Source organism: Lolium rigidum, chromosome 3, assembly GCF_022539505.1.
Source record: "Lolium rigidum isolate FL_2022 chromosome 3, APGP_CSIRO_Lrig_0.1, whole genome shotgun sequence".
Lineage (NCBI taxonomy): Eukaryota > Viridiplantae > Streptophyta > Magnoliopsida > Poales > Poaceae > Lolium > Lolium rigidum.
This window is the reverse complement of record NC_061510.1, coordinates 227,551,183-227,623,271: the sequence shown is the minus strand read 5'-3', so window position 1 is coordinate 227,623,271 and position 72,089 is coordinate 227,551,183. Positions and strand designations below refer to the sequence as shown.

At 45.3% G+C, this 72,089-nt stretch overlaps 3 protein-coding genes and 1 pseudogene across 3 annotated transcripts; 3 read left to right on the top strand and 1 right to left on the bottom strand.

Moving 5' to 3' along the window:
* The first annotated feature begins 15,499 nt into the window (after positions 1 to 15,499).
* LOC124699047 lies at positions 15,500 to 19,517 on the top strand (annotated as a pseudogene).
* A 23,142-nt stretch (positions 19,518 to 42,659) lies between these two features.
* On the top strand, positions 42,660 to 44,757 carry LOC124703086 (polyubiquitin 11). The gene is made up of 2 exons (XM_047235296.1): positions 42,660 to 42,779; positions 43,881 to 44,757. The coding sequence occupies exon 2, from the start codon at positions 43,881 to 43,883 to the stop codon at positions 44,568 to 44,570; it is 690 nt and encodes a 229-aa protein (XP_047091252.1). The 5' UTR covers positions 42,660 to 42,779; the 3' UTR covers positions 44,571 to 44,757.
* A 4,012-nt stretch (positions 44,758 to 48,769) lies between these two features.
* Positions 48,770 to 52,383, bottom strand: LOC124699046. Its single transcript, XM_047231419.1, has 3 exons — positions 50,637 to 52,383; positions 50,297 to 50,543; positions 48,770 to 49,213 (listed from the first exon to the last, which is right to left on the bottom strand). The coding sequence occupies exons 1-3, from the start codon at positions 52,296 to 52,298 to the stop codon at positions 48,939 to 48,941; spliced, it is 2,184 nt and encodes a 727-aa protein (XP_047087375.1). The 5' UTR covers positions 52,299 to 52,383; the 3' UTR covers positions 48,770 to 48,938.
* Positions 52,384 to 65,062: 12,679 nt separating this feature from the next.
* Positions 65,063 to 68,634, top strand: LOC124699045. Its single transcript, XM_047231417.1, has 3 exons — positions 65,063 to 65,837; positions 66,111 to 66,441; positions 68,156 to 68,634. Exons 1-3 carry the CDS (start codon positions 65,325 to 65,327, stop codon positions 68,191 to 68,193), a joined length of 882 nt encoding a protein of 293 aa, XP_047087373.1. The 5' UTR covers positions 65,063 to 65,324; the 3' UTR covers positions 68,194 to 68,634.
* The last annotated feature ends 3,455 nt before the right edge of the window (positions 68,635 to 72,089 follow it).

Below are 72,089 nucleotides of genomic sequence, written 5' to 3'. Positions count from 1 at the left end.
ATCATGTGCTCCTTGCCTAGCTACCTCACGGGAGCCCGCACACATGGTTTACGTGCAAAACGGCTCTACCCGAGGCCACAAAGTGGGCCCACAACCCTTGGGTGACCCCATGTGGTGGGCACCGGTGCACCATGTCACCCCACCCACTCCTAGCCATGGGTTTAGGGTTGTGCATGTGTGAATGCCCATGTTCATGTGGTGTAGACCCCTGAAATATAGGGTTCTCGTCAGAACGAGGTGTCAAAACAAGTGGATCGTCCGACGGCGCGTGTGCATGGTGGTCCCATCTTTTGGGATCTGCTTCACCATGGCATCCAAACACCACTTACATCACCATCCATGGAAGAAATCATGTGCTCCTTGCCTAGCTACCTCACGGAGCCCGCACACATGGTTTACGTGCAAAACGGCTCTACCCGAGCCACAAAGTGGGCCCACAACCCTTGGGTGACCCCATGTGGTGGGCACCGGTGCACCATGTCACCCCACCCACTCCTAGCCATGGGTTTAGGGTTGTGCATGTGTGAATGCCCATGTTCATGTGGTGTAGACCCCCGAAATATAGGGTTCTCGTCGAACGAGGTGTCAAAACAATGGATCGTCCGACGGCGCGTGTGCATGGTGGTCCCATCTTTTGGGATCTGCTTCACCATGGCATCCAAACACCACTTACATCACCATCCATGGAAGAAATCATGTGCTCCTTGCCTAGCTACCTCACGGGAGCCCGCACACATGGTTTACGTGCAAAACGGCTCTACCCAGGCCACAAAGTGGGCCCACAACCCTTGGGTGACCCCATGTGGTGGGCACTGGTGCACCATGTCACCCCACCCACTCCTAGCCATGGGTTTAGGGTTGTGCATGTGTGAATGCCCATGTTCATGTGGTGTAGACCCCCGAAATATAGGGTTCTCGTCGTAACGAGGTGTCAAAACAAGTGGATCGTCCGACGGCGCGTGTGCATGGTGGTCCCATCTTTTGGGATCTCGCTTCACCATGGCATCCAAACACCACTTACATCACCATCCATGGAAGAAATCATGTGCTCCTTGCCTAGCTACCTCACGGGAGCCCGCACACATGGTTTACGTGCAAAACGGCTCTACCCAGTGCCACAAAGTGGGCCCACAACCCTTGGGTGAAACCAACAAAAAATGACTACCAAAAACCTAACATAATCAACCGAAAACACTACTTTTTAAAAAACTCCACGCATAGATCGGGTTCCCCACTCCTCCCGACACCGACGAAGCCGGCCGAAGAGGGGGAACCCAATCTATGGAGGAGACCGAGGTGGAGGCGGCGGCTGTACCTAGGAAAAAGTTTATGTTCTTCTTACTTTCCGACTATTTTTAATTCGGACAATTGTTTGTAATTCAGACTATTTCTAATGTCACACGGTTTTTAGGGCGTAATAGGTTGTTTAATTTGAGAAAGGCAGAGACAGAGATAGAACCGCTGGGCCGCTCGCGCGTCAAAGCTTTGCCAACTGGCCCGTCTAGGCCTGCCTCCGCCTGCTGCAGCCCTCGATCAGGTCACCACCTTTACATGCATGCGCCATGCAGCACGCTATTAAATTACCCGCGCCACGCTCTCATGCATGCCAACCACCGTTTCAAGCACCGTGACATCGTCTCGGAGGTTGCCCTCGTCTCGCGCGTGCCATCGAGTTGGCCGGCATCGTATTAAAGTGAAATTTGTGTGCATTATTTAAGTGAATTTTACAAACTCCCCCGTCTATATATAAGGGCACCTCTTCTTCCTCTTCTCTCACACATCTCACGCACTCTTCTCGCTTCATCCATCTACCACCGCATCCGTGGACTAGCCACGTAAACACCAAACCCTAGCCGCCACCATGGAGTTCTTTGGCCCAACTTACCGTCGCCCGGCCACCGTGCGCGAGAGGGAGTGGCCGGAGGGTGTCATCGTGGAGAACGAGCTGCGCATCTGGGCGATATCGAGGTGGAGGAGCGACAGGGCGCTAGCCGAGTTCTTTCTCTCGCAGGGCTACCGCCACCTCAACCTCCCTCTAGGCTCGCCGCCCATGTACACGATCGAGTCCCACTTCGACGGCAACAGCAACCATGAGATAGGCCTCTTCGTCCACTTCAGAGAACCCCTTCGACGCGCACCACCTCCTCGGGCAGGTGTTCGGTGTGGTTGTGAGTTTATCGCTTTCACTACCTACAATATCTTCACCAACTTCCACGTCATCTTTCCCGACCGTTTCAACATGCACCGCCTCCCATACCGCTACCACGTTGACGGCCCCGTCTGGTGATGAGGAGGACTAAAACAGCGAAGGAGGAGCAAGGGGAATGAACATCCTAGGAGGGACGACGGCGTTGCCTCATCTTTATCAGTGTTTTTAGAGCTGTTTTATTATCTATGTCTTGTTGTCGTGTCTGTGGGCCCGGGATTTGTTGTGTGCTTCGGTATCGTACGTGTGATGGAATTCCTATGTAAGGTTTGTACTATCTAGCTCTATATATCAATGTTTTTACAGTCCGTGCTACAACAACACACCATAAAAATTCAAAAGCTTAGAAATGAGGCCGTTTACCCTACCTTTAGAGCCTGTTTAAACCATAGTGAGAAGAAAGTGCCACGGTGTGCGCCGCGCGGGCGGAAATTACCACGCGCCTCGTTACTAGAAACCGCGCGCGCACGACCTGAGGCGTCGCGGCTCTTTAAACACCGGAATGGCAACGGCCGCCCTCTACCATTACCGCGTTGCCTTGCATACAAGTACGGTGCCAACGCTAGCGGTTCGCATATCTTCCAGACCCGCTCCCCACCGTCGTCAACCACCCGCGGCGCGACCATGAGTGACGTTTCCTGGCCGTCCGACTCCGACAGCGACGGAAAGCCGCCTGGGTGGCGCCACTGGTGGGAAAGGGAACCACCGCGGAGCGCCGATCAGTCGGACGGTGCTGACGAGGAGGAGGACGCCGCGGACGGCTCGGAGCCCGACGGCTCGGAGCCCGACGACTCGGAGCCCGACGACGCCGACGAAGCGGACGAGGAGGAGGGCGCCGCCGACGACGCGGACGAGGAGGAGGGCGCCGCCGACGACGCGGACGCGGAGGAACATGCCGTCGACGACGCGGACGACGAGGAACCCGCCGCCGACGATGCGGAAGAGGACGAGGACTCCGACGCGAAGTGGGCGCGGCCGGAGGAGGCCTTGGCCGCCGATGAGAAGGCGGCCGCGAAAAGAAGGCTCGCGCGAAGAAGGCAGCCGTGGCGCGGGCGCGGGCCGAGGTGACGGACGAGGAGGAGGAGTACAACGGCTCTTCGGAGTACTCCTCGTCGAAGATGACTCGTCGGAGTCCACCTCGTCGGACGACAGCTCCTCGTCGGAGAAGGCTTCTCGCAAACGGGGGCGCCGGACGACGACGAGGCAGTAGTCGTCGTACAAACGTTCCAAGTAGACGACGAGGCATGTCCTCTATATTTTTATCTCGCATTTTTATCTCGCATTTGTAGTATTGTGTGCGGACCATATATTTTCTGCATTTTAATTATTGTAAGAGGTAATTATGCTATGTACTTCTCCTCATCAGCTTTTCACCGTCGAAAAAGAAATTTTTATTTCTGGACATGATCACATTACGGAATTCACTCGTTGCCCAACCATAACATCTAGGCCGAGCATTTTAAAAGCCCCGACATCGCGATTATAACAGCTACTAGAATAATTATAGCACACAAGGCGTATCGAAGAAACAATTCCCGTTGGAGAGCATATTTTTTGACCTTATTTATCTTCAACCTTGTTGTCGCCCTTGTTTCGTTTTTACTAATGTTGTGTTCATCGATGATATCAGCCATCATCAACTCGATTCGGCCTTTCTCTTCCGTAAGTGTTTCTATTTTTTTGTTGGTAGTCATCAATGCTTGTTCCATCTTCCGAATTGTCTCATGAGCCACCCCGAGCTTCTCTTTGACAATCCTCAATTCTTCATCAATCTTCATTTTCTCCTCTCTTTTAAAATTTAGTTCTTCTAGGAGAACAATTTTTGCTTGTAGACAATGTTGAAACCGGGCACAGCCATCCCGAATACCACACTCACATATTGATTCCTACAATAAAACGTGAAAACATATTAAATTCGACATAACTTATGAACTGCACATACCGATGACTCTTCAAGATATTTAGAATCCCATGAGATGAAGACGTTAACTTAGAATCATACCTCATCCGATGAGTTGTGCATGGGTTCGACGCGGTCGATGTCGTCCATAGCCGAAATCACCATGGCGGCGGCGACCTGTAGGTGGAGGCAGGATGGAGATGCCGATGAGATAACGGGCCGAGGGATCCATCTTTTCGTTTGTGGTATGCTTCTTTATGCTCCTCGTGGGCCGCAATTGAGGCCCATCCTGGCCCAGCCTTTTATTTAGGTATTTAACTGCCGTACTAATCCTCAAATCTAATTCCCAAACGATCTATCTCCTCAACGCCTCCTCTGATCTACGACTGGACGCCGACTGCGTCCTCGAAGACGTTGGTTACGAGCTGACTCGGATCTCATCGCCATGGATGTAAGTATAGTTCGCTCACCTCGTGCCATGCACCTAATTTTTTTTATGAACTCTTGCCCGACAACATATGTAGACGCGGTAGATCGTCTTTACTTTGATCTGCCCAAGTTAGATCCGGTCGTCTAATCTTACTTCCCTTGGTTGGGTCGCTTGGGAAAAAATATCGGCCGACTTAATTAGATCTAGTGGTTAATTTGATCGTACGTATATGACATATGAGAACATTGACATTGATCAGCCATTCCTTGCTACGCCTGCCCAGCTTCGTGCTTTACCGAATTGGAGGAAAAGGCCTATTATAAGGGGTAAGTCTCGTTTATGGCACTCAATGAGAACACAAGTGTTATGAACAACTTAATTTAGAATTAATTGATGTCCCTTATGTTTTTTAATATTACATGTAGGTCCTGGAGAAGAGGAAGAGTATGATTTTGAAGCTTTCATAGAGTATGCAAATCGAGTTAAGATGAATTATGACGATTTTGATGCACTCGAACGACTAGTTGCGAAAACCCTACCAAGTAATTCCATTGTACGTGTGCACCATCAAGAAATCACACATCGTGAAGAATAAAGCAAAGATGGTAATTAATTTTGATTTCCATCATTTCTTACTACTAACCAAGATATGCCGATAATTGACTGTCAAATTTATGTGTAGTACTTCTCAAGGAGGTTCACCCTCAAGCACATTCTGCCCAATATTCAGCTACCAGCAACAATAAAGCTGTACTCACCAGGTGCCAATGTTACAGAAGTTACGATGGTGATGAACATGTCAACGGTGAAAGGAGTACCAAAAGGAGGTGCCATGATAACATCACACTGGATGGATGTGGTGAGGCAGAATGGCATGAAGAAAAATCAGAAATACGTGTTCTCGGTTCCGTAAGCAAGGAGAAGGTGGTCTCGAAGATTATGCTTGATCGTGTGTGAGAGCAGCCCGGTTCAGACTTCGCTCGTGAAGACTACTATAGCTATCTAATTTTTTTGTTTATGTCATGTCCGTTGGTACACTTTTAGTATGGTGCAAATTTATGTCATTTTTAATGGTTTCACACTTTTATGACAATGTGTGAAGAGTTCGATCGTGAATGCTTATTAATTATATCCAGCTTATTTCTCTACAAGTGTTGTATGAGGGTTGTAGCATTGTGAAATTTGTTGATGCCCCACTCGACAGTGGCACTATAGATATGTCAATTATGTACATTGCAGATCTAGTAATGTGCAAAAAAGACCATATTTTTAAAAAAATTCTTCGATACAAACAATTGAAATCGTAATTAAAAAATATTTTGCACCGCCGTACTAGCTACAAGCCATTGTTGTGTGGTGCCATGCGGAACCATGGTATGCTTGTAGGTGATCAGCACCTTTGAACATGTATATATTGTTGCTCCAAAAGAGAGAGGGAGAAGTAAGTTATCGATGCGTCTGCCGAATGCAAAGCAGTGTCTTATCACATGCATAGAGTGCCCTCCGTGTATGGGCTGGGTACTAACGGGCTGGCCCAGATATCCATCGAGAGCTTGCCTAATTATAGTATTAACAGCAGATGCCCTAGTTAGCGGCACGTCCGACGCACAACGTCTAACTACCCACGATTTCTTCTTCAAGTCAACGTCGCCTTCCATCGCCGTCTGGAGAAGATAGGAGTCCTTTCGTCGGCGGAGCCTACAGCTCAATCTAACGACGGCAACATACGTGTTCCAGCCTTCCAGTGCGCGCGTTTGCAATCTCGTTTATCATCGATCCTTTCGCCCACTTGATCTAGAGTGCGCTTGATCTAAACCTTCATTCTTTGCCGGACGTGTAAGTTTTAGGTTGACATTTACGCTGTAGATGGTTAGGAGATTTTCTATGTCGGCAATAATTGTTGTTTGTATATGTTATTTGCAGAATGGATGAATTAGATGGCCCGGTCTATTGTGACTACACATTGTGGACGGATCTCGTAGCCACTTTCTCAGGACCTCAACGTGCGAGGTTTAGCTCTACTACTTTGCGGACGATGTTGCAACTGCCAGCCTTCGCCACGCGCACAAATATGATTAGATTTATGATAGAGCTATATGATCCTAAAACTGAGACATTCGTCGTACAAGACAAGGCAAGGAGCGATAATCGCAACCTCTCGTAGACATAGAATGCATTTATGGTCTACGTAATGAGGGTAATTCCGCTTTTGATATAATTGATCAAGAATGTCTAACAAGTAGAAGGAAAATACCGCCTAGTTATCTCAGCAAGTCTAGTGGAAATCTAGTTATTGAAGACTTAATTGCTGACATACAGAGAGAGAAAGCTTCCGATGATGACTTTGTGTGGAAAGTAGTGCTTGTGCTAATTGGCACGGTTCTTGCGCCATCTGGCCAAAAAATAGTCGATAGAGATCACTACTGTTTAGTGGAGGATGTTCCTAGACTGTTTAACATTAACTGGAATCACTTCACATTGCGTTACCTCCTTGATAATTTGTCTGCTTACACAAGATCAGCAGGAAAAGGTAGGGGATGGCCGGTTGGAAATCTTTGTCTCACTCAGGTATGCAAACATGATTAGCACTATATTTGATGTATGTGACAATTTGAAACTTATTTCATTTAAAATGTGTTGTTTGTAGCTACTATACTGGGAAAAGGTGGTAGTTGTCGATGATCCTACGTATATTCCACACAAGTCTATTCGACCACTAATGAAAAACTGGACTGAAGCGGAAGCGGAAAGGAGGTCGCAGTACGACTATGCAAATGGTCGTGGGAGAGGCAAAGTGAAGGTTTTGTTTTTATCACTACTTCTAGGTATATTATATCATAGTCGATGTTGTGTTGTTATATTAATTTATGACATTTGTTTTCTAATTTGACATGCAGATTATTAATGATCTTACAACTCAAGCCAATGCCAGAACGCAAACAAAGCAAAACACATCGCAGAATGGTGAACAGTCACGTTCGACACGTTCGAGACAGAGGCTTAGTAACAAGGACATAATATTTGAAGAAGGAACTGACGGATCACATTGACAAACAATTAGCACTTGTACCAAAGAGACGTGCAGAGGTGAGGAGCCATTCATTTTACAAACACGAAAGTATTACATTATCAGTAATGAATAATTATGGTACTACTTGTTTTGCAGGAAGTCCTAAAAATGCTAAATAAGAATGGTGTCATGTACAAACCGGTTGAAGGATCAGAGTCAGGGAAAGGAGGAGATGAGGAAGAAGAGACTTCTAATCACATCAATGATTCGTCTAAGAAAGAATTCATGTACAAGAACAGTTCTGACGAGTTAGATGCTTTTATTAGCAATTTAACAAAGAATTCTGGTAAGTTTGTCACACCTCCTAAGCATAATGGGGTGCCGGAGGCAGGAGATAATGTGTACGTCACACCAGGAAACCTCGGTAACACGGAGGGTACACAAGATAATCCTTTAATCTTAAATGATACCACAAAATCGGCATCATCCTCGGATATACGTATACCGGATGACATTTTCGCAAGATCTACCACCAAGGTGAATGCTGGACGTAAGGATGACCTACATGACGGTGAACATGAAGTTATGAGTACTCATAGTGGTGAAACAATGGGACGACAGGCTAGTAGGAAGAAGGGCAATACAGCAAAGTGTGCAAATAGTAATGGAAGAAGGAGAAACGCAGCGGCGGTACAAGTTGGAGGGAAAAGGAAACGAACGACGAATAAAAAATATGGATCACCATATGTGGTCGCGAAACCTAGAGCAAAACGTCAAAGCCGTGTAAAGAAAGGTAACACCATTTATTCGTTATTTCTTTGTTGGCAAATAAATGATGATGCAACCTGTAACACATATGTTATTACTATTATGTGCATCCGGGTTGTTTGCGTAACATGAAGTTGGGGTATCTTCGGCGAGTACCAACACAGCAGGAAATAGAAGCTGCCACTTTATATGTTAAAACAATATCCAAGCTACCAAAAGAAGCATCTAAAGGAGTGTACAAGAATGAATATGGCGCCAGCTTGTCTTCAGAAAATCTTAACGTCGTTCTTGCGCACGAATGGCTATCTGATGATGTAAGTCTTCAAAACCAAAAGTTTGTGTTATACTCGTAATTAAACTATTTGAATTTGAAAATATTGTTGTTGCTATCAGATTATTGATGCTGCTATTGGGTATTTGTCTCTCCGTGTTGGGTCCGATCGAATGTTATGTCCTGCGTGGAGGACAAACTATCTCCTTGAACAAGCGGAAAAACAATACAGAAAAAATACAATATTAGAAATATAGATGAGGTAGTTACAAGACCAAGAGCCTTAGGTAGGGTTATGGATGAATATTTCAAGCGTGAGAAGGTAACAACAGTTTCTTTCAATGTTTCATGCGAAATTAGAATAAAATAATATGATAATTGACAAAGTTTTTTCCTTCTCTTGTAGACATTTTTCGCACTGAACATACGGAAAACTCATTACGTAACTCGTTGTCATGCATACAAAGAAGAAGGAATTCCGTGTCCTTGATCCTCTCGTTTGGTTTAGGGGTGTCAAAATCAGTTGTGGAAGAGTTGGTATTACACTCTCTACATACATGTCTTTGTGTACTTTCTCATGTCTGTGCAGTAATATATTTGTTGTTTCGTAGATTGGGCAAATTTCACAGGACATACAAGAAGCAAACAATACTTGTGACACAGAATATCCTGATGTCGAAGAATGGCCTATTAAAATCTATGACATCCCTAAGCAAACCGATACGTAAGTACCTATATTGCATTACACATAAAGAAAGTCGGTTTTGTATATGCGGACACTTTTAAATTTTGTCACATTATATACCAGCAATTCATGCGGATTATGTGTATTGCAATGTATGGAGCACTGGGACGGAGATCAGATGACTTGCCCGGTTTCTCAGGTTGGCTATACTATGTTCCATGCACTCGGTTAATTTTAACAATGTTAACAAGCCATGTGTATAACACCTTATAATGTTTTGGCAGGCCAGAGTCGATGAATCGAGAGAAAGTACAGTTGCAAACATTGTTTTATCACCACACAACATTCTTGACAGGGTGAAAAACAAAGTGAGATTGCTAGCAAAGACCAGGAAAATATAAATTTGATAGTGTGATCTGTTCGGTTTGCTCCCGTGAAGGTTTCCGGACACATGTAATATTGAATTTTTAATTGTCTTCGGTTGTAAACAATATTTATTCGGTTAAGATTATCTACAAAATTTTGTAACATTGATTTTATTTCCCATTATCGAAAGTATGCAATTATTTTTATCTTTGTACATGCATGCTATGATGATTATAAGGAAATGCCTACTTCACAATATATAATGTCTTTTGCCATTTTTACAAAAGAACACCAGAGAATTAAGAACATCGGTACAAAATAAAAACATCGATACGTTGCAAACATTAACAACTCCATCAAATACAAAGCTATAGTCGTCCCATTCATAATTAAGGAAATTTACTGCCCTTTAGATAACTATGAAAGAACTACCCTTCCTGCTGCAGCACATTCCTGCACGTGTTCACAGACATAAAATTACACAACAACTCATATGAATCTTTTAAAGTATATGAAACAAAATGGCAGAAAAACTTACTTCGGATGAAATATGCATATTGGGTTTCTTCTGTTATGCCCTTCTCCTTGGCATGCCCCGCACACCTGCACCCTGCGTTCCTTGTGTCCTAGCGGTCTTCCATTTTTAGTCACTGGAGATTTCTGCGCTTCTTGCCTAGGTGCACCCTTAGTGGACACTTTCAAAGGAAGGATCACCAACAACAATATCGCATGGTCCACTAGCATCTTCATTTTCATGCACCGACCTGAGGGGACCATATGCTTTACCTTTAGCATACCCCTCTCTTCTAGAAATTATGCCATCAATGGTACTGTTCAGCGAGATCATATTCCTCTGAATTGTTTAATGCAATATGCATAGCCTCGTGATACCTTAATATTCATCCTGCTCGTATTTCATCCGCTCCTCTCGCTCTGGACCAACCCCACCCAAACATGTCGCTGGTGCGTTTAGTCGGCAACCCTAACCTGGCATTTTTTGTGAATCGTCGTAGAGCACAACATTGTGGAATTTTAGTAAATTTCAAGAAATGCAGCACATGCAGTATGTGCTTGCAAGGGATCCCCTTTCTAATCATCCTTTGACAGCTGCACCTTATAATAAGTCTCCTGCCTGCATTTTTTCTAAGATCTCTATGCCGCCAATCTTTGAAAGCTCACCTTGAATAATATAGAACACAGCAGGAGTGAAGATTTTTGCAGCAGCAACCTCTAGTTCTCTGAAATTAGTAATTGCCACTCGGTGTAGTCCGTGAAGCCGTGCGATCGTCGTGGGCTTCGTTCTCATGGAGACGGACAATTGCGTTGTCGTAGTGCATAATCATATCAACAATTGTCATTTCCCCATCTAGGTGCAGGTGCAGACAAGAGTTTAAACTTTCACTCCGCTGGTTACTTTTCATACCCAGCCAGAATCCTTGAGAGAGATACGTGCAGCCCAAAGTTTTCTCTTGGTGTACATCCTCTTCATCCATGTTCTGGTTTTTGGGGATTGCCATTTTCTCGTAAAATGCATGCCATCGCTCCTCAAATACTTGCTCCGAGGTGGTGTAATACAAAAGAGTCCTGAACTCGTTCGGTGACTTGTTAGGTAGATGCATCTCCATATTTTTTTCAATGTGGAAGCTGCGGATGCGATGCGGCACACCGAGAAAATACTTCACCGATTGCGGCGATCATCGCGGCATCTGCATCCGTGATTACTGCCTTTGGCTTCGTTGACACATCGCTTTGAGGAAAGTCTTTAGAAGCCAAACATATGTTTGTTCATTCTCACTTGAAAGGATGGCACACCCAAAAACCGTTGTCCTACGGTGGTTGTTCAAGCCCACAAAAGGAACAAATGGCATCTTATATTTATTCATCTTGTATGTGCTATCAAACACCAGCACATCTCCGTAGTCCTGGTAATCCCTACGTGATCGGGAATCACACCGAACATGTGCTTCGGACGGCCTTTTTCATCAACGTCATATTCAAAGAAAAATTCAGGGTCCCTCTTTTTCCTCTTTGACATAATGCGGATGGCTGTGGTAGCGTCACCGTCGAAAAGCAGCCTCCTCCTCTCCCTAGAGCACATGTTGTACAAATCCTTTCTTGTGAATCCAACACCGAGCAAATGAACCGGAGCCTGCAATGAATTTTCTCATAATGAGGTGCTTCCCGATTCCCATGGATCCCATTGATAATATCTCGGATCTCTGCGCGTCGTTGATCGTCCTATGGGACCGAAGAAACGGAGTCCGACATGGTTCAGCTCGGGTCATGGTTATGTTTGTCACGAAAATCTTCAACAACCCGAAACCAGTTCTTCCATCAAACTTGACCACCAAACGTGCCTTGCGGCCGCAGCGAGACTCGGTGTCAGTGCCTATATACACGGCCTTCCGTGGTCGGTTGGTTTTTGGGACGTCACGCCCTGTCCGGAACACACAAAACGCCTTAACCGAATTACTCCATCATCAAACCGCTTAACCTGGTCAAGCCGGACGCTGAACCCATAATATTTAGCATATCCGTTGTAGAAAGAATATGCTCGTCGCTTCGAAATAAAAGTCATCTCTTTTATCATCCAGTATAAATCCCGATCACTATCAGGATATTCATTGCCATTGCTACCTTTCTGTGGTTTCTCAGGCTGACTAGCGCTTGGCGTCGCCTGCAAGTAGAAAACGTAGGCATTAATTAAAACTATAAATTTATGTGTTCCAGCTATATAAGACTCGATAAAAAAGAGATAATAACCTGGCTCATGTCAACGAATCCTCGGGAACTGATGCACCTTCCACATCATCGGTGTGGCCCGTGTCCAAGTCAGATTCACCGTAATAGTCGTACTCAAGCTGCGTGTCAAATTGTGCCTGAAATTTATTAATGCATTTCGAAATTTAGTAACCGTAAATTTTGCAGTTGCCATCATTTCATGCATCATTTTATGTCACTGTATGAGTCACTACACATACCTCACTAGTATTTAGACTGTCTCGTGTGTTCACCATGGTTCTCATCATTTTGATCGTCCGTGTGTTCGCCATGGTTGTCATCATTATCAAATTCATCGTACACAATCTGCATAAATTATGACATGAGGAACCATATATAATTTGATGATGCTGGACTGTCTGGTAATCGAAATGAAAAATAGTGGCTCACATCAAACTCGTCTTCGCTCCAGCTCGGCTTCGTGCTCGCAAATTTTCCTCCATTTCGAGTCATCGGAATTATAGCCGACGTACTCGTTTTGTTCCTCAATCATACCAGATATAGAGTTCTCCATATTCTGTAGTATTGGACCATAATTAGAATTGAAAACCCGGCAGAATTGCGTCCTCTTACTATGCTACAAGATGAAGTCATGGTACCTGTAATTTTAAACCCTAGCGGGGAAGATGCCGAGCCGGTGGCGCGCCTTTCCAAGGTCGTCGATCTGCGGGGGGGCTTCGCGCGCGGTCGGCGGCGTCGACATGCGAAACAACCACCGGTGGCGACGGACGTGCCGGCAACAACCGCCGACGGCCGAGCCGGCAACAACCGCTTGCGTTCAACCTAGCGACGGCGTGGAACAGCTCGATCAGATCTCCAGTGCCGATGAAAACGATGCATGCAATGGGAGCTAATCATGGTGATTAGCTTAGCACATGGGACCCACCCACGTGGGGTCGTCCGTATAGATACGCCCAGGCCCTGTATACCCATACGAGTTTTGCACTGGGCTTGGATATGGGTTTCGGCGGGCAGCACAAAAAAAACAAAATCGGGACCACCGTACCCTTCGGCGATAAGTCGCGAGTTTGAAGACGGTGCGCACCGAAGCACACCTCCATATTTGGTTGACCACGAAGTCTCTTCCCGGCTCATGTGGTTGCCCACCGAAAATAAAATTTTACATCACCTTAAAACAGCTTAGGATTTAGCTAATGAAGAACTCGTGAATCATCCTTTCACGGAGACAGACTTTTATAAGGGAAAATTTGGTCTGTTGTGGCTCCAGGCGAGTGCATGCATGTTGTGATTGTTACCTAACCTTTGCCTATCTAGCATCTAATCTATTTTATTCAATCCTGAAAATTGCTTTTGGCTCCCGAACTCCAGTGCTCTCGCTATTTTAAAAAAGATATTTATAAGTTATCAAAAATCTGAAAATAATTCTGGAGATTGTCTGTGATACATCTCACAATCATTCAAAATCTTAACCGCAAATTCTTTTTTATTTTATGCTAGATAAAAAATAACAAAATCTGATATGTTTTTGAAGATTTGAAAATGACTACTCAGATATGCATTTTTGTCATTTTTGTGTAGCTTCAAATATAAAGTATTTGAAATTGGTATTGTGCACGTTTGTGGGATACTTTTTTCAAAAAAGTTGAAACTCAAAAATATAATTTTTTATTTATTTGAAAAACGAGATCACTGGTGCTCATGTGCACTAAATCTCTATCCTATCCAATCCAATCCACTCTAATCTACGTAATGATGCTTTGATTCGAGATAAATTCTACATGACAAATATGCATCACAACGTTGTGGTTCTTTTTCTGCGACCATTTGTTACTTTCCTTGAGTGCTAGAAGTTCTATTAAGTGCTCATGTTTGTAGCTTTTTGGACCAATTTTATTAAAATTGTCACACAGGTTGACCGTTTGGAATTTCCTTCCAAGAGAAGCATCATCTTCTTGTTTCACACAACTTTTATGTTGTAAGTTTTCTGTTTTTATTTTTTTATGACCAATCGTTTTGATATTTCTAGACGAGTAGATCTACATTTTGTCATACTTATAACATGAAAGTTATGTGAAACGATAAGATGAAGCTACCCATTGATAGAAACTTTAAACAACACACCATGTGCGACAAGTTTGATAAAATTTGATCGAAAAAGCTTCAAACATGAACACAAAATGAAACTCTTATCACTCAATTAAACTAGGAACCAGTCACACAATGGAATCATAACATCAAGGTGCATCTTTTTTATGTAGAATTTATCTCACATTGTGTTGGGTACATTAGAAGAAATTAAGACAAAGCTGGTTTGTTAAACACAACATACTCCAATGCCTCCTAACCAAACATTCTTGCTTCTTCTTTTTTTTTGGTTTTTGGGTCTTACTATGTGCAAACAAAATGAAGAGCATAAATTTAGACTTAGCCCAACCTATAATAGCTCTAGTGGATTGCGTGCACAAATACAAAAAGCTAGCACGCAACCAAAGATGCCCTAGCGCTTGGCAGTGGGCAGGGCCGCAGACGTACTCACATTACTCATGTGGGGTTGAGCGGACAAATACGATTTTTCTGGTGGAATCAGGCCCTAGCAGTCACTGATCTGTTGTTCATGACCTTGTGGTTTGTGTTTCACTCCAATGGCATATTTTTCGTGTTTCGTATCGATATGGCATTTTTTGAAATCTATACAATCATTTGTTTGAAATCTATTCAATTTAATGAAATCATGTTATTTCAAAAACATTATTTATACATCAACACATTTTTAGATTGTTTCAACTGTTTTTTCAACCAAACTACTGTAAATTTAATTTGTAAAAGAAATCTACTACATGGAGTACAAGATTTCGTTACAGTTTCAAATAAATATCGAAAGACATGTCATATCGATAGGAATGAAAACAAGCGATATGTGCTTGAGGGTGTGGCACGAATCAGGGCGAATATGAATCGCCGATCAAACACCACTAGGGCGCGGTTTACGTTAAAAAAAGACTTCCCGTTGAGCTGACTCGTGCTATAGTACCCTCGCGTGGTCGTGGGAAGCACGCGAAAAAAAGGCCATCGAGATCTGCAGGGCAGGATTCCCGGAAGAGAAGACGGTGCCATAACTCCGATGGCCGTCGTCGCCCCAGCGCCAGAGGACCTCGCCGTGGAGGCAACCTACAAGGTCAAGCTCGTCCCGGCCGGCGTGGAACGCGACGAGGCCACCGAGCCTACCGGTGCGTACGCTGAATAAATGAATAATTATCCATGCCATACTACTCTGTGTCGACCTTACTGTGACCGTGCGACGGCATTGGCCGGTCGATCGGGTCGCTCCTACTATATATGTGTAATTTCAGCATCTTGCTGTATACTCAGCAGCAGCAGAGGGGTTGCTGCTGCTGTGCTTCCTCTCTGGCGAGGCGGGCAGTGTCCTGGGGCAGGCAGCTCCTCTCCCGCGCCGTCGTCGGCAGCGAGCCGAAGCGTGTGCTCGTGGCGGTAGCCGCCGGCACGCAGCCGCTGGAGGCGGCTGCCCCTGCCGAAATTCTTGAACGCGCCGGCGCAAGGGTCACGGTGGCCACCGTCGGCGACATCGTCGTGGAAGCCGCTCACGGGGTCAGGTTCGTCGCGGACGGTAGGGTCGCCGACCTGGAAGGCGAGGAATTCGACCTCATCGTCCTACCAGTACGCGTTCTCATCACTTCATCCCATGCTCAGTTCACTTTTACACCGTTGCATCATCAGAGCAAGTACAATAAGTCCTAGTCAGCTAGCTATAAGGATTAAAATAATATATTATTGCTTAGTTGGAGGAGGGAGAGGAGGAGAGAGAAGGAGAGTGGGCTCTTATGCAAGAGCCAGCTCTAGCGCGTGCTCCTAAGCACTTTGCGAGAGTGAATGGTGGGCCATATATTGATAAAGTACTATATTTTTATAGCACACTATTGTATATGTTGGCTCTAAGTTAGCTATAGATGACATGACACTTGGCTTATAGCCAGCAGCTGCTTACACTATTGGAATTGCTCTCATCCTATATATCGTGACATCCTGTAGGGCGGAATGGTAGGGTCAGTTAATCTCAGGGACTGCAAGGAACTCGAGAAGATGGTCAAGAAGCATGTACAGAAGGGGCGCCTCTACGGTGCCATCAGCGCCGCTCCGGCGGTGGCGTTGGCCCATTGGGGCATGCTCAAAGGCTTCAAGGTGCACATACAGAGAATTAAATGGACGCCTGTACAATGTTAGTAATTTTGTTGAAGAAGATCATTGGCGGCGTGCTCTGTTGTTTCGTTCAGGCGACTTGCAATTCGGCATTGTTGGGCCAGTTCGGCAATGAAGTGATCGCCATGGACTCGAGGGTGGTGACGGACAGGAACCTGGTGACCAGCCAGGGTCTCGGGACGGCGATCGAGTTCGCACTCGCCTTGGTGGAGCAGCTCTACGGAGAAGACAAGATGGAGGAGGTTGCTCGACCGTTGGTACGGTATAGCTAGGTGTTTCATTCGACACATTTCATTGGCAGTTCTTCGGTTCAATTTTCTTAATTAGTTGGGTACAAATTTCACCGACGATCTAGTTTAAACGGCATAAACCTAACGTTCCCTGGCTCTGTAATAATTTGTGTCATTTTCCCCTTCTCCAATTAGTATGTGCGCCCCCCGCATGGAATTGACTATACCATCCAAGAGTACAATCATATCCAATGGAAATGCGCCGGCACACCTAAGGTATACATGAGTTGAAATCGAATTGAATGGATCACACTTTGCTTTTTTCTTCGTCCTCATAAGGGACTTTGTGCTGCGCCGCAGGTTCTCGTACCAGTTGCCAATGGCTCGGAGGAGATGGAGGCTCTCAATCTTATCGACATCTTGCGCAGAGCAGGCATGTTACCATCGGATCGGTGGAGGATACGCTGCAGATCGTGACCCGTCACCACAAGTTCAATCTCATAGCTGATGTGATGATGGAACAAGCTGCTGAAATGGAGTTCGATCTGATCGTCATGCCGGTAATACATGGCAATTTCAGTTGCTTTATTTTCTTCGTTGTGGTGCTCTCGGGAGTACATACTTCAATGAGTATGCTGTTGCTGTATATGTACAGGGTGGTATTCCTGGCGCTATCTTTTTTTTTTTCGAAATGGGGTATATCCCCAGCCTCTGCATCAATCGATGCACACAGCTCTCTTTATTACCCAAAGTATCAAAATATCAAGTATCAACGTTTTACAACTCAAAGATCATACAACGTGTACACATAAACTAGCCAACGAAACAGTATAGTGACACGTTTATGCATCTTGAAGTCGTTTAGTAGGTCGCCAACCAGCACTGGCTGTAAATAGCCTGTGCCACCGCTTCCAGCCGGCGGCATCCAGCATGCATAGGCTCTCGTTGCGCCTCCGGCAGTAAGAGAGACCAATCGTGGATCCAGTGTGATACCATACTTGTTGCTTGAAGAGCTAACTATTATAGCAGCAGGAGAGTTCTGTCACGGTTGGACACGCCTGAACCCCTCCCGAGTCGCTTCTCTCCCGAGCGACTCCGGGGCAACCCTAGTCCGCCGCTGCCCGCCGCTGCCCGCCGCCGTCCGCAGCATCCTGGCCGCCGCTGCTGCCCTCTCTGGCGGCGGTGGAGGCGCCCATCCCCTCGACTGATGGTGGGCAGGGAAGGCGTATCCCGGCGGCTCTTCACGGGAAGAGGTGGGAGGTTGACTCCGGGGCGCAGGGCGGCACGGCTCTTCCTGGCTGGCGCCTGAGGTTCTCCGGTAGGAGGCGTTGAGGAGGAGGGGTGTGGTGCCCATGGAGGTGCCCTGACCTGCGAGATCCGGTGGAGGCTGCGGCCCGATCTGGTAATCGTGGGGTTAGGCCAGTGCTCTGCACTGGATCCCCTTGTTCCTCTTCTGCCTTCTCAGCTTTGGAGACGACCAGCGGTGTGGCGACCTGCTAGTCTTGCGAATAATGGCGGCGGTTCTTAGATTTCTTCTCGCGCCAAGATGCAGATCTGCCGGTGCGTGTCCTCGTCGATCTGGCGGATGTGTCGTGTTCCGGAAGGCTCCACCGGCGCTCCATTGGGCGAATCAAGCCTGGAGGTTGCCGGATCGGGTGGAATTCGGTCGGGCGCACCCATGTTTTACTCTGTCCGTTTGGTTATAGAGGGAGCGTTTCGAAGCTCTGCTGGCGGTTATTATCATGGAGCACATTTTCGTTTTGTGGTGCTGGCGGAGAATGACATGGAAGCCGAGATATGTGATCTTGCAATGGTGACTCGAGTCTGGGTGGCGAGGAGGAATTGGCTTCGTGATCGGTGTCTTTGGAGCAGCGGCATGCGAGTGGGGGCGACTGCACAAGACAAGTTCAAAATTTTACCTTTCAGGGTGAAAATCCAAGGTCTAGTCTTAATTGGTTGTGCCTTGCAATGTTTTGTTGAAGGCATTGTTTTGAGAGTGAGGATTTACTTCAGGGTAAAAACCTAAGATCTCTGATCGGGCGACGATAGCGTTGGTGCACTGTTACCTTCTTGGAGACGTCGCTTTTGAAGAAGCAGAACTTCTGATGCTACCATGGTGGTGTTAGTGCTGTTGTTTAAAGGATTAGATCACTGTAGCGGGGCTTTTCATTTTTGGTAGTTCTTCTTTCTTTTTTTGGCTGTGTGTATTCGTAATGTCGCTAGGGCAGTGCGTTGTTGCAGAGCCTAGATGTAATTGGTATCTCTGATATTAATATATACTACTCTTTATCGAAAAATGGAACTTGTTGCTTTGCTGAAGAAACAGGCAGAAGCTGGGAGAAACTACGGCGCAATATGCGCTTCCCCTGGTTACGTCCTGGAGCCCCACGGTTTGCTCAAGGTACTCATCTATGTTTGTGAGTTGTGTTGTGTGTGTCTACATTTTTTAAAGTTTGAGCTAATTTGGTGGTGGTCAATTTCTGTCTTTTTAGGGTAAGAAAACATCATTTCCACCAGTTGCCGTACCTGCTTACAGACCAAGGCGCATGCGAATACAGGGTGGTCGTCATCGACGGTAACCTCATCACCAGTAAAGCGCCAGGTAGCGCGACAGAGTTCGCCCCGGCCATTGTCGAGAAGCTATTCGGCCGAGAGAAGACGGTCTCTGTAGCCAAGGAGTTGGTTTTTATGTGATTGCAGAGACGGGTGGAAGGTGGATGCATTCGTGGGGCATTTTCCTAGTTGCCAAACTGGCCATTGTCAGCAAGCTATTCGGCCGAGAGAAGGCGGTCTGTGTAGCAAAAGAGTTGGGTTTTCTTTTTTAAAAAAGAGGCAAAAGCTTTATCTCATCTAGTCTATCTATACCTAATAATAAAGGAGCTAAGGTTTCTGCCAAAATTTTCGTCCAACTTTTCGTTGGATGGTTTTGCCCTCCCACAAAATCGCATATTACAGCAAAATGTCACCGTGGTACCGGTTCGTTTGATTCTTTTCTTTTCCTCCTCCGTTCTCCACTCGCCTGCGAGCTGCTCGGGAAGGCGCGGGGAAGGCAGGGGAGCTGCTGCTTAGGAAGGGCGCCGAAGGGAATCACCGTCGCCCCATGATCTGCTTGGTGCCGGTTCCGGACGCGACCTCCACCGCCGCCGCAGTCCCAAGTGCCGCCGGAACGGGTCACCGCTGCAGTTCCCCAAGCGCGGCCGGAACGGCCCCCTCGAGTTGAAGATGGAGTCCTCGCGGCGCCGCACGCCGATGTCCAACCACACGGCCACGTCCTCTGCACCACGCCGCTGTCTTCTCTGATCTACACGCATGAGCTCTGGGATGAACCTCCGTTCCCCGTAGCCGACGCAGATTCTGACGAATCTCCGGCTACCAGATCTCCATCCCAAAATCCCCTGCGCACCCCGATGCATCCATCGCTCCCAGGTTGAGGAGGCAGAGGAGGTGAACGCTGGGTTGGGGAGATGAGTCAGGATTAACGGCGGCGTGCAGGGAAGGGGAGAAGGCCAATAGGGAGGGGGGCATGTGGTTCGGCTGGGTTGAAAGGAAGGGAGGTGATGGGGATAGATCGTGGTTGCCGGCTGCTGCTTTGCTTTGCTGATTCGATGTTCTGCAACGCGTCCAAAAAAGAGATTGCTAGCTACTGCTAGGCTGAGCAGGGAGGAGATGTTTTGCTTTGATGTGTGCTTGCTACGGACGGTGATTTCTAGCTTGATTATGTGAGAGAATTGGTGCAGATCAACATGATGCTTTGCTGATTGTTGTTAGTTGCTCTATTTTTTTTTTGTACAAAAGGCCCAACCAGTACTTTTGAAACTATGACGCGATTGGAGCCGTTTATTTATGCTGCTACTGCTCCTCTGATTTGCTCCTCTGAATTGACTACATGATCGGGATTACCTCTACATACATGTATGCAATTAATTTCTGCTAATTAAAGAAAAAAGTAATTAGGAGTCAAGAATACCCCATGATCCATTAATGCTATTGTATCATGGGCCGGGCCATATGTACGTCAAGGCTTACGTGATATACCAACAATAACAAGAGCCTGGGTTGCATCGACCGTCACATCCAATATATTCATGTTTAGTCCCACCTCGCTTAATTACATGGAACGGCACCGATTCATATACGGTTGAACGTCCGTTGAAGCACCAGCAAGCCAGCTCGGGAATAAACAAGCAGAAACATCAATGTATGGTTTGAACATATGGTTGCCCAAATAAGGTGTGAGCTACTCTGACGGAACAGATTCTGGGCTACTCATCCTGCATGAGTAAAGAAGGGATTATGGACGGTAATTAAACAGGGGTATTAGACGAGCTTTGCTGATCTACGTGGTGCATAATTGAAGAAGGAAGTACCAACAATTGTCATAGCTATCCAAAGCTCGTGAAGGATTTGAGGTAAGTACCAACAATTGCCATAGCTATCCAAAGCTCGTGAAGGATTTGAGATTAAAGGATGGGACGATCGCCGATTGGCTAAACCTTACATTCCATAATAATAATATGGAAGACGCCTACCTGATTTTTAATCTTTGTTTATTCCCTATAAATTTAATCTTTTTATTTTTATTTACTTCGCGTTTTGAGTGTATTCAAACTCAATCTTTACAAAGTTTGACTAAAAATATGAGAAAAATATATCAATCATAATACTAAATACATATAATACAAAATTATGTTTATGCCAATTCAAATACACTAATTTTATTTGTAGAATATTATATTTTTTAGTTAAAATTTGCAAAAGTTTAGAAATATTAACCTTGACCAAACCTAGAACGCGAAGTAATTGTACGTCATGTGACAGAAGTCTATTAAATTTCTATTCTACTATGCAATATGCTTTATGAAGATGTGATACAAAGCTCCTGTAAAATTGTCAAAAGTTCATTTTTGATAATGGCAAAATAGAAATCAAATTATCGCAAATACCAGGATTTTTTCTCCAATATACTTGTTCCATATGATCTGACTAAACATTCAATAAAAATGAACCCGGTGCAAGGCACGGGCACATTTCCTAGTAATAATAATAACTAATAATAAAGGATCTAAGGTTTCTGCCAAAATTTTCGTCCAACTTTTTATTGGACCGTTTTACCCTCCCACCTAAATACATAATACATCAGAATGCCATGTACCGGTTCGTTTTTTCTTTTATTTTTGAGTAAAATGCATGGCGCATCCTTAAACTTGTCGGTGGGGTTCGAACTGATCACTGTACATCGATCGTACGCAATTACGGTGATTAAAGACGTTCGTTAGCAGCAGAGACCGTCACCGCGCGGACAAGCGATCCCGTATGTGTCCACGTGGCGTCGCGCGGGTAAATGTAATGGACAAGTTAACATTGGCAGGAAGAGGAGGGTCTTAAGTGCAAAATGATGAATGGCTTAAGGGGCGGGCCGAGGTAAATCCGCATCGTCTCTCCAAAATCCCCTTTCCTCTGCCGCAGAAACCCTAGCCGCCGGAGCGGAGTCGTCGGAGCGATGAACTCCGCCAGCTCGTGCAGCAGCGCGCTCCGCCGACGTGCTCCATTCATTCCACTGATCAGGTGCCCCGACTGTGGCAGGACGGTGAAGCGAAGCGTGTCGGGGACACCGGAGCACACCGGGTGGACATACTACAAGTGCAACCGTCATGGGGTAGGTCTCATTTTGCATTCTTTGTTCGCCATTTGATCTCAATTTGCGATTGATTAGCTGAGTCTGCATGTACATCTGGAAAATTGATAAGATTTTGGGTTTTGATTTTCTCTGTGGGCAGAATGGGTGTGTTTTCCGGCATTGGGAACTAGAATATGTTCAATTCTTGGTTCAGAACAATGTTCTAAGAGGAGATGCTGCTGTCGATGCACTTGCCTGGGCAGACGACAGAAGGGATGAGCTGAATCTGCGGCAGGCTGATAGAGAAGCAACTGGAGATGCAGGAGCTGGAGCAAAGGAAGAGAAAGTGATGAAGAACATCCAGGCAGTGGTAGATGCAGTGAACCAAATGTTGGTTCTTATGAAGATTGGACTTGCATTAGTATCTGTCATGTGTGTGTTGATAATTCTGAAAAAATGATGAATGTTAGGGAGATGAGTTACTGTTGTATTTTGCAAGTGGTAGTTACTGTGAACTGTTTGTAGTGATGAGCATTGAGGCACTTGTAGTTGCAGTTGAAATGGTCAATGTTAGTTATGTAAGTGTTTGTAATGAAAATGGTGTAATATGATTTATGTTCTAAGTGAAAATTGTGTTTGTGAAGGTACAATGATATATGGTACTGTGGTGGACTATTCATTGTACTCCATTGATCATTGTCGACTTGTCGATGATTGGAAGACAAGTCGTCGAGAACTCTGGACCTCTCGATTACTATTGAGGACTAGTGTTCGAGAGTTGTCCACGACTTGTCTTCCGTAATGATCGACAAGTTTAGAGTTGTCAAAGACTTGTCTTCAATAGTCATCGGGAAGTCGAGAGTTGTCGACGACTTGTCTTCCGTAATCATCGACAACTCTCAACTTGTCCAAGAGTACGGAAGACAAGTCGTCGACAACTCTCGACTTCTCGATGACTATTGAAGACAAGTCTTTGACAACTCTCGACTTCTCGACAAGTTAGGCATTCTAAAATGATATGACAATAATGAGAGTTCTAATCCTTGCAAAGCATTATCTTACAACAACACACATACTGGATAATGATAGTAGTGGACAATACTGGCAAGGTTCTACACCTTGCATATGTTACAAAATGACACTGGATAGTAGCTTATCTTACAGAACTAACACTGGATAGTAGTGGAGAAGGTACCATATCTTACAAACTGACCAAAATGAGAGTACTGGACAAGGTAGCTTATCACCTAAGACATCATTTCTTCCTAGGACACCTAAACTCATCAAACATACTGACTTTTTTTGGCCTTTGAGAGACATGTTCTTCTTCATCATGCAGATACTCACTATCCTGAGATGTAGGAAATGAAGATCTTGCTACAGCTCTAGCTGCTGCTTGTTGCTGTAGGGCAGATCTTTGTGCCTCTCTCTGAGCAGCTTTCTGTGTTTCTTTTTGCAGCTTGGCAGCCACCTTCTTCTCTTCTGCTTCTTTCCTTCTCTTCTCAGCAACTTCTCTTTTGACCTCTGCTATAATCCTCCTGGTCTCTATCTTTGTTTTCTTGTTAATCTCAGCTTCTTCTTTCTTCTTCTCCCTAATTGCTGCCATTTCTGCTGCTTTAGCTTGGGCTAGCTCAGCCTTCTTAGTTTGTGCTTCTATTCTTCTCTTTGATGCATCCTCTGCTTTCTTCAGCTCAGCTGTATACCTGGCTTCCAAGATAGCTAGTTTTCTGTCTTCTGCTTCCTTCTTCTTCTGATGCTGCAATGCAAGCAATTGTTGTGCAATCTCTCCCTGCCTAATAGTGGTAGATGATGATTCCACTTGGTTTGCCATCCTTGCATCAGCAATGAAACTTGATTCTGGAATTGGCATAGCTTGCACATTCCTCACAGGTGGTATCTGCAACCATAGACAAGTAGAATCAATTTCAGTTTATAATAGACAAGTAATGCAACAGAGGAAACCATAGACAAGTAATGCAACAAGTACAAGCAATTACATCTGCAACCATGTTGGCAACCAGTGTATCTGCATTAAGAGGTTCTTGACGCATGTTGACCTGTCTTTGTTGCTCCTATTTGACAGAAATATGCAATGTATTACTGACAGGTCAATACATGGCTTTGAGCAACAACAGGGTTAGGAACATCTGGATAGTAGGCACTGAGTTATAGGTGATTACCTGGCTTTGAGCAACAGCAGGGTTAGGAACATTTGCATGAGATGGCATAGGCATATTCAATTTTTCTTCAGTAGGTGGTGGGAGACCATTTTTAAACCAATAACAACCATTTCTGTTGTGATTTGGCCTTCCACAGTAGCTGCAATGCATAATGACACCATGTCTGGTCATCCTTCTGCCTCCACCCCTACAGTCTACTTCACCTGGTGCCTTTCTTCTGCTTTTAGTTGGCCTGCCAACATGCTTTTGGTATTGTGGAGGTAGAATTGTGGGACCATTCATCCTTTCCCACTCAGACCTATCTTTGCATGGGTACACTACATGGGCATATGCTTTCTTGTGCATCTCAATTGAGTAACATTTGTCAACTAGGCTTAGAGGATCCATGTTCTCTAATCTAGCACAAGATAGCACATGGGGACATGGTATTCCAGACTGTTGCCACCTGTTGCAACTGCAACTCTTTGCCTTCAGATCAACAACATACTCAACTGGACTTGTAGAGCCACACATTTCTCCAACTGAAGACAGCCCATCACCTGCTCCATCTACAAAGCAACAGTTGGAGTACTCCACATTCTTCTCTACTATCTTCCTGATCTTTGGGAATATAGTCCCTGTCCACTTAGCTTCCTCCTTCTGTTTGGTGTAATGCCTTGTCATGCACTGTCCCTTAATTTTTTGAAACATGGATAACACAGGTAGCTCTCTAGCTTCCAGAATATACCTGTTCATGAAAAGGTGTTAAACACTTGATTGTTCTTACTAGTTAAACACAAAAATGAACAACTTAGGACATAAATAATCATGACTGACTGTTCTTACTTGTTAAACACTTCACTGTTGTTGTTCAGTAGAATATCACACTTAGGGAGTTCACTTTGAAAAGCTCTGACCCATGTCTTGGGATCTAACTCATCTAGCCAGGCATAAGCTTCTACATTTAGCACTTTCATAGCCTCCATGTTAGCTTCAAACCTTGTGATTGTGCTGCTTCTTGCTATCTTCCACAATTGATTCTTCAGAACATCTCCTCTGAACAGTTGCTGAAAGTTCTGCCACATGTGCCTAACACAGAACCTGTGTTCTGCATCAGGGAAAACTTGCCTCACAGCATTGATAAGACCTTGACACAAAAGAAAGAAGATTAGTGAGCAGAAAAGAAAGATATGCAACTGCTACTGGATATATATGCAAGGCTTGTAATGTACCTTATGCTTATCAGACATAAGTGTCCATGGTGTAGTATTTATGATACCAAGATCACCCTTCAGTGTTTCTAGGAACCAAGTCCAGTTTGATGTGTCCTCAACTTCAATTGCAGCAATTGCTATTGGATATATGCAATTGTTTGGATCAACACCAACAGCTGTCAGTAATTGCCCTCTGTACCTAGTCTTAATATGGCAACCATCCACAAAGATGATGGGCCTACAACCTTCCAAATACCCAAGCTTGCAAGCCTGCAGGCTCATATAGCACCTCTTGAACCTTCCCTTCTCATCAAGTGATAGGAAGAAGCTACTTCCTGGGTTGCTCCTCCTTATTTCATTAGCATAGTCCCACAGCATGTTATATTGCGCTTCTTCATCCCCATAGATCATCTTCAGAGCCAGCCTCCTAGCCCTTTGTAGCTTGGATCTCCCTGGTGTCATGTTCCACTCTTTTTGAACTACCCTTGAAAAATTCTTCATGTTCATATCTTGGTCTGCTCTGAAACTTTCCACATAGTTCTCTGCTAGAAAGTTTGATGAGAAACCATGCACAGCAAATGTGCCAGAACAAGTGTGCTTGCCATTAAATTTCTTTATCCTAAAACATTTAGTGCTTGTGTCATATGATGCTCACATGTACCAGGAACAACCAGAGCACACTACTTTCAACCTCTGCCTATCATTCACTGGTGTTTTAATTTCCTTTCTGTTCTTGCAACTATATGCAGTGATTGCCTTTCTCAACAACTCAACTGACCCAAACATTAGGCCAACCTGAAACTTTGGATCCACCAAATCAACTTCTCTGAATTTTTTCGCTCTATGTGCCTTTGCTTCTTCATCTGAATCTGGAGCCCAGAGATCCTCCTCTTCCTCATACTCTTCTTTGCAAATATTTTCTTTGCCTTTGCCTTTCACGGATGAATTAGGTGCCTTCTGCTTCTTTCCTTGCTCCTCTTCCTCAACATTGTCTTCAAATAAATCGTCATCATCTTCACTGATGTCCACATCAGAGTCGACAATATCGTCAGGATCAAAGTCTGAATCTTTATCCAAGTCTGAATTTTTATCATCCTCTGCTTCACCGTCACTGACGTCGACATCACTGCATTTCCTCTTCCTCTGTCTTGTTCTAGTACCAATGAAATCTTCATCGATCACTTCATTTGTATCTGCATACACCACCTGTAATGGAATAGCTGCTCCAGGATCAACATCACAGTGAGGATGGTCTTCAGTACCACTTGGTTTTGCTGGGCTAACAATAGCTGGCATATCTACAACTGGAAATTCGACCACATCATCCCAATCCCTGGCCCTGACACTTTCATCATGATCCAAATACAATGATATGAAATTATGCCCGAATGACTGAAATGTGATCATCTGCACAGTGTCATATTCTGTTGTAAGTTCCCTCAGACCATTCCTGCTAACTGACAACATTGGTATGCAGTAATACACATTTATCCTGCCTGACATCTCATAACCTATCTCCTCGACTATGTTCTCCACCATCAAAGGTGACCATGTCAGACTATCAACATGGTCATACCAAATAACAGCTCCATTCACATAGCTTCGATTACTACCGGTGCCAAGAAAATATCCCCCATGGTTTATTCCAACTGAGAAGTAACGGCTACGATCTCCTGCCAAATTATTGCATGCATACATTGCATTAAAATTCAATTCTTGTACAGATTTAACCCTACCCCAAAACCAAAATGCCAAAAAACTACTTCTATGTCACATCCATCACAAAATCATTCACTAAAAACAGTAGTTTCACCAAATAAAACAAAAATTTGTCTTCCATCTACTATATTGAGGAGGAAATCCGGGCTTACCGTACACGGGTGGCGGAGACCCTTCAGGACGACGATGATGCGGCATCGTCGTCGTGGCGACGCGCCGGCAGCCGCGGCTCTCCCTCTCCTCCTCTCCCGATAGCCAGGGCTCTCCTCGTCCTCCTCTCCGACAGCCGCGGCTCTCCCTCTCCTCCTCGAACTGATCGGCTGAGTGGAAGTGGAGACGGGTTAAATCTGCTTCTCCACAGCTGCGGAGGGGGCTTTTTGCATATAGCCGCGGAGCGCTCGAGGTAAGACACAAATTCCTGGCAATTGGGTCCCGCGCGACGCCACGTGGACACATACGGGCTCGCTCGTCCGCGCGGTGACGGTCTCTGCTGCTAACGAACGTCTTTAATCACCGTAATTGCGTACGATCGATGTACAGTGATCAGTTCGAATCCCGCAGACAAGTTTAAGGACGCGCCATGCATTTTACTCTTTATTTTTTGCTCCCCTGGTTTGCATAGCCTCCGAGCAGAGCTGCTTTGCGCCAGCCGACATCAGCCGCTTGCCTCCCACTACGCAGCACCCCACGCCGGAGCTCGAGGGAATCGCGGCGGCAGGCGGGTTACCGGCGACGAGCTGGTTTGGCACTCAGAATATTATTCGCGCCAGCGTGAGATGCAGGGCGGCCTCACCTGAGCCTCGACCAGATCCACTGCTCCCCCGCCAGATTAGTTCTCCTCCACCCACAGTTGAGCTCCTCCGCCCCGGTCTATTCCCCAATCAGCGCAGACCGCGCTTCCCGTGACCATCCTCAACTCCAATCCGACGCAATCGCTTCCCTGCACCGCACGCCAACTGTTCCCCACGCTCCCCCGTCGATCTATCCTCTCCGTCCTACTTCCTTCGTCTTGATTTCGATCTCTGCTCCAGCGCTAGCCGGTCTCGCCTCCATGGCGTCAAAGCGAATCCTCGAGGAACACAAGAAGTCAAGGACCTGCAGAGTGCAGACAGATCCCCTCCACCTAATGCTGCGCCAGAAATTTTACTACCCAGATCGGCAAGGTACGACAAGGAAGATCATTGGGATGCCGAACGCCGGCGGCCGATAGCAAGTTCGTGTTCAGGCCTTGAACTCTGACCCCGCCTCTGATCGACAGCCCAACAAGCTTTGACCGTGGGCGCCGTCCCCGCAACCAGCGAAACGACCAGTCTTCAATCGATGTTGCCATGTTGCTCGACATGATGCTCCAAGTTGTTCTCATTGCCTTCTTCTCGGGGTTGTCCCAGAACAACAGGTCCTTCAAGCTCACCGATCCCTTGAATAGCAGTGATGGCAAACTGGAGAAGTAGGACACTTGCACGAGAGTGGTGCCACTATTGAATGCGATGTAGGTGTCGAGGATGGGCTCATGGATACATGTCTGATGCATTGATCCTACTTTTTTTTTTTGCAACCAGCGCTGCACGTTTGCTTCTTCCAGCGCTGTTTCAGCCCTTTAGCATTGCCTGCTCCAACTCATCCTATTAGGGTGTGTTTGGTAGCCTGGGTTAACCCAGAGATTCCTATCTCAGCAGAGAATTTTAGACAAATAGTTGTTTGTTAGGTCGGGCCAGAAATTTTGTCAAAAAGGACCACCTGCCCCAGTTTAATGTCAAAAAGGACCACCTGTGAACGAAAATGCCAAAAATGCCGTGGCGGCAGCACGGCCAGGCGACGCGTGGCGCCTGCCGCCGGAGCCGGTGGCGGCAGGGCCTGCCGCCGTCAGCCGTGGCAGCATGTCCGCCTCCGTGAGCCGGCCGTCGATGGAGCAACGCCGACGTCGCCCTGCCGCCCTAGCCGGTGGAGGCACGTTGAGCTGGCAGGCCTGCCGCCACCACCGGTGGTGGCATGTGCTGCTGGCCGACAGCCCTCCACAGCGCGCTGACGGCGCTGATTCCGACGCTGACGGCGCTGATTCCCACGCAAACTGTGTCAGATTCGGGCTGTCTCTGATTCTGAGGCTGTTTGCTCCGGTTTGAGTCTATTTGGCACTAGTTTTTGCACTTTCAGCTATATTAGAGACTGTAGTTGTACAGAAAATTGATTGTATGATTCTCCGACATGAGTTGACGTCCGCCGCTGGTACAGCACCGTGACCACCGAAAGTGGTTGTTTCACGTCCTTTAAAAGGAGCAGCTGGCCAGGCCACTTCTCATACGTGCGCATGCTATTCTCATCGCGTACGAGAGCTCACAGAAGACAAGCTCGAAGCACTACAGCCAGGCCATTGTTGTTTAGTGATTGATTAGCTGATTGAGTCACTAATTGAGTCACTAATTGAGTCACTAATTGAGCACGAAGCACTACGGCGGTAGAAGAAGAAAATTAAGGTGAGTTCTTGTAGATCGCTAATTTTATTCGTACATGCATAAGTTAGCTGCTGCCATTTGTGGTGTAGTGTAGTGTAGTATATTTTACTCTACTAATTAGGAAGTAACATTGTATTAGCATATTATGTAGAGCGAGTGAGATTTTACAAAGGATGTAATTTAATTTGAAATAGAACAACACGTAGTGCAGCGTACTATTATTGCATGTATGACTGAAAATTAAAGAGATGGGCAATTTGTTGAACTAATAACCGTATGTTACGAACATGCTTTAACTATATTTTTAATGTGTATTTTAGGTGGATTGAAGTATGCACATGCTCTCTCACTGTTATTACTTAGATTATTGTGGCGCGTAAACTATTATTTGGAAGAATATCTATCTGCAAATTAAGGTATATATATGAAGTCTTTTAATATTTTCTCTTGTGTAATTTTTTGCCCGTATTATTTAGAAAATGATGGATTAATTATTTTCGTAAAGTCTTACCGCCATGTTAAAATATGTGTTGTAATGAAATTATTAAAACATTAATATGATTTAAGGTAGGATGTTACTAATATTATTTTAAAAATCTGGTTGTGCGGTAGGTACGATGAAAAATTTGGTAGTGTACTATGGGGACGTCGTACGTGACGAATTCGGTGGGGTGGATTTCTCGAACTGCGACTCGATGGAAGTTGCAGTGATAGATATGGTCAATAGAGCATTTGCGGATGTAAGAAAAATCATCCGAGCCCCATTTGGTCAGGGGATGCGTGGACAGAGGATGACGGTTGAGGCTCTTATCGTCGTAGAAGGGAATGGACCTCCCCGTTGGGGTTTGCGGGAGGTAAAAAATGATACAAATTGGCGTACGTACATGAGGTTTGCAAGCACACCTGGTGCTGCTATGTACGGACGGCCGATGGTGTATGTGAAGTTTATTTCAGCTACCGATGATGCCGGAAGCAGTAGGAGCGCCGCAGAAGAGCAGCTGTCCATCACCGCGAGCCCTAGCACCGGCCCGTCGGATCAGCTTGCCATCACCGCTGCTCGTAGCATCGACCCATCGGAGCAGATGCCTAGCCACCATAATGTTGACCCAGGATATTGGTCCGCGGTCGTCGACATCGCCGAATATGTGGAGGGATTGCCCGAGGCGTTGGATGATGATGCTCGTTCATCTTCGTCCGAATCCTCGTCGGATGAAGAAGGAGTAGGTCCTCCCCGTAGGGCGGTCCCAGTGTCCAATGGACCCCGACTTCCTGCACACCATGACCATAAGCAATGAATTTCGGTCTGTTCCGTGCCTAGGAGAGGATAGTCTCGCTAGTTGGGCAAAGTTTCCCCGACAAGGACTCCGCTGACCAGTGCAATAAAGAGGTATGCATTGAGCATATCTCGGGAGCACAGAGTGAAGCAGTCCGATCGAAGTCGCCTAAAAGTGATATGTGTCAAATTGAATGAGGGGTGCATGGGGAGAGTGATCGCTCGAAAGAGCTCTGGGGTATGTCAGCCCTGGCATATCTCAAAAATAGAACCACATAGTTGCGAGCAGGTGTGGGCTATGGCTAAGCACCGCAACGTCACCGCAAAATATTTGTCACATATCTTGCAAGTGGCGGTGGAAAAAGACATCAATGTTAGTGTGAAGACGCCTGCAAGAGACTGCAGAAGATCAGATTGGCTTCTCTGTCAGCTCCGGAAAGGCAAGGCGTGCCAAGGAGGACATTTTCCAGAGGCTATATGGCACATATGAGCAAGCATATGACCTAGCCCCCAGACTGCTCCATCAGATATCATCAAGTAACCCGGGGACTCATGTATTCAGGAGAGAACGTCCACACCCCAGGGAGCAAAATGAAGAAATACTTGACCGTTTATTCTGGGCATTCCCGCAGGCTATACAAGCATTTCAACACTGTCGTCCGGTGTTGTCAATAGATGGTACCTTCCTCACCGGAAAGTACAAGGGCACACTCCTGTTGGCGATCGCAGCGAGATGCAAACAATCAGCTCCTTCCTATTGCATATGCATTGGTGGAGAGCGAGAACAAAGATAGCTGGTTCTGGTTCTTATGCTGCTTGAAGATTTCAGTTGTCGGAAATCGCCCCAATGTTTGCATCATCTCTCGATCGCAACACGGGGCTATTGAGTGTGCTCGAATTTATGAAGGTGGCACAAGATCCAGATTGGGGGTGGCCCGATCTAGAGACAAGGTGGTGCATGCGGCATTTGGCAGCCAATTTTTACTCAAAGTTCAAGAACAAGGATTGGTTCAAGCTGTTCAAGAGAATGTGCATGCAGAAGACAGAAGAGAAGATGAATGCAATTTGGAGTGGAATCAATGCCGAAATTGAGAAAGCTGCGTTGCCACAGAGAACAGATCGGAGGGGCAATACCAGGACAGTTAATTTGTCTACGTGGATTTCCGAGAGTTGCCCCGATTTAAGCAAGTGGGCGCTTTCTCACGACTCTGGGGCACGGTACGGCATAATGACCACCAACATGTCAGAGGTGTACAATGGTGTGCTGAAAGGTGTGCGCGCCCTCCCTATCACGGCGTTGATTACTGAAACTTGGAACCGGACTTTGTCGTACTTTGCAGACAGAGTCCAGGTAGCCAACGCTCGGGACGCACTGAACAAGCCATGGTCTGAAAAGATGCAGCGACATCTCGACGAGAAAGCAAAAAAATCACAAAGCCATGGTTTCCGTCAAATTGACGCACTTAGGAATAAGTGGGAAATACATGTACGCGCCAAGTTTGTGAGAGGCCACCACAGAGGCTCAAGAAAGCATGCTGTCACCCTCGGAACTAGCTCGTGTGAGTGCAGTTGTAACAAGCCAAAACTTTTGGGATACCCTTGTAGTCATGTCCTCAAGGCTGCTTCAGCACAGAACATCAGCGTGCAGTCCTACATATCTCCGTACTTCAACACATACAACCTACTGCACACATGGAATGGTGAGTTCTGGACATGGGGCATTTGGCAGCACTATAGGGATGTATGGCCGGATAAATCCACCATATGGGTTCCGGACCCGACGTTGAAGAGGACCGCGAAGGGTCGACGTCAATCTCACCGTCATAGAAATGACATGGACCATAGTCAGTCGGGAGAACCACGCCGTTGTCGCGTTTGCAGATGTCCCGGTCATGCGCGAAGGGAATGCCCGTACCGTAGCAACAACAACCCAGCTTGATGTTAATTATGATAAGTTGTAGTCATGATTTGTTGTAATAAATTTATGATTATTTCTATTCATAATGTGATGTAATATATTTATAATAATTTGTGCGCATGATTTGCTGTAATAAAATTATGATTATTTCTATTCATAGTGTGATGTAATATATTTATAATAATTTGGGCGCATGATTTGCTGTAATAAATTTATAATTATTTCTATTCATGATGTGTTGTAATATATTTATAATAATTTCTATTCATATTTCTAACATATTTATAATTATTATGTGTACAGGTGATGACGTCGCACTTACCAGACCTTTTAGAGGCGTCGTTTGATGCCGATCACCGTTGTCACCAATGGTTGGACCCGAACGCCCACTTCGACCCCCCTCAGCCCTTCAGGCTACGCGGCATCAAAAATAGGCTCCATGTTCACGATCGTTATATGGATCACTTGCGCGCTCACGGACTTCTTTCATATTCCAAGCTTACATCAAGCAACGAGAGGTTTCTGTTGGACCCATCTCTTATGTCAGCCCTAGTTGATCGTTGGAGACCTGAGACCCACACTTTTCAGTTACGTTGTGGAGAGTTGACACCGACCCTGAAAGATGTGTCCATGATTACTGCTCTTCCTATCATTGGTAATCCAAGTGGTCCCCCAAGCATATTCTAGTAATTGGCCGCTACAGAGTTGAAGCACGGCTTGGTGTTCCATTTCCTGTTAACACCCGCAGTGGGAACCGTCCTAGAGGTGTGCCTCCGAACCGGATAGTTACACATTTTGCTAACTTACCTCGCCAATGCGAGATAATGTCACGCTGGCACGACATCTATTTGCATATGTGCTCGTATCTCTTAGGTATAATGTTCCCTTCGTCACACGGTGACGTTGTTCTCCCCAGCTTGATTAAAATTGCCGAACGAGATAGTAGATGGCCCCTTACCTCCCGGGCCCATATACAGCTTTGGTTCAGCCATGCTTGCTCATACATACAGGGGTTATGTCATGCCACCCGAAAAAATCTAAAGGCCACATACTTGCCGTCAGCCTATGAGTTTCTTCAGCTATGGTCATGGGAGTACCTGCCTGTTGGACGTCCCCACCTATCCAACATAATCCACCCATATGATTTTGGGCAGGCTATACATGGCCCTCCGACATTTGGATCTCGTTGGGTACATGCTAAAAAAATTGGTCAACAAATGTGGTGCACGGTTGTTACCCGGAATACCACCAGGAGTTTGAGGGGCTAGAGGATCACATGATCAGATGGAACCCATGGACGGATGATGTCGCTGTGTGGGGTGCTCAGCCACCTACAGCTGATATGTATACAGGCTCCGACTTGTGGTTAACACGCTGCCACCTCCTCTTTCTTTGGATGGTTGAGACATATAACCCAGAGCGTGTTATGCGGCAGTTTGGGATCTATCAGGTTGTTCCACCACCATTACCGAGGCGACTTGACGATCTAGTTCACACGTAAGTGCGCTCATTTCAATATAAAATGTATTGCATTTTATTTATGACTTACATCTTCCTAATTAAATATATCATTTGATTTCGGGCAAGATAATAAAGGTTTGAATTGTGCCGACTGGAGCAGTCGTAATAGACAGTGGATAGAGCTGTGGATTAATAATGCGGCATCCGATGTAGTGCAAGAGCATAGGTACGTTTTGTATTAAATTATTTCGATTATTTTTATACATGTGCTAACGACAATTATTTCTTATATTGGTAGACCATATAGTGACGCCACATACGACCACTACAATCATTGGTATCGCAATAGCACAAGGATTTTGCTCACCGGTCCTCCACCGAGAGGACGAGAGATTCACTCGGTTGTAGGGACCGAACGAACAGCAAGCATACCATCGCGATACCTCGGTACTTGCAATTCTTTAAAAATATGAGTTTATTGCAATTCAAATAAATATCCACACCATTTTCTCATACTTTGAATTTTCTATTTTCAGATACAAGAATATAGGGAGATCGCTCGGTCTGCGTCGGATGCTTTGCGGCTGCGAAACGTGAATACTCCTCGAAGGAAAGTCCCTGATTAGGCGTATTTTTAATACGGCCATGAACGGGCTTAAAAGATTTGGTTGTGCTCGAGATGACGATGTTGTTACGCGAGAGTACGACATGCCAGATGCACCGTCGTCTAGACCCAGTATGGCGCGTACGACCAGTATGGCGCGTACGAGCACTATGGCGCGTACGAGCAGTATGACACGTACGAGCCAACCTCCTACGCGGAATCCATCATATGCACACGTCGACTCATCTCTACTTGACCGCTCACAATCAGCTCGCATGTCTCCGCCCCATGCCGCCACACAGGTATTATCAGATACATCTAAAATTATAAATGCGCGTACGTTCTTCTACAAGATTTTACAAAAAATATTATCTTCTGCGCATTAAAAATAGGAGGAGAATATTTTCTCTACTAATCCGGGGAACGATTTTCATACACCCAAGGGGAGCCTTCAAACATCGACAACACCACTCGCGTATGTTCATATTTTATAAATAATCACTCATACAACATAAAATTACGCCTATTATTTACGAATATTTTCCATCCGCAGCAATCTTTTGAACCTGACTGGTCAGAGACGGAAGCTGGACTCGGCTACAATATGCCTCCTCCATAGGTTCCTTCAATTTTAATATATTATTTCTCCTATAAAAATATTCATGTCTATTACTTACAACTAATTTTTTTTACGTAGCAATATTTTGATCCTGCTTGGCCCAACATGATAGCTGGTTTCGGCCACAATATGGCCCCGCCACGTGAGTACCGAGCATATGCAGGAAGAATACTATCCCGGAACTTCTAGTCAACCTGAGAATCAAGGGATATTTAATGAATTCTTTGGAGCTGACATTATAAGCACACAAGGCAGTTTAATTCCTCCGGTGACACAATCTCAACATGTATTAGAAACTCCACCACAGAACTATGAGGCACACACAGATGAGGAGAACGAACAGTACGGTCGAGGTTTGCACCAACATCCTATACGAGATCCTTGGTCGCCTTCTGGTGCTAAGCAGAGACCACCACGCCGTCGTCGACAAGGATGATATGTTGACGACTCTGCCATATTACTATTATTTCTATCTATGTATGACCTATGTATGAGACATATTTCTATAATTTGGAATAATAATTCAACAGGTACTTCAAAATAAGATACATCAACATGCAAAAAATTCAACATAAAATTAAGTTACTACCAAAATGAAGATACATCGGCAATGCCAACACCACAACTTAAAATAAACGCTACGAGTAACATTATAAGCTTCACTTTTTTCCCTTCTTCTTGCTCTTCGATGATGAACTAGCCTTTCCCTTCTTACTCGGTGGCATAAAATCATCGTCCGAGTCAACGCAAGCGGATGCAGCGCTTTTTCCCTTGAAATATTCATTGCTCTTAGCCAGACTCCTCGGCGTGAAGACTTCTTCGTCATCCTCCGTCGAGGAAGCCCATGTATATGGATACCTTAGAAATTCTTCTTGTTCCTTCTCATCCTTTGGTTTCTTCTTCTCAAACCTTGCTTGCAACCTAAGAATCTCTTGTCGTAATTCCACCGGAGTTCAGCCAGGCATACCTGCGTGCTTAGAAAAAAGCTTGCCTACCTCAACCAGAAGATTCACATTCGTGACCAGATCTTCGATATTTTCTATGTTATTGGCACTCATAACTGAAGTAGCAGAGGAGATAAGAGGAGCAGCCATACGTGCAGTAAAACTACGATCTCCCCGAGGAGCCATCTTCTGGCGACTTCGATTGTGTACAACAAATGAATGCCCGGGAAGGGGTTTTATAGCACGCGGCTCAGAGAAAAGGCGGGAAATCTTGGCGGGAATTCATGGCGCGAAATTTTGGCGGGAAAAAATAAGGCGGGAACTTTAGGCGGGAAAATTTACGCGCGAACTTTTTCCGGGAAACCAACATTTATTATTAATACATCTGCCGAAATAAAGTTGGAAATATAACTTAAATTAAAATACAGCTAATCACTACAACGGAATTTAAGATACAACGCGAAAGTAAAACAGAATTTAAAATACGTAGTTACTACAACAGATCACTCTATTTGTCCTGCGTCCAGCGTGGCCATTTTCCAGTCTTGTCGCCGCGTTCTTCTGCTGCCTGCGCCTCAGCAGTCCTTTCTCTTAATCTCTTTCTTTCCGCTTCACGGGCCTCCCTGCGCACCTCTTCCTCTCGCATACCTACGTGCAGCCTCATCATCCATCCGCTTCTGATTTACCTCGCGATTTCGAGCTTGCTCGCCCTTAATTTTTGTATTTGTCTCTCTCTTTCTCGCTTTATCATTAGCAATAGCCTTTTCGAAACGCTCCTCCTCATGGAACCTTGCCCACGCACGCCTCTGTTTTTCCTCCACCTCACGGCGAGCCCAATCCGGCTGCTCCCGGTCTATCCAAGTGAAACCAGCTTGCAAAGGGGCGGCGGAGACCGCAACAAAAACAAGACGATTAATAAATAAAAATTAATGACATACAAATATGATTTTTAATCATGTCGTTACAACATACCGCAGGTCTCGAGGACGATGAACTTGTATGTGCGGGTGGATCATGATCGTAGTATGCGCACATGAAATATTTCATGCCGAACTTATCCGAAAAATCCACCACTTCCTTCACCTTCGCAAGGCGGCCGCACCAACACCTCTCTCGCTCTAACCCCCGGCGGCAAAGTTGCATTCTTTCCCTTCATCGGTCTAAAATCCTGGTCCGAGCAAGGCACACTCATGCTGGCTAAGGTATGAGCACTTGTGTACCAAATAATATCAGCGAACCGAGCGAGAGAATTAGGCACACTCGATGCTGGCTTTTATAGCGAACCGAGCGAGAGAATTAGGCGGGAAAATTTAGCGGAACATGCCTCAATCGGTGCAATCAGCCAAAAAGCTGTACAATAATTCGAAAAAGTACATGGAAATCAGCGCCGTCAGCGCGCTGTGCAGGCCTGTCGGGGCAGCAGCACTTGCCTCCACCGGTGGTGGCGGCAGGAATGCCACGTCGGCGTGCCGCCACCGGCAAGGGCGGCAGGCTGCGCGACGTTCACGGCCGGCTCACGGAGGCGGACATGCTGCCACGGCTGACGGCGGCAGGCCCTGCCGCCACCGGCTCCGGCGGCAGGCGCCACGCGTCGCCTGGCCGTGCTGCCGCCACGGCATTTTTGGCATTTTCGTTCACAGGTGGTCCTTTTTGACATTAAACTGGGGCAGGTGGTCCTTTTTGACAAAATTTCATAAAAAAGAGCTCTCAGCCTAGCTGAGTTGGGAAGCTCAAATCGAGCTTCACAACTCGGCATGGGCGAGCTCAACCCGCAAAAAGCCCCACTCGCCCGACTCAGACACCCCCAGACCCTCACCCGGTCAAACTCCACCCCCTCATTCTCTCCTTTCGTTTTTCTTCTCCCGTGAGTCCCGTCGCCTCCCCTCGCAGCCTGCGCGAGATGAACCCGTGTGGATGCCGGAGAGCTCCACACCGGCCGCCCAGCAGCACGCCGGCACGATCATGCGCCGCCAGGTCCGACGAGGCACCTCCAGGACCGACCACCGCCGCCAGGGCCTCCTTGCGTCGCCCCAGACCCGACGACGGCGCGCCAGGGCCGACCACCGCTGCCAGAGTCGCCGCTATGCCGCCACGACGTCGGAGCCGGCCACCGCCCCACGGCCGTCGGTCCTTCTTCCTCCCGCGCCGGACAGAGGCAGCAGGCCCCGCCACCGACGCCCCTAGCCCCTGCGCGGGTCGCCGCCTCTCCCTGGACGCCCCGCGCGGACCGCGGCCTCTCCCTGGACACGCGCTGGCGACCCGACGGCCAGGAACCGGACCTTCTCGACGCGGCCGACCGCCACCGCCGTGCGGTAGCTCCAATGGTCGGCGCTCCTCCCAGCTCGCCGCCGGCAGAAGCTCCAATCGAACGGACCCGATTGCTTTTCTCCTTTTTTGTTTGAGGGTCTTTTTGTTAAAAAGCAGGATGATTTTGTAAAACAGCTGTGATACACGCTCACCTCAGCGCAAATGGTACCAAACAACATCTCATATGAGCACAACTCAACACATACACGGGTGCCAAACATGTGATGTTTCTCAACTCAACTTGGCTGAGGTCACCATGTAGGGGTAGAGAGAGATATTCTGAGTTGGCCCAGTCTACCAAACACACCCTTAGGCTTGGTCTGGCAATAAATTTCTGGGTGTTCTGTTATGATATCCTCAACTCGCCTGATGGTGCTTGCAACCTCGCAAAGCAGGTTAGTTTTTCTACATCAGTTAGATACTCTATTTTTGTTTATGCCCTGCTAGGTACACAATACATGTGTAGTGAATGGAAAAAAAAAACTGAATGAAGCCTTGATGTTTGGTTTAGTCAACTGGTAATTACAGAATGTAAAGTCTTACTATCAGTTTATCATTACTAGAGCAGCAGCCGTCTGGCTAATATTTGTTTTGTCTTCTTTATATTGCCGACTTCTGCCAAGCAGTTTGGTAAGCATACTAAAGGGATAAGAATTGATGTTAGGTGTTCGGTGACGCAGTACATTATGTTGTGCATCATACTTTAATTTCACTACCAGAGAAAGAAAGCAATTCGATCTTCTTCTACTTGACTTGCTAATTTTATACCCCTTCCTTGCTATATTTTGGTGACCACTTTTTTGCGTATATCATGTCCAACAACTTATTCGCGACCCCATGGTGTTGCTACATGCCACCTTTATTCTGAATATTAATTCAGACGTTGCCTAGGACTGATGTTCTGGCATGTAACACCATCTGCTATGGTTAATTGAAAGCAATAATCTATCAAGAATCCTGCAATCTCTCAGCCAAACAATCTATCGGTGAGTTTATCCTATGCCTAAGATGCTTGGTAATTGAATATTTGTGATGCAAACGTGTTGCATTCTGAATAATTAAGCATGTATCTTGACACTACAGGTTCTTGTAAGAAAGAGAGGCTTGGTGTTTCTAGATGGTGACGACAAAACAATAGAACTTCTTGACTGCATACATGCATGTGAAGGTAGTCCATCCTCCACATGCAGTTGTTCGTTTCAAGTATCAAGCCTGCTCGTGAATACAATGATCCTTAATTCTAAAGCTATATGTAGTTTCTTCTTAGAGGATTTTAAGACGCTGACTTACCTACTTAGAGGTAAGATGAGAATTTAATCATAGCCATTGAAGATAATATGAGAATTCGATGGCAACCATCTATTGTTCAAGGTAAATTCAATTCAATTTCAGGAAGTAACAAGTGCATCAAGAATAATAGAAAATATTTTTCAGATTTAAGGGGTGAAAATTAATACACTTTAAATGATATGAAAATGAAATCTACATGGAACCTGTAATGATAATGTTAGAAATAGAAATGAGTTGTTTTGTGCGATATGGAGAAATTTACTTTTTCAGCTTAGACCCGTCGCAACGCACGGTCACTTTTGCTAGTATTAATTAAGTCAAACCCATACTCACCACGCCACAAGAACAAGCCCACTCAAACCCACTGTTGATACAAAACAGACGACACACTCGCCAAGACTAGCTTGCCATTCAACCAAGCCGGAGAGAAGACGCTATGCCTACTATGGGAGGAGCAGACACGGGACACTCCAACATAGCTGAAGAAGACGAACCTCTCAGAGAACTGCGCCAAAACGACCTTGTCGCCCTCGTGACACAAAGTCGATTTCCTCAACACTGTCAAGATGACGAACATTCGGAGCCGCCGTTCTAATATGTCGCTGCTCCATCGCGCACTGCACGTCCACCAAGACCACCACCTTTTGGGGCCGTCCCCCGATGTACCACCGCTCGCTCTCGAGCTGCAACGCCGCACGAACCGTCCACCCGCAACCCAAGCTGCACAGGGCAAACGGCCGAAGAGCACGGGCATCACACCAACTCATCTGGGGCTGCCGCCCCGACATAACGTCCGACCGTCCCCACCCAAGCCGTGGCAAGTCGCATCCCCGCACCATAGAGATGCTACCGCACCGCCTTCCGGGGCCGCCGCCCCGGCTCACAGCCACCTACCCGAGGTCATCGCCTCGGCATACTCCAAAGCAGGCGGCAAGGCAACGCAACCCAACAAATAAGCCACCCTCGCGGAGTGAAGGACATGCCCTCCAAAGACGACGCCTCCAAGAAGGGAAGCGACTAGATCTTGGGTTTTCACCCGCTCCGGCCGAGGCAAGATCTTGGGTTTTCACCCGAAGAGCACGAAGCCTCAAAGCTAGGAGAGGTAGGAGCTCCACGACGATGCCTTCAAGAAGGGGAACGGCACCTCGGGGAGTCGCCATCACCGGCACCGACCAAGCCGGGCTGAGCTTTCACCCGAAGCAAGCCCCCTCCCGTCGAGGCCTCCTACACCGGCAGGGAAGCTATAGGCCACCCCGCATACCATCGCCGTCGACCACCTCGCCCACCAACACTCCGCCGCTGCCTGGGGCCACCGGCCCAGCACCCTACCAGAACACATCCGCAACAGCCAGCAGCACCTCGCCGCGGCCAGACCACCTCCATCCCTCATCCCCCATCACCACCACGGCCGCCACACCCGCCCCAGCCGCTGCTGTTGCCCGGGGTCACCGCCCCGGCACACCACCACCACCCAGCTGCAGCAGCTAACCTGCATCACCTCCACGGCCAGGGGCCCCGCGCCGGCCAGCCACAGTGCCGCCGTGACTACCCGCACGCCGCCGACCTGAGCCGCGCCCAACCGAGCTCCCTCTCGTCGGGGACGCGGGAGGGGAATATGTGATTGCGAAGAGGAGTGGAAGCACTCGTGGGGCATTGCCTAATTGCCAACCTTCCCGACTCGTGTGATTTCATGTGATACTTGCTATGTATTCTTCCATTTTTCCTACAGTAGTTGCACCCATTTATTTGAATTATGTTTAAAAAAAATGCAAACAATATTCACAAAGAAAATAGACAACTTATTTATAACTTTTTTCATTCAAAGAACATTTTCACTCATTTCACATGGTTTTACTAACAAATCCCCACTTTCTTCATGTGCCAGGTGGAGCTAGAATTTTAGGAGAAGTGATGACGACGACCCTTGTGCTCAACCGCAGAAGTGTTTTCTTCAAGGCGTCATATGTGATGCAAGTGTGGTGAGTTGAGTTTTTGTTCTATTCTCGAAGCTGTTTTTAGCGGTTTTCGTCTGATTTTCTGCTAATTATATGGACACATGTTTTCCTTTTTTAGATTTCAAAAAGTTCAGTTATTTTTCATATAAATAAATCAATAAAAATGCCACATCCCACATGTTTTTTTTGTTGCCTTGCTCTTTTTGAAAGAAAAAATTACGAACACGAAACGTACGTACCCATGAAACAGACTGAACCGTCACGGCACGGGATTCCTTTCCCCACCCCGGCCCATCCCTCGCGTCAATAAATACCCGCTTCTCATCGTCTCCTCTCCCAAAGGAACAGGACGAACAAATCCCCAACCAATTTCGTCTCCGATCGCATCGAGGCTCGTCGAATCCTCGTTCCCCACCGCCCACCAAGGTACGGCGCTTCCTCCCCGTCTCGTCTATGTCTACGTTCCTGAGGCGCTGTTTGTAGTGCTGTCGGATTTGATCGGTTCCTGCTAGTAGATGCTCGATCTCATGTTGCGGTTGCCGCGATTTGCCGCCCGATCTGTTCGCATGTGTTAAAGATCGGTGGCGCTTTACCGAATTCGTAGCGATTTTACATGTAGATTTCATGCTGCTTACGCGAATTTATGGAAGGGGTATTGTTTGGATCTGCTCCTGTTCCTGATGCCGTATGTATGGTCTCATATATGTTAATTTATGCATGCTTTACTTACTGCTAGGAACGTTTAACTGGCATAATCGAATTTCGAGGTAGGTCCTGAGCCATGCTTTTTATTAAGACGCATATACTGCTTACCTGTTGCTCTTGATTGGACGATCATCGTCGTAATATGCCTTCTTAAGCCAGATAAGCTAGGCTTGTAACTTCCGGTCCGTGCCTTAGATATGTTTGTTGCTTCCACACTCTAGAATAGATGATTCGCGTGCTCGTCAGTTTTATGTCTCTTGAGATGGATCATATGTCTAGATTTTTTTTGTTTGTTTAAATGCGTATAAACCTATCGTCTGTTGAAATCCTTTCGATCATATATTCTGCCTTAAATAGCTTTGTTGCTTCCAGTCTCGAGAATAGATGATACGATCATATGTTTAGATTTTTTTTTGTTTGTTTAAATGCGTTTAAAAATATCATCTGTTGACATCCTTTTGATCATATATTCTGCCTTAGATAAGTTTGTTGCTTCCAGTCTCTAGAATAGATGATACACATGCTTGTCAGTTATGTCTCTTGAGATGGATCATATGTCTAGATTTTTTTTGTTTGTTTGAATGCGTATAAACCTATTGTCTGTTGACATCCTTTCGATCATACATTCTGCTACTTCCTCTGGCCCTGAATACTAGCCACAGTTTAATGAATCTAGACAAGATTTAGATCCAGAGGGAGTATTACTATTCGTTGATTCTCTATAGCTCGATGCTTATTTACATATTAACATATGATGATTGATCATGTTCTCTGGTCTGCTTCTTGATGCTTATCATCCTATTTGGTGATTCTTGTCTGCAGATGCAGATCTTCGTGAAGACCCTCACGGGCAAGACCATCACCCTCGAGGTGGAGTCCTCTGACACCATCGACAATGTCAAGGCCAAGATCCAGGATAAGGAGGGCATCCCTCCGGACCAGCAGCGCCTTATCTTTGCTGGCAAGCAGCTGGAGGACGGCAGGACCCTTGCTGACTACAACATCCAGAAGGAGTCCACCCTTCACCTTGTCCTCCGTCTTCGGGGTGGCATGCAGATCTTTGTCAAGACACTCACTGGCAAGACCATCACTCTTGAGGTGGAGTCCTCCGACACCATTGACAATGTCAAGGCAAAGATCCAGGACAAGGAGGGCATCCCTCCGGACCAGCAGCGCCTCATCTTTGCTGGCAAGCAGCTGGAGGATGGCAGGACCCTCGCTGACTACAACATCCAGAAGGAGTCCACCCTTCACCTTGTCCTCCGTCTTCGGGGTGGCATGCAGATCTTCGTCAAGACCCTCACTGGCAAGACCATCACCCTTGAGGTGGAGTCCTCCGACACCATTGACAATGTCAAGGCAAAGATCCAGGACAAGGAGGGCATCCCCCCGGACCAGCAGCGCCTCATCTTTGCTGGCAAGCAGCTGGAGGATGGCCGCACCCTCGCCGACTACAACATCCAGAAGGAGTCCACCCTTCACCTGGTGCTCCGCCTCCGTGGCGGTCAGTAAGTATCTTGGTGGTTGGAGCTGCTGCTGTATCCCTTGGTCGTCCAGTGGGCTGCCCCTGTCGCACGTCAAGTGAAGTGTCGTCTTGTTCGTATCTAGTTTACCGTGTCTGTGTACTGGACCATTGAGTACCCTATATGTGTGTTGGTTGTGCAGCAGTTCCAATTATGAAAAAGTTTGATCTTATCCAGCCTGTGCTTGATTTATTGCTGTTTTGGTTTACTGGTTCTTTTGAATGCCCTGTGAAATCGTTTTGGAACCGAGCTATGGATTTGGCTGATGCAAAGTTGAAGCCATGCTGCGATTCTATTATCTGAATCCTACTGCATTGGAATTTTGTTCTTTCTTTTTCCTCATTTTGCTTCTCTAATCTTGTGATGAATTCTTCTCGTGAAGAATACCACTAGCTTTGGTGTTTTCATAGTCCAATAGCGTCGAGCTGGGTGAATGGTGCCGAGGTCCCAAGCTCTGCTGCCAAGTTCCGTTCTAGTAATGAGTCTATTTCTACCCCAGGCATGATACATGAACATCTAATAAGTTCCAGTTCCTTCAAATTCTGCCAATTTGTGCAAAGCCTTTTAGAAACAACTCAAGAAAACACGCCCTTAACCTGGTAAAAGTGACCACCTAATATTTTTCCAATAGTCATTGAGTGAAAGATGTAACAAGCGCAAGATCACATCATCAGATCCGGCAGACCAAAATCGTTGTCTCATCCCAAGTGAGCAAGATGTGTTTTGACATTCTTTAAAGGTAGAAGCTGTTGCATAAGAAGATGCCGGAGCTCAGTACTGGCATTACAAACTGAGTCAGTCAGCCAGGGGAGGGAATCAATCACTGAATCTTTCTCCCAATGGCAGATAATACCACAGTCCACAGTAGACTCAGCCTCTCAATTTAGGAATAATTACGACAGCACACATCATTTTCATTTAACATTTAACAAACTTTAAGCTATATTAACAGACAACAAATAGGACTCAGATTCGAGCTCACAAGGACTTCAACATGGGTGGCACAAGCACGCATATCCTAAATATAACTAACACATTGATAGTCTTGGTGAGGAAGATACATATAAGCATTGAGAAAGGAATCACGTTAGGGTTCAGTAGACAAATTCGTAATAAATTCACGCGAACAATTATTGCAAGCTCAGCAATTGCTAATTCAGTCCTGCCAATATATTATGCACAAAAGACAAAACAGAAAACCCTAACCTTGGAGCAGCGACGATCACCTAATCCTTTCCAAAAGTCCTATGTGTGTCAGTTCAACTGTAACATTCATTATGTGGCTAATCTTCATTACGTCTTCGCTCCATTCATCGGAATCTTTCTTTTGCAGGAGTTTCTCTATCAGCTCTTCTGATGTGTCTTTCAGAATTAATTTCTCAAGGGCTCGACGTTCGATGCCATCAGGAAGAAACTCTAGCTCGGGGCAGAATTCAAAACAGAGCTCGGCGAGCTTTGGCATCGCACCCTCCTCTATTCCTACTTTTTTTTTGCGGGGGAAAGAGAACTTTATTAGCTGAAACTGAGATTACAATCACTGGTGATCGCTTCAGTAACCTTCGATGGAGATTCATGAAGCCACACCTGAGTTCGTCCATGAACCTTACCTAGCTGGGCTAGTCCATGGCTAACCATATTTGCATCTCTACTTATTTTTACTAATCTACTTTCTCTTTCCCTTAACAACTCTCGTATTACATTTATCCTGAAAGCATAGGCGGATCTGTTTGGTTTGGTTCCAGTGATCAGCTCGACGGCCATCGAGCAATCAGATTCCACTATGAGCCTCAGGTCGGTCCATTGCAGGGCAAGGATCACCCCCTCCTCAATCGCCATGATCTCTGCTTCTGTAGCATCGCGACACTTCTGCAGTTGACGGCAAGCCGTGAAGATGACCGCCCCTTGTTGGTTACGCAAGACCATGCCAATGCCTGCCCGGTCCTCCCTCGAGAAAGCGCCATCCACGTTGAGCTTAACCTCATTATCCCCTGGCGGGATCCACTTCATCTTCACCTTCTTCCTATCCTCGACTGGCTTGTTGTTCTTCTTAAAGCCCCGGTGGTGGTCCACTACCATTTTCCCTTTTGAGATATCTGCATCAGGGAATTGCTTTATTAGCATAAGAGAATCTAAATAACTTACCAAAAACCTTCGGGAGCTTTCAATTGGAGGACACGGCTTGTTATGAGTCATTTCATTGTGTGCGTGCCAGATTCTCCATATGACCATGAGTGTCCTTGCTCGCTGATTTTCTGGGATGGCATGAAGCAGGTGTATCAGCCAATCTGGCCCGGTTGGTTGTAGTAATGTATCCTCCGGTAGCTCCCAGACTTCAGTCATAGCACACCAAAGAGCGCGAGCATGAGGGCAGCGAAGAAAAGTGTGATAAGTATCTTCATCCTCTGTTCCACATAGTTGGCATAAGGCCGATATTGCCATACCACGTTTCTTCATATTTAGCTGTGTAGCTACAGCATTCCGACAGACCCTCCATGCCAGAACCTTGATGCAGCGAAGAAAAGTGTGATAAGTATCTTCATCCTCTATTCCTACTTGGTTGAGCTGTTCCGCGAAAGATATGAGTAGGACCCGAAGTTTCGGAAATGACCCTGCATAAAAATCTAATCTCTTCCCTTCGAAAACCTTAACTAGTTCAAGAGAGCAGAGATCACGTAACACGCATAGACAGGAAATGGTGTCCTCATCAACATTGGAGAATGCCAGGGTCAACCCAGTGAGGCTATTAAGGTGTGACCAAGAAGAGAAAAGCTGAGGCATCGATGCTTTTTCTAGCTGCCCAGCTAAACCAAGCCAAGAAAGGATTGGAGATAAATGTAGCCCTTCCAGCCGCAGAACCTCATTTTTCAGTTGCAGCGCTAATTTTGAGATGAATAAGATGGCTCATTCTGGAGATAGCATTGCTCAGGTAAGCAGAGTGTTCACTTCTCACCTTGTACACACTGAATGTTCTTAGTTCTGTCAAAGCACCAACTTCACCTTGTAAACACACTGAATAATATGCAACATTTGCAAGCTGATATGTTTTTGGTTGTGTAATTTGAATGATCATAATTTGAACAGCACAATGTATCCTCTATTTTATCTTTTTTATCTCCACGAATCAAGTTCTATACAAAGCCATAATAAATAACATATTGCCATCTTCATTCAGTCGAGATTAATTTCTAAGATTGGATATCTTTGAATTAAACTTACATCCTATTCTGAAATAGTAGTAACTGAGATCCTAATAGACATTTAATACCCTAAAGTTAAATACTCTCAGTCCCAGATCATGTAGACTGGATCATCCTTCTACCTAAAATTATCCTAAAACTCGGAATGCCCGATGCTCACTCGCCAAGTAAAATGTGTCGTATAGAAGAACATTTGAGTGTCGTTTGATGGCTGCTTCTTTTCTTTGAATTCCATTAAGCAATATAGTTCCATGTCATATTACATTTTATTTTGCCAGACTTGCAGAAAACACCAGCGGATGGCAACGAGTGACACGGGCTACGAAACACTGGCGAGAAAGAAGGATGACATATGCATTCTTGTCATGCCTATGACATACTATGTTTTATGTGAGTGAGACCGATATTGTTGTGTGGACATCTAGTTCATCATCAGTTAAACTCGGAGGAGAGGAGTGTGTGGTGTTTTGTATGTACGAACCGGCATGAACAAAAGCAATGTGGAATATAAGTGAGTAGATAAAGAATATGACCTGCCAATTGCAGTATCACAAATTGCATGTTCTCCCCTTCGGCAAAAGTGATTTTGATGTTGAAATGATGATTAGTAATTTCTTACACATACAGCCGGAAAATTTATGTGCACCATGCTTGCATGTGCGAAAAGATAACTGAGAACCGGTGGCAACACAGTGGCCTTCATTCCTCAGGCCAGGCCAGGCCAGGCCCAAAAAAGCCCGACATTAAATTCCCAGGCCTGAGGCCGGCCCAATCTTCAGGCTTATAAATCAGGCCCAAACCCGGCCCGAACTACGCTTAAATTGTGTTCCCTAGAAGCCTGAGCCCGGCCCGATGTTTGGGCTCAAAAATCAGGCCCAAACCCAGCCCAGCCCAGGATTTTCAGGCCGGGCTGCCCATGCCCAACCTTCACCTAGTAGACAAGTAGTAAACATATACATATACGCAAGTCTATCTGACACAGCACCTCAAATAATAACAAACCATCTTAATATCTCAAATGATAACAAACCATCCAGAATTCTATAACATAAGAGTACTTCAGCTGTCAACAAACAAGTTCTATAGCATATATTACAGAGTGCCTCAGCTGTCAACAAAGCATCTAGAATTTAACGTCATCGCTGCTTTACATTATCAAATCAAAAGACTCTACCCCATTCCCGAATCTTTCTAGCCCAATCTTTAATAGGATTCTTCTCAGCAATCAGTGCATCCATCTCAGGATTGAAGTAGATCCAGTCATCTTGGATTGTACACATCCGGTCAGCATGCAAATCATATGCACTAATGATGTGGTCATTCAGGACACCATGTTCTCTAGAAGCGATTTTTTTGAAATCATAAAGCCCGTGATATTTTTCAAGGTATGGGTGCACGATCTTTATTCCATTCATCTCACAGCAAAAGCAGCGAGCTTCGAAGATCAAAAAGGAGATAATTAGATATCATACTTATAATATAGAAAGAACTAGAGGTTTTTCAGATGTAGGATAACGCATTTATGATGTATATGTTGTAGATGCAGTAATGAACAAACTAGTGGGGATCATGATTTGACATTAGGTAATATATAGTAACAACCCAAGTGACTGCCAAATACACTGAAAGCAAACACACTTCACTGCATGACACTACCAGGTCAACTGTATGAATAAAACAATAGCTTCACTAGTTCATCTTGTGTTAGCTGTATGTCATAGCCACTTGCTGGTTTCTTCTAAAGGTTCTGAACAAAAATAAAGAAAACAAGGTAGACTGGGTAACTAAGGGATGACAGAAGGATGTATTTACAAGCTAGAAAAAGGATAGCATACAAACTAGAAGGGGGAGATATAATAATTTAATAATGAGCAATGTTTCAGTATGGTTTACTTATAATAATTTAACAATGAGCAATTTAATAAGGATAGCATACAAACTAGAAAAAGGATAGCATACAAGCTAGAAAATGCATTTCCAACTAGGGTTCACGTGCACCCAGGTTCCGGACTTTTCCTTACTTATCAATGCTAAATAGGTAAACAGGGAACTTCCCTAACAATACAGATGGCCAAGACTAAAGATGACAAGTTGACACGCCAAAACCAAATTTTGGTATTCATTTTAGCATTTCATCACCTACTTTTATAAATTTGAAAGCCTGTATGGACAACTGCGCGCCTAAATTTCTGACTATGCAAAAAACTTCCACTAATAACCTAGAAAAGAATAATAAAGAATGGTTCACAGATGCATCTAAGGAAAACAGTACTAGTACCCCATCGTCCCCTCGTTTTCCCCCTCTATTCTCACCAATATAGAGCACAGAATCCTCACGATTCACATTAAAAACAGGGGGGCAGGGACGTCTTAACACAGAAGGAAACTATAGCTGAAACAGAAACACAGCTTCTGATACGCGTGTAAAAGCAATTCAGATTGCCAACTAAACAACCACACAGGGAAAGTACCATCAGATACCTAGTGTGCACAAGTGAACTGAGAGCTGAGAGCATACCATCATCTACCCAGGAACATTTGACAGGGAAACACACGGATGGCCTTTTCTCTTCATCTTTATCACTATTGCTGCATTCGGCGAAGAACAGTTCTGGAGATGCGCTAGCATCATTTGATCCCTTGGCGGTTGCCAAAAAGTTGATATGGAAGTACTCATATTTGAAGTTCCTCTTGAACAGATCAACACTTGATCGTTCAGTAACCTCAATATTGACACCGCAAATAATATGAAGTTCATAGTCCACCTATATATCGGAAGGACATTCAAGCAAATGGAACTAAATTAGTAGCAACTCAAAGCAATAAAACAAATAGCAAGAAAAAAAAAATGCACCAACCCCTTTTTGCTGAGAAAATTTCTTCAATGCAGCATTGACCTTTTTGACAAAGAATCCTTGATCAGCCTTAAATTTTTGTTTAGCCGCCGGAATCAACATTTTCTGGTTTTCATTTAAGATCACTGAGCTTGAGGATGCCTTGCTCAGTTGCTGAGCATACTCCTCTGAGTTGGCAGGAGGAGACTTGGGTAGCAGAGAAGTAACAAGGCGCTCAAGTCTGGAATATCTAATTGTGGAATCCCGCATAAAAGAGAAATCAGTGGAATGCAGACCCACGGAGGAGAGGAGTGCGTCAGGGTCAGGATGCCATGAGTGAACCGCCGCTACCTTGAGGCCATCGAGGTAAGAGACAGAAAGAGCATGGCCATCTTGTTCTATGTGTTGGACAGATTTCCCAATGTCGGCATTGGTTTTAAGAAGATACAAGAGAGAATCAGTCTCTGTGAGGGTGGGGAAGCGGGTGCGGAGGAAGGCAACGAGGCCGTAGAGGGAGCAGCACTCAAGACGATCAAGGGATCTGGTGCATATCATGTTGGCATCGAAGTTGAAGTCGAATTGTTGGGGCATCGGAAATGTAGCGCCGTACCAGATAGTGTTGAGGATGATGTTGGAGACGGGGTCCATGGGCCCGTAGCAGTAGCCACCCTTGATGAGGTTGCAGTGGTGACGCTTGAGCAAGGCATCCCGGGGCATGAGGGCGAGTGCTTCTAGGTAGAGAGCATGGATCTTGCCGAGAAGCAAGAGCTTGAGGGACTGCGTGTATGCGAAAGTCCCCACCTGCTTGTGTACGGGTGGTGTGGGCACGTTCCTCTTTCTCTTCTTATTCTCTTGTCTATCCTGGTGACGCGATTCAGCAAGACTCATCGGAAGCCATTTGAGTTTGTCTTTGAGAGTCTTGGCATCTTGGCGGAGCCACTTGGTGAGGTGCTTGATGGATTTAGGTGTGAGGTCGCGGTCTCCGGACAATAGTAAGTTGTTGACCATAACCATCCGAGAACCCAGCGACATGGCCGCTCTTAGCAGGACGGCCGGCCTTGGGTGCGCAGCGGACATGGCGGCACAGAAGAGGGCTATCCTTGCGGTGGGGGAGGTGAAGTTGAAATCGAGGGTCTTGCAATGATCTAGCTTGATGAGCCTCATGGCGATGAGGAGGTCAGCCCCGGCCAGGCGCAGGTAGCGAATGGCTTCCGTGTAGGAGAAGTAGCGGAAGTAGAATGTGAGGAAGCTGACGAGACCTTGCAGCGACCTCCGCGCAATGGTCATACCATTCATCTCCTTTGGGGACAGAAACATGTTGTAGATGCGTCTGTCGTGGGGGTCGGCTTTGATCTTGCAGAGGATGGAGCACCTCGTTTCGTCGTCGTCATCGCCGTCGTTCTTCTCCTCCTCCTCGGGTCCCCTGGGCGTCTTGGGTGGAGCGGAGTAGTAGGCTATGGTGTTGGCGATGATGTTGGATACTGGGTCGAGAACGCCGAAGCACATGCCGGCCTTGAGAAGACTCGGTGCCAGCGAGGGGATGCTCTCTTCCGGCAGCCAATCGAGCGCCACCTTGTAGAACCCACGGATGTGATCAAGAAGGACGCGTATGTCCTCCTCCTCGCTCTCATCTGTAACGCCATATGGACAATCATCACCGATGCAGCGAGCGCGCTCGCCATGCATATCGACGGGCGAACTTCCTCTCCGCGAGGCAGGCTGGCGGTTGGTTCGGCTGCGCTCGGAGAGGGGTGGGGGGAGGTCAGGGAGGGGAATGCGGCGGCGGCGGCGACGGCGGCGGTTGATATGTGTGGTATGGAGGAGAAGGAGACCGGAAGGAAACCCAGCAACATGACCACTCTAGGGCTTAAGGCAAACTTTCATGGTCCTCAACCAGGAAAGCCCAAGAAAATCCACACCGAACCCTGGCCGGATTAGGGCCCGTGGTACACAGAGTTTGCGGCCCGACCCGTGGGAAATTGAGTGCGACTGAGCGTTGGGTACTGTAGTGCGCCAGCCAGGCTACGAATTGACTATTGAGTACGATGTGGCAACAGGTTTCCATCGCTTGAGGGAACTTGTGACCTGCTGTCTAGAAATGAATTCTTTCAGTTTTGCAGTTTCAAGCATATTTCATCTTATCAGTTAGCTCGTCCAAGTGAACTATCTAGTTTTTCTAGTTTTCATGGTGTTGTTCCGGAGTTTATCAGGTAATCTTTGTGTACTGATGTTAAATTTTGAATAAGGAGCTGTGCTTTTCCCGTTTGGAAGCCAGGTTTTCATTTCGTTTGTAGCATTTTGAAATGAATACATTTCATTTACATTGTAATTTCAGAAATGGACACTTGTTTGGTTGCCACAGGAATTGCAAATGACAGCAGAATTCAATATTGAATTTGTAAATGGCTTCCATAGAGAAACACAAATGATAGGTCTCAGCTCGGAATCATGTTTACCCATAGCGTCATTTTGCTGAATTTCCTAAATAAAATGACGGTCCAATTCTATGGCAACCAAACAACCCACCTATGAAATTGCAAAATAAATTCCAGGATTTGAGGCCCAAATGATGGATACAAACTAAAAGAAAACCATGAATGGCTTCCCGGCGTCTACAAGAGGGCGATGCTACGTAGGGCAAGTATACTCCACATCACACAACCTTAAAACAACCTGATAACTCCACATCACACACACAGACACTCGACAATGTGAAACTTGAAAGAGTTAACTGACATCATATCAGAGCAATGATAACCCACAAGTATAGGGGATCGCAACAATCTTCGAGGGAAGTAAAACCCAAATTTATTGATTCGACACAAGGGGAGGTAAAGAATACTTATAAGCCTTAACAACTGAGTTGTCAATTCAGCTGCACCTGGAAAAGCACTAGTAACAGGGGTGATGTGAAAGTAGCAGATGATATGAGAGCAGTAGTAATAGTAACACATCAGCGATGAATGATAATATGAGAGCAATGGCACCAAAAAATAGTTGATACTACTTCCAATGTCATGTAGAACGAGTATATGATGATGAAAGATGGACCGGGGTTCCCAGCTATCTACACTAGTGGTAACTCTCCAATAACAAGTGTTGGGTGAACAAATTACAGTTGGGCAATTGATAGGATTGAAATAGCATTAAGACAGAACATCAAGATCATTAATCATGTAGGCATGTTTTCCATATATAGTCATACGTGCTCGCAATGAGAAACTTGTACAACATCTTTTGTCCTACCAGCCGGTGGCAGCCGGGCCTCTAGGGAATCTACTGGAAATTAAGACACTCCTTTTAATAGAGCACCGGAGCAAAGCATTAACACTCCGTGAAAACATGTGATCCTCATATCTAAGCCTTCCCCTCCAGTTGTCCCAATTTCTGTCACTTTGGGGCCTTTGGTTCCGGACATAGACATGTGCATACAACTTGTAGATACAATCTAAGCAATAAGTATAGAGCTTAAATCTAAGATCATGCCACTCGGGCCCTAGTGACAAGCATTAAACATAACAAGATTGCAAGCAACAATAACTTCATAAACTTTGTAGATAGACAATCATAATGTAACAATCCATCGGATCCCGACAAACACAACACCGATTACATCGGATGAATCTCAATCATGTAAGGCAGCTCATGAGATCATTGTATTGAAGTACATGGGGGAGAGAATACCAACTAGCTACGGCTAGAACCCGTAGTCCATGGGGGAACTACTCACGGAGCATGATGGAGGCGGTGGCGTTGATGGAGATGGCTTCCGGGGGCACTTCCCCGTCCCGGCAGGGTGCCGGAACAGAGACTTCTGTCCCCCGAAACGGAGTTTCGCGATGGTGGCGGCGCCCCTGGAGTCTTTCTGGAGTTTCGACAATTCGTCTCGCGTTTTTAGGTCTCCAGGGCTTAAATAGGCGAAGAGTCGGAGTCGGAGGGGCCACGGGGCCACCTCACACTAGGGCGGCGCGCCCCCCTCCTGGGCCGCGCCGGCCACACGTGTGGGGCCCCAGGGCACCCCTCTGGTCCCCCTCTGACTTTCTGGAAGGTTCCGGGAAAAATAAGATGTTGGGTCTTCGTTTCGTCGAATTCCGAGAATATTGCCCGAACAGCCTTTCTGGAAAAAACAACAGAAAACAGCAACTGGCCCTTCGGCATCTCGTTAATAGGTTAGTTCCGGAAAATGCATAAAAACATTATAAAGTGCAAGCAAAACATGTAAGTATTGTCATAAAACAAGCATGGAACATCAGAAATTATAGGTACGTTGGAGACGTATCAGCATCCCCAAGCTTAGTTCCTGCTCGCCCTCGAGTAGGTAAACGATAAAAAAAGTAATTTCTGTAGTGACATGCTACTTACATAACCTTGATCATACTATTATAAAGCATATGAGATGAATGCAGTGACTCAAGGCAATGATCTATAGTTGCTAACAAATAGATAACATATAGCAAAACTTTTAATGAATAGTACTTTCAAGACAAGCATCAAAAGTCTTGCATAAGAGTTAACTCATAAAGCAATAAGTTCAAAGTAAGGGCATTGAAGCAACACAGAGGAAGATTTAAGTTTCAGCAGTTGCTTTCAACTTTCAACATGCATATCTCATGGATAATTGTCAATACAGAGTAATATGATGAATGCAAATAAGCAAGTATGTAAGAATCAATGCACAGTTGACACAAGTGTTTGCTTCTTAAGATGGAAGGAAGTAGGTAAACTGACTCAACATAAAGTAAAAGAAAGGCCATTCGCAGAGGGAAGCAGGGATTAAATCATGTGCTAGAGCTTTTTAAGTTTTGAAATCATATAGAGAGCATAAAATTAAAGTTTTGAGAGGTGTTTGTTGTTGTCAACGAATGGTAGTGGGCACTCTAACCCCCTTGCCAAACAGACTTTCAAAGAGCGGCTCCCATGAAGGACGTTATCTCTACCAGCAAGGTAGATCATCCCTCTTCTCTTTTGTTTACACATGTACTTTAGTTTTATTTATGGTTGACACTCCTCCCAACCTTTTGCTTACACAATCCATGGCTAACCGAATCCTCGGGTGCCTTCCAACATTCACATACCATGAAGGAGTGTCTATTTGCAAAATTAAGTTGCTTACTGATGAATCGGAGTAAAACATGTGAAGAGAATTATTAATGAAAGTTAATTAATGGGAGTTGGGAACCCCGTCGCCAGCTCTTTTTGCAAAATTATTGGATAAGCGGATGAAGCCACTAGTCCATTGGTGAAAGCTGCCCAACAAGATTGAAAGATAAAACACCACATACTTCCTCATGAGCTATAAAACATTGACACAAATAAGTGACAGGGTGTTTCTACACCCGGGTGCATATGCACCCTTTATTTGAAACGCATATTAAATATATTTAAAAATGTTAGAAAAATACAAATAAAAATTCTTTGTGTATACCTTGACATGTTACATGCTTACAAAGTTGTTTCAGCAAAAACCGATATGTTTCATGCCTTGTGCAAAAAAGACAAATCTTAGGTGCTAAAATAGTCTATTTTTTGAGGCATTATTTGCCTTTTTACACAGGGTACAAAAAATGTTGGTTTTAGGTGAAAATTTACGTGCACACATAGAACATGTCCCTCTACATGCTAAATTTTTTTCCTAAATTTTTTACGGTTTGGAAATATGTTTTATAAATACCGGGTGCATATGCACCCGGGATCAGATTTGATTTCCCGACAAATAAGGAGTAATAAAGTTTTGAAATGTTTAAAGGTAGCACATGAAGTATTTACTTGGAATGGCAGAAAATACCACATAGTAGGTAGGTATGGTGGACACAAATAGCATAGGTTTTGGCTCAAGGTTTTGGATGCACGAGAAGCATTCCCTCTCAGTACAAGGCTTTGGGCTAGCAAGGTTGTTTGAAGAAAACAAAAGTATGAACCGGTACAGCAAGATTTACATAAGAACATATTGCAAGCATTATAAAACTCTACATTGTCTTCCTTGTTGCTCAAACACTTTTACCAGAAAATATCTAGACCTTAGAGAGACCAATCATGCAAACCAATTTCAACAAGCTCTACGATATTTCTCCACTAATAGGTTTAAACTACATGATGCAAGAGCTTAATCATGATCTACTTGAGAGCTCAAAACAATTGCCAAGTATCAAATTATCCAAGACAATATGAAGCATTTTCTTTTTCCAACCAAATAGCAATAAATGCAATAGCTTCCAACTTTTGTCATTGAACATTAAAAGTAAAACGAAGAACACAAGTGTTCATATGAAAAAGCGGAGCGTGTCTCTCTCCCAAACAAGGATTGCTAGGATCCGAATTTATTCAAACATTAACAAAAATAAAACATACAAACGCTCCAAGTAAAGCACATAAGATGTGACCGAATAAAAATATAGTTTCAATAGAAGAAACCTGATAAGTTGATGAAGAAGGGGATGCCTTGGGCATCCCCAAGCTTAGACGCTTGAGTCTTCTTGAAATATGCGAGGATGAACCACGGGGGCATCCCCAAGCTTAGACTTTTCACTCTTCTTGATCATATATCATCCTCCTCTCTTGACCCTTGAAAACTTCCTTCACACCAAACTTCTCATAAACTTCATTAGAGGGGTTAGTACTCAAAAAACTTTAATCCACCTTGATCCTGTAGTGACACATTGCAAGAACTCAATAAAACATTAGCTACAGCTCTCCACGTCTAGAAAGCCTCACTTAAAGTCCACAAGAGACAATGCAAAAACAGAGACGTAATCTGTCAAAACAGAACAGCCAGTAAACACGAATTTTAAAGAGGTACTTCCGTTGCTCAAATCAGAAAACTCAAAAGTAATGAAAGTTGCGTACATATCTGAGGATCATTCACGTAAATTGGCAGATTTTTCTGAGTTACTTACAGAGAATCATACCCAAATTCGTGACAACAAGAAATCTGTTTCTGCGCAGAAATCCAAAGCTAGCATCAATCTTCTATTAGAGACTTCACTTGGCACAACATTGCAATAAAATAAAGATAAGGAGAGGTTGCTACAGTAGTAACAACTTCCAAAACACAACAAAACAGTAGCAAAATAAACACATGGGTTATCTCCCAAGAAGTGCTTTCTTTATAACCATTAAGATGGGCTCAGCAGTTTTAATGATGCACTCGCAAGAAATAAGAGTTGAAGCAAAAGAGAGCATCAAAAAACAAATTCAAAACACATTTAAGTCTAACCCACTTCCTATGCATAGGAATCTTGTACACAAATAAATTCATGAAGAACAAAGTGACAAGCATAAGAAGATAAAACAAGAGTAACTTCAAAATTTTAAGCATATAGAGAGGTGTTTTAGTACCATGCAAATTTCTACAACCATATTTTCCTCTCTCATAATAATTTTCAGTAGCTTCATGAACAAACTCAACAACATAACTATCACATACAACATGCTTTTCATGATTTCCAAACACATAATTTTTATCAAGCTCAAAAATAATAGGATTAAAACTTTCAAACCCACTTTTATCAATAATGTAACAAGATGATTGATCAATCTTAAAAGATATGGGACTCATAGATAAAGTCAAGAACTCTCCAATCTCATTTTCATTAGTAGTACAATTAATAATATCAAGTAACATAGGACCACCATCTAGAGATTTATCATAAACATTTGCCAAGCAAAACTCTTTAGTACCATGCATATCGACATCAGGCACAAACAAAGCATTATCATAAGATTTATCAAAATAGCATGGATTATCATAAATAACAGTAGCATAATTATTCTCGCAAGTTTTACTCATAGGAAATATTTCAAGAGAATCCACATGAACATAACATTCAACCCCTTTCGGTAAGCATGGAGGACAATCAAATAGTGTAAGAGATAAAGAGTTACTCTCATTAGAAGGTTGGCATGGGTAGCTAATCCATTCTTCCTCATTTTGTTCATCACTCTCCTCTTCTTTTTCATCCAATGAGCTTTCAGGTTCATCGATTTCTTCTTCCACTGGTTCCTGCAAATTGTGAGTGCATTCTTGTGCATTAATGTGTCTCTCTTTTTAATCAAAGATATAGGGATTATCACTGTAGCTTTCTATGCAAAAATTAAGGATAGAAAAGACATAATCTTTAAGGTCCTTACAAACAACACAAGTTTCATAATTTTTAGCTATGAAGGATTCTATCTCAGAGGCTCCCATAAATATGACAAATTGTTCTACCTCTTCGAACCGAAGATGAATATAGCTATTCCAATTATAGTTCTTAATTAAAACTTCCTCACTAAAGCCACATTGAAATTTAAGATGTTTAGTATCCTGTTTAGAGCAACAGTTTATATCATGGCGTTTAAGAAAGATTTTAGCAATTGTATTCAGTTTTTCTATCATAGCACTCATAACTTTTCCCGTTCTTGATTCTCTATAGTTATTATATAATTCAATAAGCTCCAAATAGGTTGTAGGTTCTCCCATAGCAGTTTTTAATTTTTCGGTTTTTCAATTTTTTATGGATTTTCGGGTATATAGGAAAAATAAAACAAAACAAAAACAAACTAGACAGAAGTAAAATAAAACTAGACAGAAATAAACTAAGCACAAATAAACTAGACAAAAGTAAACTAAGCAAAACAAAATAAAATAAAATAGAGAGAGAGGTAGAGTGTACTCCCCAGGTGAACTTATGAGTAGAGCTATGCCTCCCCGGCAACGGCGCCGTGAAAATAGTCTTGATAACCCACAAGTATAGGGGATCGCAACGGTCTTCGAGGGAAGTAAAACCCAAATTTATTGATTCGACACAAGGGGAGGTAAAGAATACTTATAAGCCTTAACAACCGAGTTGTCAATTCAGCTGCACTGGAAAAGCACTAGTAACAGGGGTGATGTGAAAGTAGCAGTGATATGAGAGCAATAGTAATAGTAACACAGACAGCAATAATGATAATATGAGAGCAATGGCACCGGAAAATAGTTGATACTACTTCCAATGTCATGTAGAACGAGTATATGATGATGAAAGATGGACCGGGGTTCCCAGCTATCTACACTAGTGGTAACTCTCCAATAACAAGTGTTGGGTGAACAAATTACAGTATGGCAATTGATAGGATTGAAATAGCATTAAGACAGAACATCAAGATCATTAATCATGTAGGCATGTTTTCCATATATAGTCATACGTGCTCGCAATGAGAAACTTGTACAACATCTTTTGTCCTACCAGCCGGTGGCAGCCGGGCCTCTAGGGAATCTATCGGAAATTAAGGCACTCCTTTTAATAGAGCACCGGAGCAAAGCATTAACACTCCGTGAAAACATGTGATCCTCATATCTAAGCCTTCCCCTCCAGTTGTCCCAATTTCTATCACTTTGGGGCCTTTGGTTCCGGACATAGACATGTGCATACAACTTGTAGATACAATCTAAGCAATAAGTATAGAGCTTAAATCTAAGATCATGCCACTCGGGCCCTAGTGACAAGTATTAAACATAACAAGATTGCAGCAACAATAACTTCATAAACTTTGTAGATAGACAATCATAATGTAACAATCCATCGGATCCCGACAAACACAACACCGATTACATCAGATGAATCTCAATCATGTAAGGCAGCTCATGAGATCATTGTATTGAAGTACATGGGGAAGAGAATACCAACTAGCTACAGCTAGAACCCGTAGTCCATGGGGGAACTACTCACGGAGCATGATGGAGGCGGTGGCGTTGATGGAGATGGCTTCCGGGGGCACTTCCCCTTCCCGGCGAGGTGCCGGAACGAGAGACTTCTGTCCCCCGAAACGGAGTTTCGCGATGGTGGCGGCGCCCCTGGAGTCTTTATGGAGTTTCGTCAATTCGTCTCGCGTTTTTAGGTCTCCAGGGCTTAAATAGGCGAAGAGTCGGAGTCGGAGGGGCCACGGGGCCACCTCACACTAGGGCGGCGCGCCCCCTCCTGGGCCGCGCCGGCCACACGTGTGGGGCCCCCGGGGCACCCCTCTCGGTCCCCTTTGACTTTCTCGGAAGGTTCCGGGAAAAATAAGATGTTGGGTCTTCGTTTCGTCGAATTCGAGAATATTGCCCGAACAGCCTTTCCGGAACCAAAAACAACGAAAACAGCAACTGGCCCTTCGGCATCTCGCTAATAGGTTAGTTCTGGAAAATGCATAAAAACATTATAAAGTGCAAGCAAAACATGTAAGTATTGTCATAAAACAAGCATGGAACATCAGAAATTATAGGTACGTTGGAGACATATCAAACAATAAACACTAGCACACCACATTACCACAACGTACCAGCAGCAACCACACTAGGCACAGAAGTACATGCTTTTGGGCTTATAACCCTGCTTCTAGGTGCCAAACAAGTGAAGCCCAAAAGAACTGTCCAGCTTATGTATAGCTTATTTGGACCGAGAAGCTAGCCCCAAGTGCAAATTGAGAAACTCCTGGAGACCTGTTTCCCGAGCTTCTGGTTGAGGGAGGCGAACCGGTACTCGAACCTGCACCTCAAGTTCGGACCATTTTACAGAGAATGCCACTCCGTAGTGGCTGCCGGTCAAAAAAGATTATAGAACGAAAAAAAAGAACGTACCTTATCTCCCCATCGAGCAAAATCCCCATCGAGCAGAGTCGCCGCTCCCCGCCGCTCGTCGCCGGCCCGACGCCCCGCCGCCAGTCCACCACCACCGGCTCCTCCGCCAGTCCACCACCGGCCCGACGCCCGCCGCTGATCCACCACCGGCCCGACGCCCCGCCGCTCGCCGCTGGCCCGAAGCCCCGCCGTCAGTCCAGCACCACCGGCCCGATGCCCCGCTGCCAGTACACCATCACCGGCCCGACGCCCAGCCGCCAGTCGCCGCTCGCCGCCGCCCCGCCGCCGCTCCACTTCTCGCGTCGGGTTCATCTCCCGCAGCACGGACAGGACCACACCGATCTGCCGCTGCCGCCGGTTGAAAGCTCGGCCAACTCGATGGCAACCCCTATGCCCACGGTAAGGCTCTACCCTTCCAATTTCAGACCATGTACATCAGCAAATCTTCCAATTTCTGTCCATGTACGTGTTTATTGATGTGCTAGTTCTGGTTATTCTGTACATGTTCATGGTTCTGGTAGTTATAGTTTTAATTTCGTGATATGTTGCGTTGCTGCACATCAATTCTGATCAGTATGATGTACTGATGTTGTTGTGCATCTAGATTGGAAAGCCGAAACATGTGAAAGCAAGCTGGGATCCCGTTGCTCACCGTGTTTTTCTTGATTGCTGCATCGAACAAGTGAACAAAAATAATCGTCCAGTGCAAGTTTTGAATGCAAATGGTTACGCCAATTTAGTTACAAACTTCAACACGCGCACAAAGAGACAGTATGATAAAAAGCAAATGAAAAATAGATGGGAAACACTTAAAAAGGATTACACTATTTGGAAGGGTTTGCTCCAACATGCTTCTGGTCTAGGAAGGGATCCTGTCACTCATACCATTGATGCTAGTGATGATTGGTGGGCACTTGAGATACAGGTAATGATATGCTCTACTGATATGCTTCATATGTATGGCTTAAGTTGTTCCTTTGATATGCTCTAATGATGGTCCCTATGCAGATGTGTCCAGAGGCTGCCAAGTTTCGGATAGCCCCATTGCAAGATGAGCAGGACTTGTACACAATTTTTGACAAGAATGTTGTGACCAATGTGACAGCTAGGGTGCCTCCATCATCTCATGTTCGAGCTTCTGAAGCTGAAGCCTCCCAGAGTAGGATCAACATTGAGGAGGTTGAAGGCTCAGGGTGTGAAGGTGAAGAAGAAGATCCTCTTGTTACACCTTTGCGTGCACCGGGAAAGAAGAATAAGAGATGCCCTTACTCGCCCAGCCCCTCAGCAGCATCAAAGATGAGTTCTGGCAGTGTTTCCAGGTTGGACCGTATGATGGATATAATGGAAAAGAAGGCGAAGTCGAAGGAGGAGAAGAGTAGGAATTCTGTGTCATCTTCGGATCATGGTGTCGATCCAGCTAGGCAGGAGATTAGGAGGATGGTTGCCTTAATCGCTAACGATGGAGCGAAGCCCGGGAGTGACGAGTATTTCTATGCTACTCAACTTTTCATTATACAGCAGTACCGTGATGTATTCACTTGTTTGGAGGAGGATGCAACGCCTAGCCAGAGGCTTGATTGGATAAGGATGACCTGGGAGCATCACAACAAGAAGTAGTTTTGTATGCTTTGAAATTGAATTTGCCATGCTTGTACCGTGATGTATTATTTGTTATTTGCTTTGCACTAGAATCTCCCTGGAACATGTACTTGTTATTTGCTTTGCACTAGAATCTCCCAGGAACATGTATTTGCTTTGAACTAGAATCTCCCAGGAACATGTATTTGCTATTTGCTTTCTCCCAGAAACATGTATTTGCTATTTGCTTTGAACGAGTATCTCATTTATTGTTGTTTAACTACAGACGAATTCCTCTACTGATGATTCTGATGATGAATTGGATATGTGCTGCATGATTGCTGCTTGTATTGCAGAAGAGAGTGAGAAGGTTCCATATGCAGCTAGAAGAATGCCTTTGATCACAGGGATACAGTGGGTTGAGGAGAGGATGAATGATCCAAGAAAATTCTACAAAGCTTTTCGGATGAGAAGGTCAGTGTTTACCATGTTGCATGACACTCTTGTTGATCACTATGGCCTCAAGTCCACTTCACGGATGTCCGATAAAGAGTCACTAGCTCTTTTTCTCTGGATGTTGGGGGCACCCGAGTCTAATAGTCAAGCTGCCGACCGTTTTGAGCGCAGTGTTTCTACTGTTAGCAAAAAGTTTCATGATGTGTTAGACTGTGTGGATCGTATGGCTGGTGATTACATTAGACCAAATGATCCCACTTTCTCCCAAGTTCATGACAAACTTAAAAAACCTAGATTCTGGCCACATTTCAAAGATGCCATTGGAGCAATAGATGGAACACACATTCCTGTCATAGTTGCTGAGAAGGACAAGATAAAGTACACTAATAGGAAAGGTTATACAAGTCAGAATGTCGTAGCAATCTGCGATTTTGACTTGAGGTTTACATTTGCTTGTTCTGGATGACCTGGATCTGTTCATGATACTCGTGTATGGACTGATGCTCGGCCTAGGTTCGCCAATTATCCGCACCCTCCTCATGGTAATGCCATCACATATGAAGTATATACAAGAAATATTATGTTGTGAATAATTGATTGGAAGTTTTGACATCACTTCAACATGCAGGAAAATACTATCTTGTCGACTCTGGATATCCAAATAGAACTGGTTATCTTGCTCCATTCAAAGAGCAACGGTACCATGTTCCAGACTTCCAAGGAGCACCTCCACAGAATATGGAGGAAAAATTCAACCATCTTCATTCATGTTTACGAAATGCAATTGAAAGAGCATTTGGTGTTCTAAAAATGAAGTGGCGCATTCTTCTTTCCATACCACATTTCCACGATCCTCTGACGCAAACGAAGATCATCACCGCATGCATGTGTTTGCACAACTTCATTCGCGACAGTAAGCTACATGATGCCCATTTCGACAGGATCGAGCGGGCCTCATATATCCATGAGGATAGCGCATCTTTTACCAGCGGACACACTTCCTCTTCTGCTGATGGCGCCATGGCTCAACTACGTAAGAACATTGCTGAGAGTTTAGTTGCGTGAGATGTTCTTTTATTGTAGTTATGAATACACTATGACATTTGTTTTATTTTGGAAAGTACTAAATTATACTACGACACCGTATTCTCATTATTATTAGACTTTCCTTAATTTTCTTCATTCATTTATAGCTGATTTTTCACTAAAACGGACCATATCTATGGTATTATAAGTTATTTCGAACACATATCCATTTTAAGGACATTACAGGCATTTCACAACTCAACACCTCAAATAAGCAAAATTCCTAGAAGCTCAAAAAAATAGGAAAAACTTGCTTCTAGGAGCTTCTTCCCACCACAGTTTTTTCTCACCATTTTCTATAAGCTAGCTTCTGCATACCAAAAGAAATCGCCCGCATTCAGGCGGGGCACAGGCTAGCAACATCCACAGCCACATACGCAGCATTCAGCAAGAGAGCGAGCACAGGACAACAAAAGCATATGCCCACGCACGGCAGGCCTTGTAGAGGCAAGCCACAAGAAGCGAGAGCACGCACACCAGTCTCGCGCGCTGGATCTGATGGTGGAAAGCTCGCCCCTCGCCGCACGCTCGATGCTGCCGCCTGCCGGGCGGGCGTGGGCGGCGTACGTCCGCCGTGCGGCTCGGCGGGGCAGAGCAAGGAGAAGGAGCAGTGCCTCCGGACGTTTCGGCTCCGCGCCGTCGCGCCGGTGCACGGGAAGGAGACTCTCGCCGCCTGGCCGGGAAAGGGGAGGACCGGCGCTGCCGGCCGCCACCGCCGCTGCGCGTGTGTGTGTTGGGAGAGAAGGTAATTGTTGTGGGCCTTTGGTTGTGGAATAGAGAGGCTCATGGAGGGGGAAGCGCCGCCGTGACCGGGCTTTTGGGCCGGGCCGAGAAAAACGGCCCGCAAGCCCATCTGGTGCCCAAAGCGAGGACGGCGATGGCATCCTTAAATACTCGGGGCCGCGGCGCCCGAGCGTAACCGTCTCAACGGACACCGCCTCGCCTGAGCGCCAACAAACCACCTCTCTCCTCCACCGCCTCTGCTCTCTCCAGCAGCCCACCGGCGGCGAGCTATGGACCAGTTCCAGGACGGGCAGCACGTGTGGCTGCGGAGCCGCGTCCGCGGCAAGTACCTCTACGCCAGAGGCGACGGGGAGAGCGTCCGCCTCCGCGAGGGCCGCGCGTCGCTCAAGGCGGCGTGGGCGGTGCACCGCCACGTCGGCATCGACGGCGTCGAGTACGTGCTCCTCCACAGCGCCGCCTACGGCCGCTACCTCGCCGCCACCGACGACCGCGCGCCCCTCCACCTCTGCGGCTACCGCGTCGTGCTGCAAAACTACGACCAGGACCCGATGGAGGCCATCAGGTGGCAGGCCGTCATCCCGCCAGGGGCGGCTGAGGACGACGTCCTGCTCCGCCAAGTCCGCCGCGGCCACCGCTACCTCCGCGCCAACGGGAAGATCCAGCGCTGGATCAAGGGCGTCAGCGTCGACGACCCCCAAAACATCACCACCATGATGCACTGGGTGGTCGAGCCCATCCCCGCCATGCAGGGCATGCCTGCACTTCCACCTCCCACCGCCAGGGTGAGTTCGCCCGCCCGCTTCTCGAATTGCATCCCAGTTTAGCTGCCGTCAATCCATCTTCATCCGAGTTTAGCTGCGTGCGTGGACTGCTTGCTCCATGTGTCAATTTCATCCGAGTTCGTGCGTCTGTTCTGGCCTAATTTGCGCTTCTCGATTGGAAGCAAGAACTTCTTCTTGGGTTTCCATTTCCAATTCTCGATCGCATTTGTGTTGGCTTCTTTCATCTCCTCAACATAACCGTGCTTCTTTCGCGCGCGACTCAACATCGATCAGGACCGCCACCCGGGAGACCTCTCGGTCTGGCTCGGGTTTTCGCCGGCATCGATTCGGACGATTCGATACGTACGGGCAGACGACGACGGAGACTACCCCGAGCTCGAGGAGGTCTGGTACGCGCTCCATTTCACGGGGAGGTCCGTGCACCGTCTGCGGGGCCTTCTGAGGGACGAGCTGGCCAAGGACGACCACGTCGCCCCCGTCGCCGCCGCCGACCTCATCATGTGCGTCCGAGCGGGACGCCACGGGAGGCTCACCCCACTCGTCGTCAACCTACCCCACTATGGCGATTCATTCCAGATCGTCCTCATCATGGACGGGACACCAGGTGAGACCCTCTCTCTATGTCCCCAACTCCCTACTCATCGCCTTTTGGCAACAAATGCATGCTGCTAGTCTTGATTCGATCTGTTCTGCTGCACAATGATGAGTACATGTTGGTAGTCTTGATAGTATTTCGGAACGAGATGCTAATTATCTTGTGCTTGAACAAAAACAGCTGAGACTGAAACTGTTCTAGTCTGACAGACAGTTTACTGAAATAGCTGTCGCCTGAAATTGTTGCTAACCTTTCTACTCTTACAACTTGGGACATGCCTCAAACTATTCTAGTCTTGCAGAGAAGTACCGTGAACAAATTTCAGGTTCTATCGTACATCACCAAGTAGAAGCTAGTTTACACACATAATATGGTTTTAGGATTTGCCCATGAGCTGTATACTTGGTTTTGTCTTCTATCTCTGCAAAACTATTAGATTTGGATCGTTGACAGGGGTGCAAACGGCGTCCCGCTTCCTGTCCTGCATCCCGCCCTGCTTGCAGCCCTAATCGTTGATCTGCTTCCTCTTATCTTTCTTTGGGCGAGAGGCAGACAGATACATATTGGTAGTCTTAAATTCTTTATGCAAAATGATGTTGGTTTAGATTTCGAATGGGATTTTACTTGTTCTTGAGAAAGCAATTGACTGAAACAGTTGTAGTCTGATAGATAGTTTACTGAAACAGCGGTGGCCTGAAACTGTTGCTAATCTGCTACTATTACTGTAGTCTTGCAGATAAGTAAAATAGTTGAATAGAAACAATAAGTATTTGCATTGACTTGTGGATTATAATTCTTTGTAGCTAGCTGGTTATTTATAAGCCACATGTTTGCAGTCGCACTTGGTTTCATACTACTAATATCTTGATTTAGATAAATCAGTTCCTCCATTTGGTACTATTTTCCACTGGTAAACAATATTTCTTGTGTAAACCTTGTAAAGTTAATCGAACTAAAAAAGCCAAAAGAGTTGAGTCATCTCTGTTTCAAACTGACAGACGACTTGGTGATATCTGTTTAATGTTAGCCCACTCTTACTTTTGCTGAATAACCTGCAATAAAATTCAGGTTCTATCGTACAGTTCTAAGTAAAAAAAAGCTAGTTTACGCACATAATATGGTTTTAGGATTTGTCCATGAGCTGTATACTTGGGTTTCTCTTCTATCTCAGCAAAACTGTTAGAGTTGGATCGTTGATCTGCTTCCTCTGATCTTTTTCTAGAGGGCCGAGAGATACATATTGGTAGGCTTGAATTGGTTATGCAAAATGATGTTGGTTTAGATTTGTGGAGTCTTATTTTAGCAGAGTGCCAATCTGATTGTTCAGGTAAAGAGTAGGTGCCCTGTATATTTACCAGTCTCTGTACACATGCTTGGAAAGGTTGTTAATATTTTTTTTTATAAGTCACATATATATATCTGCACTACTGTCCTTGATTCAAATAATTCAGTTCATTATTTCGTATAATTTAATGCTATTAGGAGTTATGGAACCTAGAAAAACAAATCTGTTCTGTCATCTCATTTCGCCCTTGTGGAGAAGATACTAATTTTCTGGTAGAACCTGTGAGGAAAATTCAGGTTGTATCTGACAGTATTACATAATTTCTGCACATTATATTTTCTTGAGCATTTTTCTTGTTGATATTCGTACTGTTTTTTATTTTGTTTTGCAAAGTTCAAAGATTTGGATTATTGATCTGCTGTTGTTGTGCTAATTCAGCCAGCGCTGAGCTGCGACACCCGAATGTCAACGCATAGTAGAGAAGATCAGAGCGGGAGTCCTGACAGTTTGCCTCTTCAGAAACTTGGCCACCTCGGACATGACGACAACAGAACTGGGGGCCTACTATTGCATAGACAGATAGATATAGGTTCATTAAACTCAGCAGCTCTCGTGTTTCTTCTGCTAGTTAAACTTGATCCGCTCTCCTGACAGGAGGAACCTGTCCGTTTGGTTCTAAGATCCAGAACTACTGAAAGCGTTCGGTGAAATGGCTGAACATTTTTGTAGTGACAGTACTGTTTGTAGTTGCTTTAGTATTGCTCTTGTGATCGACGTGATGTGGTTTCCTGGATGAAGCATTTCGCTGTAGGAGTTGTTGCAGTGAGTTGAATAGCTAATAATCCTGCATTCCTTGTGGATGATGGATGCATATCATGCGTTTCCTACGAATGAAAATGCAGTGGTTCTTGCAATGAGTTGATGGTCCTGCAATTTCTAATAGATGATGCATTTCGTATCAGTGAATCATGTAGGGCGTTCTTCCAGTAAGCTGATAATTGTGTTTCAATTGCTATGCTTTGGATTTGGCTGATTAGCAGGAAACGGATGTCTCATCTCTGTCTTGTGTGTTGTTCTGATGCCAACTTGCCAAGCACCTCAATTCTGAATGAGGCCACAGACGTTCGTATCTATAAATGCGGGTCTAACTGTATAGTGGACCAGCATTTCACACAAATGACATAGGAGGTCCTAGACTTAATTTCAACTTACTATCAAGAAATAACCATTTCAATGCTCCTTCCTAGTCATCTATAAATGCTTGCTGTGTTTTCCCTGCGTGCATATCTCTTGAAGATTTCTATTTTCCAGATGCAACTGTAGCTCGCCATAAGTAAGCATGAACTAAATCAATTTATGCAACTCACTTCTATCAGTCCATGTTCCTAGCCTATCACATGAGCTATCTTCTTGCTAGGGCAAAGAACCTAATGTACCAGCAATGCGGAGAGGGACACTGTTGTGAAATACAGCAACATGCATGCAAGCCCTAGCCCAAAGATTGATGTGCATCATCTCCGAAAGTCTGAACATGCAACCCTCTAGTCCAAGAGCGGTGTGAGAAGCTTAACATCACCATTAGCTACTATCCCCCTTGTCCACAGCCAGATCTTGCTCTCCAAGTGAAATCACATTTTGACCTTGGCCTAAACATACATGTTAGACTGATCTAAGGCATATCACCTATGTAACAAATGCATAGAGAATATGCAGGTATATCACCTCTGTCTGGTCAGACAAGATTACAAGGATTGCATCAGGCAAATGAGGCACTGGTATCCACATCACATCCTTCAATACCTCAAGCCCATCCACATCATCTTGTATTACAAGTGTTATAGTACCTTTTCTATTGATCTATTCTCATTTAAGTTACAACAAATCTGATGAAAATCTGTAGATGTCGAAATACTAGTAGGAATTGAACCAACTAGTTCTATATGATGTGCTGCTTGGTATTCTATTAGCCTAAATTTAGCAAAGTACAAATCAGAAATAGTCTTTCAGTAAACTCAATTACACCAGCAACTGCAATTGTTTGGTGTCAGCTTTAATCAGAAAGAGTATTTCAGTAAATTCCATTACACCAATCACTGCAATCTTTGCAGCTTTAATATAGATAGATATTATTAGCACTACATGCCACCATGCTGTGATGTTCTTACCAGATTGTACATATGGTCACATGTGCCACTACGATAGTAGCAGCAATGTACGTACTTATAAATGGTAAAAGTTACCAAACACGGTACCAATGTAATTACCACATATCATGGTTGATGTTAAAAATATGATGTAACTTGAGCATAGACGTTTGGTAATGTAACCAAAAGATGTCTACCTAAACATATCCAATGTGGTTCTAGTTTCGGAACGCTCTCTGATGAAAAGGATTGTGAATGGATCAGACGATTTGAGATATAAAACTTTTATTTTCTCGATATCATCTTTCAATGGTGGCATCTTTTGTATCTTCACATGTTCCGCTTTAGCAATTTCATTTCCTTTTCCATATGGACGCACCATTTTACTTTTTGCTTGCAACTATTAGATGGATATGTGTTCCGCTTTAGCAATTTCATTTCCTTTTCCATATGGACGCACCATTTTACTTTTTGCTTGCAACTATTAGATGGATATGTGCCTGCTCAATGAATATAAATGCACGCACATGTTTCCAATAAAGGAAGGTGTAATTAAGTTGGGGAGGCCGAAGCCACACTATAAGTTTGACTAGTTTGTGAGGCATGAGAGCACTTGTGTCTTTTCAAGCATATGAGCTCATGTAGTAAAGCATATTTGGTTTTAGGCACCAGAACCACCGGGGACTCGGTCGTCCCATCAGATCAATGGAGATTGCATAGGCATGAGGGGCATTAGGAATACAACCGTGCTGGCGATACACAACAGCAGCTATGACATCTATAGCCATAGATGCCATTGATATTGAAATTGACCGAGCACTTCGTTCGTGTAACGAACGAGTAGCTAGCCAGTGACAAACGTAGCAATCAGTAACCAGAAGACCTGTGACGTGTACCTAATGAGCCCATCTGTCAGCTAGAGCCCCGATATATTGAGGTGTGGTGGTGTGACGTCGGTCTCCTTCAAGGACGATGAGTTTTGGAGATCACAATTATCAAATACAGGACCCAATTTCGGTGGAATGTCCAATGTGATACATTACACTACTAAGATACTGAGCACCAATTTTAAGTAGGTTGGGGAGCAAGTTCTTCTAAAGCTACAGCCGTATGCAGAACAATCGTTGTCAATAGCCCCTACCATAAGTTATCATGCAAATATTTTGGACTATATAAAGTGTCTGGAACGAATTGGGGAGGTAGCTTATCGACTATATCTCCCTGCATCTGCTCAGGTTCATCATGTATTCCATGTGTCAGCAGTTGAAACCTCTTACTGCAAACTACACGCTGATGTTTAGTGATATGCATGCTGCTCCTAATCTGCAAGCTGCTACTTCAGTCCCAATGGAAATTCTCGAACAACATTTGGTACGTAAAGGCAATGCAACTACTCCTCAAGCAACATTCGTTGGGAATAGATGCTAGATAATTGCATTACATGGTAGGACTTTTATGTGTTGAAAACAACATTGAGAACAAGCAAGTGTGTCCTCCCCTCACGCATGAAAGACCCAGCCCGCAGCGAAAAAGACCCCCTTTTACGGTGCCGCATCTAAAGATTATTATCCGCCGTTCACTCTAAGAACGAGCTCCGCGATGATCTGTTCGATGGTACATCTTCAGACAAAACCCTCGATGGAAACCCTAGCCGCCACACACCGCGTGGCCACCCTCTCATTTACCATCCTCTCCTAGCTTAATTACCATCGGCACCCTCTTGTGCCTTCTCCTCCGGTGCTCTCTCGCGGCGAAACCGAGTCGTTCAATCCACCGCCGGTCGAGGTAGTTGTGGAAAGAGTAGAGCCGAAGGTGACGTTGATGAAGGCGGGTAGCCAGAGGGGCGGGTGAAGGGCCCCTAGCAGGACGTGATAACCCACAAGTATAGGGGATCGCAACAGTCTTCGAGGGAAGTAAAACCCAAATTTATTGATTCGACACAAGGGGAGGTAAAGAATACTTATAAGCCTTAACAACTGAGTTGTCAATTCAGCTGCACCTGGAAAAGCACTAGTAACAGGGGTGATGTGAAAGTAGCAGTGATATGAGAGCAGTAATAATAGTAACTCAGCAGCAGTAACAGTAACACAGAGGCAATGGCACCAGAAAATAGTTGATACTACTTTCAATGACATGTAGAACGAGTATATGATGATGAAAGATGGACCGGGGTTCCCAGCTATCTACACTAGTGGTAACTCTCCAATAACAAGTGTTGGGTGAACAAA

Excerpts from the sequence above, each read along its gene's own strand:
- LOC124699046 (XM_047231419.1), bottom strand. The coding sequence starts at position 52,298 with ATGCATGGCGAGCGCGCTCGCTGCATCGGTGATGATTGTCCATATGGC. Across the intron at positions 50,544-50,636 it reads AATTTTCTCAGCAAAAAGGG|GTGGACTATGAACTTCATAT; the intron begins GTTGGTGCATTT and ends TCCGATATATAG. Across the intron at positions 49,214-50,296 it reads ATGTTCCTGGGTAGATGATG|CTCGCTGCTTTTGCTGTGAG; the intron begins GTATGCTCTCAG and ends TGATCTTCGAAG.
- LOC124703086 (XM_047235296.1), top strand. The coding sequence starts at position 43,881 with ATGCAGATCTTCGTGAAGACCCTCACGGGCAAGACCATCACCCTCGAG.
- LOC124699045 (XM_047231417.1), top strand. The coding sequence starts at position 65,325 with ATGGACCAGTTCCAGGACGGGCAGCACGTGTGGCTGCGGAGCCGCGTC. Across the intron at positions 65,838-66,110 it reads TTCCACCTCCCACCGCCAGG|GACCGCCACCCGGGAGACCT; the intron begins GTGAGTTCGCCC and ends AACATCGATCAG. Across the intron at positions 66,442-68,155 it reads CATCATGGACGGGACACCAG|CCAGCGCTGAGCTGCGACAC; the intron begins GTGAGACCCTCT and ends GTGCTAATTCAG.